General features: G+C 36.6%; 2 protein-coding genes across 2 annotated transcripts in view; both read right to left on the bottom strand.

Annotated features, from left to right (window-relative positions):
* Positions 1-30,885: 30,885 nt before the first annotated feature.
* On the bottom strand, positions 30,886-53,379 carry Alx1 (ALX homeobox 1). The gene is made up of 4 exons (XM_028883522.2): positions 52,868-53,379; positions 49,668-49,972; positions 46,791-46,919; positions 30,886-32,249 (listed from the first exon to the last, which is right to left on the bottom strand). The coding sequence occupies exons 1-4, from the start codon at positions 53,091-53,093 to the stop codon at positions 31,929-31,931; spliced, it is 981 nt and encodes a 326-aa protein (XP_028739355.1). The 5' UTR covers positions 53,094-53,379; the 3' UTR covers positions 30,886-31,928.
* Positions 53,380-71,332: 17,953 nt separating this feature from the next.
* Lrriq1 (leucine rich repeats and IQ motif containing 1) overlaps positions 71,333-72,089 on the bottom strand; it is a 183,645-nt gene continuing 182,888 nt past the window's right edge. The window contains exon 28 of the mRNA XM_037196787.1: positions 71,333-72,089. This exon is cut by the window's right edge and continues 1,131 nt beyond it. The gene's annotated coding sequence lies outside the window, so the exon portion shown is untranslated.

The following is a 72,089-nucleotide window of genomic DNA, read 5'->3' as shown; positions in this document are numbered from 1 at the left end:
ACACACAGCATCTGGGGATGCATACACAAGGCCTGCAAAAGATCAAGCCAGCAAAAACACCAGCGTGAGGGAGGGAGCAGCTCATGAAATCCTAGGCCTAATTGACGAGCTATTGGCAAATGATGGCCACTGGGGAATAAGGAATCCATTTATCTCAAAAATGAGTCCAATAAGATGATACAGATGTTCCAGTAGTTGGTCCTACCTCTTTGCATACACAAACAGCTCTGCGCAGACTCAGTTAAAACAAGGATAAATGGATTTAAGAGGAGAAAGTGGTATGAGAAATAGAGAAGGAATGGAAGCGGGGATGAGGTACTGAATTTGGTCCAAACATTATATGCATGTCTGAAAGTCTTAAACAGTAAACAACTTCAACAATTCTAAAAGTATTCTGTTTTTAAAGAAAAAAAAATGGTGCATAGGATGTATGATCAGAACAGAGATTTATGTAGCCAACACTGCTTTAAGATGATCAGAAATGTACATCATAATTTCAGTGCCTATAACCATGTGTAATTTTCCATCATTGATGTTATCTCTACCTGAAACCAACATATTTAGTCGTGGCATAGCTATCCATTTTCATCTGTATTACAGTCACACTCATCAAATTGCCAATGGAATACGTGGGATATGCACTGAAAACCTTTGGCTATTATTCCTGTCTTGGACTATGAGCTATAAAAATAGGAACCGTATCTCATTATTCTTCAGAAACTAGCATTCACCATACTACTAATTCTTAATTGACTTATTGGCATCCAAAATTATTTTAGAATATAGAAAAACAACATAGTACATCTGATATGTCATGCAAAGGGCACAGACGGTTTTCTGAGACCGAATCCTGTAATTACCATAATAGTATTTCTACAGTGACTCATAATGTGGTAATCATTTACCAAATATTTCCAGTTCTGTCTCCCATCAAGCACACAGGAGGATTATGCTGCATGTGGTTTGGAGAAAGGCATGGGAGCAGTTCTCGTGGCTAGTGGTATTGATATCAATTCAAATATTATTTATTTTATTGTGTTTGAGTGTGTGTGTGTGTGTGTGTGAACACAGGTACCTCAAGTGGCCAGAAATTCTCTGGGGATGAATATCAGGAAACTGTGAGTTGCCCAACATGGGTCCTGGGAATCAAACTTGGGTCCTCTGCAAGATCAGGAAATGTTCTTAGGCATCTTTTCAGCCTCCTAATTACTCATTTTGAATGCAAAATTCTTCAGAAGGCTCTATACCTCTCTGGCATAAGAGCCATCAGTATTTGAAGTGAATGATGTGCTAACAACCTACTTTCTTGACTGTCTATACAAACATACTAGACTTATTATTGTCCTACTAGACTTGGGAACATTTTTTTTTCATTGCATCAGAGCCTAATGCATGCTGACATACAAGCAAATAGAAGCAGGTATAGCAAGAACACAAAAACACTACACTTATATTATTATCTCATTTCAATGTTGTAATATCTTTAGTTTGGCAGCTTTGGGCTTTACTAACCTTGTTAGTTGTGAAACATTCTTTAAATTTTAGATACGGATTTTTGAGTTATTAAAGTGAGCAAACATATAAAACTTAAAGCAATAAAGTGTTTCCAGAAACAGAAAACTTGAAAGAAAAGCTGATTTAAGGTAAAGAGAAATCATCTTGAATACAGGGAAAGAAAATTTGTTTTGTCTTTTATCCTGGATGTATCTTAAAAATAATAAGAAAACACGAATATGAATATACTGACATTAATATATCATTTAGTTTTTATTCTCATCACAACTATATGATGTAGAAAACACTATACTTATGTATGATGAAGAAGTTTCATTTCCATGAGGAAAATTTCTTACAGCCCTCTTCTGTGTATGTATAATCAAGAAGAGATACAAACTTAGCTCTTCTCTTGACATGATGTAGTAGCTAGGCTAACTGGCTACGTAATATGTGTAGGCATTATTCTTAACACTCCTTCTGCATTAACATAAAACAGTGGACACACTTTATCTGGCATTACAATAAGGCTAGTTGGATAACACAAGGCAAGGAAATGAAGGAAACAGATGAAACTTTTATGAGATTCCGGAGTGAATATGAGTCATGTCTGGAAGATACGCCTTAATTACTATAATAGGAAGGATGTCCTAAAATGACAATCCTAGACCCGAGGAAATAAAATTACATGGTAACATTATTTGTATTTCACTTACCTTGGGTTTTTCTTTTTCTCATTTCTATCACTTTCTGGTCCTCCATGAAAATTCTCATCAGGATCTTTCATAATGAGCAACTGGTTCCAAAATTTAAGAGGAACCTCACCATTATACAATCAATGCCTTTTAAAATACCAGTTCTGCATTGCTGGTCCTTATTTTGTCTGTCAACTATTAAATATAACATATGCATTTATAGAAATATGTAATAAGTGCCCATCTTTTTAAATTTTGCTGTTTAATTTAATCTTAACCATGCATAGATAGTAATAAATAATGTAGAGCCAGCCATCATGTATCAAACACATAATATTGTAAGCCTACCCATTTTGTTCTCATGTCACATACTCTGGACAACAACCATTCAACTGCACATTCTTAATTTTATTTCACAGATGAGAAAACCAAGATTCAGCAGAGAGTTAGCAACTGAGAAGTCAAACTGGCTTTTCCAAATGAGGTCAGCCTTGCTTTGATTTCTGTGTTCTGTATTATATGGTACAGCAGGCACTGGAATGGCCCTGTCACTAGTCAGTAAACTTAATACCATTTAGTAATTGAGATTTCTTTCAACAATTTTTTTATATCTCAAGAAAAATAGTGCAATAAATGACAGTAAACCATTGCATTTTAAAAATCCATTGGTAAAAACACAATATGCGGTTCAACACTGAGTGAATATATGAGAGAATTCAAGAATCTTCTGCTCTAGCAACAGCTCCAACCTGCCAAGTCAGTTTACATAAGATGGTGGTAAATTTTCACATTAACCCGGAAATTGTGGTTTGGTTTCTTTAGACATTAGTTTATGCAATTTAACTTGACAGTGAAGCATCTCAAAGAGGTATAGTCATTTCTTCAGCTACTTTCATTTCTGAATATAGCCCACAGTGGTATTCTTTGTAGAAAGAAACATGATCTCTTCAGTTCTTGAGGGAGAATATATCTTAATATGTGTTTTCTGCTGTGGATCAGCATCAATAGCCCCCATGCATATGGCATTTTAAAGAGCTTTAAGGATCTTAACTTTAAAAGATGCACAGTGTTTGTTGAATTGTGCATAATTCAAATGCAAAAATATGTTAGAAGGAAATATGATAACACTTATACCAAGAAATCTGGTAAATCTAATTTTAATAAATTGTGGTGGTTATTTACTACCAGATACAGCCCGGTTTTCCTTAGTAATAACTCCTCCTTAGCAACCAACTTCAGAAAAACTTATATGATAGAATACCAGAGGCGGCATAAATTCCCTAAAAGAGCAATAAAATATCTTTGCAAAGAAACCAAACCCAGATTCCATACCATAATTCAGGCAGCACTGCCCATCATAAACAAAAATTCATTATGCCCGCTGTGTGGAAAAATGTTAAGCAAGAAGAAATAAACAGAGAATGTTTTAACAAATCATATTAGCCAAATGAAAAAAATAGGATAAAGCCACAGTTCTGAATGAGACTGCCAATAAAGCTTAAAACTGAGCCAAATTTGGAAGAAATCTAAACATAGCCAGACCAAGTCTAAATCTTCCTAAGATATTTTATTCTGGGTTTTTCCTTTCAACTATTTCCTTTAAGTTTTTGGGGGAAAAAAACCTTGACTAGATCGAGAGATGTGATATTAAATGCATGCTGACTGTATCCAAGCCTAAATTGAGGATACAATTGACTAAATTTTAAAGACATAAAACAGATCATCATTGCCCTGCAAGAAATACAAAGTGCATCAGAAGAGAGAATAAAAATTTCTGCAGGTTTAGAATGTTCTCCTTCTAAAAATAACCCTCTAAGAATAATTATTTATGGTCCACTTCTCCATGAATGTACAGAGCTTTGAGTGATTGCAGTATGTATGTTCCTTGAATGCTTAGTAGCATGCACACAGTAAAATAGCCTTCTGTGGAGCCAGATTCAATCTATGTGCTCTCTTATTAGACACAACACACACAAGGACACGCAGCTGCTAAGAAAATCCAAGGAGAAAGAAAAACTCTTACCATGCATTACAAATCTGTCATTTATACAATGAAGTAGTCTTAGCCCCTTTCTACCATCTTACGTATTTACAGAAAAATAGCCTCTTTCCAATGAAATTGGCATATATTAAGGAACACGGTATATTTTTCAAGGTGAGAAGATCATCTTCATGTGCCGGCAGGTCTACATCCACGTCTGTGATCTTAAAAGACACTGGGGGTAGCAAGCAGTGAGAAAGAAGAAAAAAGAGGAGAAAGTGATCTTAAAATGTGGAATTTCTTTCTTGTCCTGTGTCTGTTAACACATACAGGGGATGTACCTAGATGGTAGAATTAAGCTAAAGGAGAGTTTGAGAATTATCTCGAAATCTTAGCCATCATTTTCAACATTGTTTCCTTTGGGGGGGGGGGGGGCGGGAGAACGATCTACTGGTTCCAATCAAGTAAATTGTGGAGATGTTTTAGTACCGAATACCTTTTAAGAGTATAGTGTTTACATACAGTGGGAAAGAGTTAACTAAATGCATTGATGTACCAGCAACAGCAACTGAGATTAATCACGTGTGCTCACAATTGAGACATAGGAAAGGAATCACATAGACTAATCACCAGGAGGGATAATTTATTAGATGGTAAGATATTGCAGTGCCTCAGCTTTCATGTTTTTTTTTTAAAGCTTCCAGATACTGAGTTCTCTACTTAGAGATAATCCGTGTTTTCCCATTTCAGACAATCTTCAAGAAAGAAAGCGATGGTAAAAAACATGAAACAAAAGTATACAGTATTTTCAGTACCACATAATTGTACATGTAGTTCATTTCCAAAGACCATGTTTTTCCTGTCATCCTTCACTTTCCAACTTTCATTCCGTTTTTACAACCCTTCTTACTTTATCTGTGTCGTCCTTGATAGAAGAAGGTAGGGTAGAACCGGAAAAGGAAGGAAGGAAAGATTCAGGAGGGGAGGGGAGGAGAGGGGGAGAGGAGAAGAGAAGAGGGATCTCTAGAAGTGAGGAAGGTAGTGGACATCAGAGAAAGAAATGATCCTTCAGTAAATGAGAGATTTTGACATGAGAATGATATACATGTATAATCCATGAAGGTAAAAATTATATATATATATATATATGTGTGTGTGTGTGTGTGTGTGTGCGTGCGCGTGCTCATTGGGACCTTAATTCTATTCAATGGGGTAAATGACATTAGCTAGTTGACATTTTAAGATTTTTAAATAATTTTTAAAATTCCAAATCCTTATTTTAATGAAGGAAAACTTTATTTTCCTGTGTTTTTGCTCACCAGAAATACTAAAAATAAGAAGGAAGAAAGGAAAGAAGGAAGGAAGGAAGAAAAGAATAAATAAATACAGATTTCAACTCCCTTTGGGTCTTCTGACTCTACAATAAAATGAATGTACTTGTATATTTAAATAATGCAAAAGAAACAGTAGGATTATAAGCAACAATAAAACTATGAAAATTTAACTCAGAAAAGCTGGTATATACTTAGTTTATAGGTAATACAGGACATGGTTTATGAATATTTTTCTTATAATTACATATAGCTATATCCTGACATAAAAACTTGAAGATGATCCAATCATAAAAAATAAACTCATCAGAGACTCTGTTTATTAAAGACATTATTTGCTTAAACCTTTTGAAAATGTGTTTGTTTGTTTGTTTGTAAAAAGCTAAAAGAAATTCACTCACCAATATGAAGCTAAGTCAAACATTGCTTTCTTGAGTCTTAAAATAAAACTCTCAGAAGACAAACTTGGCATTATTTATTTTTTATGATGTGTAGTATTTCACATCCATTAAATGCTATCAGAATAAAACCTGAAGCAATGAATCTGTTTTAGGCTGATGGCTACCTAGTGCAGTTTGAATAGACATCCTTTTTTCTATATTCTTTTCAACAAAGGTTGTCCTTATACTCTTCCCAAGGCTGGCAGCTTCTATTTAATTTACAGAAACTGAAATATCCATATTTATATTATCAATAAATCATTTATGCTAGAATAGGTACAGAAACAAATATTTTTCTGTTTTCTCACATGCCTGTAAGAATCACAACTTCTTCATATAGCCAGATAAGCATAGCGATTTAAGTGACATTCTCCATGAGCAAATTCAAGTTGGGGTGACTAACAAGAGAAAGAGGTATGTTAAGAATAAAAAAATTAGGGGCAGGAGGAGGGGAGAAGGGGATCTTTGATTGGTGTGTAAAATGAATGAAAATTTTTTCTTAATTAAAAAAAGAATCAAAATTAGAAAGATTATGCCCTCTCTTTGAATAAACTATTTTACTAAGTTATTTATTATTTTGAAATTTCATCTATTTTGTTGGTGTGAATGAGTCTCACTGTTATGCATTCCAAATTTTATTCAAGGTTATTATATTCACATAAAGCATAAGATCCGCTCAGACACAACTAATTACCAATAATAAATGTAAAAAAAAAACAATTTCCAGGTTTTAAGCTGCTAATTCAGTTTAAGCTGCATAAAATATGGAAATATTGGCTCTAAGAAGAAAACTCAGATGGCAAAATTAAATGAGTGATTACCCCAATAGTATATCTCACCCCATGTTATAGATAGCAAGAGCATTGTGGCTTTTTTTATATTCATTAACAATGGGAAAAGCTCCTAATACTAACATTTTGGTTAATATATCTGTACTTTTGTCACTAAAACTCAGAACCTGAAATCTTACATACTTTCAGCATGAATATTGGCATTCTGATTTTAATAATTTCTATTTTGAGCGGCATAAATAGACTCATTTACCAAGAAAAGACATATGAACACAAAGCATTGTTTTAAAAATGTCATTTAACCATCATAAAAAAAGATATGAAGTGAGGTGTGAAGATACACATGTATTTACATCCATTTATATGTATTTACATCCATCTACATGTATTTACATCTATTCTAACATATTCAGATTCACTTCAGGAGACACAGGCATGGATAAGGTACATCACAAATGCCTCTGGTCACAAATACACTTCTCTCCTCTCTTTTCTTCTTGTTCTTTTATTTCTTCTCTCTGCAAGTGTATCCAGGTAGACATATGCATAGATAAATTTTTACAGAAGGTTTTCATTTTTCAAGCAGTATAGTAATTATATGGGTTCCATAAATTTTACATGTTATAAACTAAAATAATATAAACAGATTTAAAAAGCAGCTTTATCAATTTCTATACCTTTATTCAGAAGTCTACTTCGTACAAGTCATCTACATGGACATCCACAGAACATATGCTACCAATTAAAAGTTACATAAGCTTAGGGCTGAGTAAAAGCTTCAAAGCATGTTGGCTTCTGAACAACATACATTAGTTTAAATTCAATGAAAAAATACACTTTCTATAAATAAGCCTAAGAATTCTTCTGTATTTTTTCCTGCAAATCTATAAAGTCATGAATAGGAATAAGCAAAGATGACCTATTTCCAACTTTTAGTATAATCTAATCAAAGACTCACAGCACAAAGGATGTTTTTGTTTGAAATCAGGTATCATATTTCTTGCTGCCATTTCTTAGTCATAGTCTATTTTGCATAGTGATAATTTAACATGCATTTCTTTTTTGTTTTTTACAATTTCGAGGCAAGCATTTACCATGTACAGACTATTTTCATTAACATTTACTAAATAAAAGGAGCTCAATGACATCCTAAAGAAACACAAAAACTACTTTATGAAGAATGTACATTCTAACAGGGAAAACATTTGTGTATTCATTTGACTGTACTGCATTGAAGTAATTGGGGTATGATCAAAGTGTAGTCGAAACATTCTAGAGAGGCTGGCAAGTTCCAACTCATGTGGGGGAGCAGGGTGAAACCTGGAGATTTCACAGATATCTCTCTTAAAGAGTAGCAGCAGATTTCAAAGAAAATGTAACTTGAAATTTATCTCAAATGTCAGGAAACCCATTGCTGGTTTTAGCAAATAAGACAAACGAATTATGTCATTGAGTTATTTACCACTTTGACACTTTGACTGACTTAGTCAGGTCAGAAAAAAATAAAGGGCTTTTTTTTTAATTTATGTGAATAGGAAACACAAAGTAGTCACATCCATTTGTACACACAAGGAACTATTGTACAGGTGTGTGGGCATCTCATAAGGTGAGGGCAAAGTACTCAGAGGAGATAGGCATGAGTGTGGTCATGATTTAGTGACCACATTCTTGTCTCTACTTCACAAGAATTCTGGAGAAAACAGAGGGGGTGAAATGCATCCTGCTAGAGCAAGTAGAAAGAAGGGAATTTAGGAGAGGTGGCAGGGGATGGATAGTGGAAGCTGGAGGGTTCAAGAGTGTAAATAAAATGAAGTTTGACAAAATGTTAGTGGGACAGATAGTGGGCAGGACGTGAGGAAGGAGGAGAGGAAAGAGTTCGGAGAAGGGAGCATGAAAGTGAGTATAAGTCACTGGAGGAAAAGAAAAACTACCTCAGGAGGAAGAAGGAGGAGGAGGAGGAGGAGGAGGAGGAGGAGGAGGAGGAGGAGAAGATTGCCGTTCTGGTTGTGTGAAGGGAGAAGCTGGCAGCTTAAGTCACAGTACCATGACATAGACCCTGGAATCACTAAAATGCTTTCTTTGATTTCCTGCATCCCGGAAAAGACTGAGTTATGTATGTCAATCTGTTAGGCGTGGTTCTCCACATTAAATGTCTCTAAGACCTGGTTGCATTCATCCACTAAGAAGCACATGCATACCTTGAACAAAAATGCACCAAACAGAAATGCCAGCAGCATGAATGTGAAGGAAGCTATTTCAAACTAAGCTCTTGTTTTTCTTTCTTTATATAATGTTTAAAAGAGCAAAGCAGCTAACTTATGCAGGTGAGTAGATAGTAGTATTTACTGAGTCTATTTCAGCCCTGTTGACCTTATAATTTCTATTGGTCCATTAAGCAGCCCCAGCTACGCATTGCTGAGTGTCAGAAACTTCCTTGATTTTGTTATTTAACATTTTGTATAAAATCTTATTTTCTGATATGTTGGCTAAATTATAATACAAAATTATTTCCAATGATTAATTTTTACTTTATGAGCTGATCTATTTTATGGCCAAGTACAAATTGAAATTTTCCTATCTTTGAGCCACACTCAAGGACAGTGTCTGTCACTTGACATAGTATTCAAAAGAAGCATAGTAATTCATAGTACAGCTCTAGTTTCAGACATGATAGGAGTCAAATCAGCCCAGGCAATCTCCAGCTGGGTGGTTCTGGTGGCAAATATTAGTTGCTTTCTTTCATTTTAATTCTCTTTAAAGTGTGAGAAGGCCTTCTCTCTTAAGTGGAATTCCTGTGAAAAGATTACTATAATTGAAACCTTCTCAGTGAAATAAATACTTGTAATGCTAAGTTTCTTTCATTTGGCTAAATAGCTAAAATTTAGTATGTGTAAATGAAAGTTAACTTGCCAATGGTAAGCACTTAGCCATGAGGCCTTTGGGGGGCAGTCAGTCCATTTGTGGAACAGTCTCTCCAGTGATAAGGGATTGGGCAGAGGCACACTCTATCAAACCACATGTGTCAGCTGTAAAATCCTTCTTTTTACACTGTAGATATCTCAAAGAAACTCTTTGTCTCACTCTTAGTATCCTTTACTACTGAAAGATACTAGCCTGAGCTTGCTGTCTGTCCAAATATTGAACAACATGAAATGATGTGAGCTACAGTGAGCTATATTACTTGTCAATATCCTCAATAATAGGCTAATAACCAATGCTCTAGAGTCATTCTAGAGAGGATCAGCATATAGGAATATTTCTTATCCTTAAATTGAAAACCAGAGTTTGTGGTACCCTGTGCTTGTCAATATGAATGAATGAAAGAAGGAAAGACATTTTTACTTTTTGTCTCTATTCCATATTCTTTGAACAAAATAAACCTCTTCCCTATGTTCTTTGGTGATTATACTGTAATATGAGACATTCTTATAGTCCCAGATATAATAAATTATGATAATCATTATTACTAGAGACACAAAATATACTAGGCAGGTACTGGGCATAATAACAGAAGTCAGTGTGAACACAGAGTTCATGAAACAATTGAATTTCAAGTTGAACTTGATAGATAGGAAGACCGTTAGAGAGAGTGAGAAAATATTGGTTTTCTTAGCAAAGATAATAGATTAAAAATTCAAAACCAAAGTAGGATTTGGAGGATATGGTACATCAAAGAAAATAACAATTGACCCCAGGCTAATGCATCAGGTTTAAAGATGGTAGCATGTACCAGGTCATTGAAGACCTTGTTAAGCATGCTGCAAAAGAGATAACTTATCCAAAGCACATGAAAATATGGAAGAATTTTGAGCAAAGATGTGGCTTAAGCGTATAAGTCATAGACCTTAAGCATAGATGAGCTAGGGATTGTGCCATATAACATTACAAACAAAATTGCGAGTAGAATAGATTTATTTTGCATTTAGAAAGAGTACTATGTTCTGGTGCCATACTGAATGTATTTTTCATGAAATGATGACTAGCGTACAGATCAGGTCATTATAATGGGTTAAATTTCTATTCCAAGGTGGAAATTTTTCCCTTATCATGGTTTCCATAAAATAGGCAGGACCATTTTTCACTTTCAAAATAATGTTGCTCTCTTTCCCTTGCATGAGTTTAGTATACTGCTCTGTTACAGTTTCTTCTGAGATGAAAGATTTCTTCTTGGAGGGAAGCTCTTTAAAGCAAAGAAAATTTTCTAGTGAGGTGAAACATTCCATTGTACAGTGTGCCTCCTCAAGGTTCAAGAAATAAATAACCTAACAACTTCAGGAAGTTCTTCAAACTAACCAGATGCACTAGGTTCCACCTTCTCCAAGCATATATAAAAACCATAAGGACTGCTGAGAGACGCTCTTACACAGACAGGCTGCCTGGAATAGAGCTGCTACAGCCTATTGATATGCCTGCAAATTGTGTTGAGTGATCTGTTTCTGGCTGTCACCCATGCTTGCATGGGCTTTTGGTGATGCAACTGTCTTTGACTTATTTCTGCTCCTATAAGCAACCCTCACCCATACTTGTAAAATTAATACCAATATAACTCATTGGTTCATCAAGTCAGACTTTCGTGGTATTCTTACTTTGGTTCCCTATCTGTGGTGAGTAGTCATTTGTTAATCTCTCCCCAGGAATAGTGTCACATAATACACGCACATATATAATCACAGACACACACATGCACACAAGTACACACACATGCAACTTTGAGATCTACTTTTAAATAAGTACTATTAGTGTTTAACAGTTATTCTGTAACAACTCACATAGATTTATTAAGCTTTAGTTTTTTCATAGCTACATCAAGGTTTTAAAAGTTGAGGAGTATTCTTGGTAATAAAAAAGAAAAAAGAACAATATGAATTGTTAAAGCATGATCTTTCCCTGGGAACACAGGTTACTTACCACATCAGACTGGCTTTCAAACTTATACAATATTTGAACTATAAATTCACTTAGGATAGGAGCTATGTCTAATTAATCCTTCTTGCATCATGCATTGTTTTTAAGACACTTCTTGACACAGAGTCAACATTCTGATTTTATAAATGACTGTGCTGTCCATCCATTTCTTTCACCTAAATTAATTCAGTTGACACTGAGAGGATGGTTTCAGTGGATAAAGTGCTTGCTGTCCAAATGTGAGGACTGCAATTTGAATCTCCAGAAACTCATATAAAAACCTGATATAGTGACCTCCTATAATCTCACTGCGTTAGAGGCAAAAATGGGAGATTGCCAGGGCAAGAGGGCTAGATAGAAAGCTCCATGTTCAGCAAGGTACTCTGACTGGATAAATAACGTGGAGAATGATAGAGGAAAACATTCATTGTCAGCCTCACTCACCATCTTCACATGTATACACACACACACACACGTGTTTGTGAACAAGTATACTCATATGCATCTAAATGTATAAATGCATATGTGTATCATAAATCCATACATGCAAAATGATTACTGTGATAATTCCAAATTTTATTGAATATTTCCTATCTGCCATTCAGCAGGAAATGTCCATTTGAAGTTCATAGAAAATTAATTGCATGTTTTCTGTAGCATTGAATTTGCCATATCTAGCACCACACTTAATCAACATGATTAGATTGATTGTTTCATTAGAATTCACATGTCCGTTCCCAGGAGGTGTTTTGGGGTGGCACTGAGACTGGAAACTGATACCACTAATATCACACATGGAAGCCGTTCCTTTTCTCCTCTAAGTTCTCCCCTGCTGACTCCCACTTTTGCTGAGTTCTTCTGCAGAAGGCTTTCCAGGGTCTCTGCCTCCAAAGCTCTGTCATGAGGTGTCTGATCAGGTGCTAATCCCCAAAGGTCTTCAGCATTCCTAAATCTCTACTTTCCCTTCCTTCTTGATAATGAAAACTGAAAACGTGAAGCCGGTCTTGTAGAGGAGCATTTCTGGAAGGCTGCCAGCCTTTTCCCTGGATGTTAGCGAGACTTGATTTTCATTCCATTCGTGGAACCTTATTTTTAAATAATGTAGTGACCTTCTCAGAGGTGAAACATTGTTAGGAAAAATAGCAGAAAGAACCGCAGTTATTTACCACATGCTAAAGGGAAAATTGAGAGAAATCAATGTATAGCACTCAGTCTCTTTTCCTTAGAAGCCTTCAGCATGGGTGCTTGTGATTAATTGCACATTGACATTTTTAGCTTGGTCCTCAGTGAAAGAGACAACTAGGAACAAATAATTGCCATTCGGCTTTCTTTCTTTCTTTCTTCCTGTATTTCATTCATTCATTCTTTCTTTGTTTCTTGCTTGCTTGCTTGTTTTCTGTCTGTCTGTTTTTCTATTTATTTATTTATTGGTTGGTTTGTTTGCTATATGAGTCCCCCATAGTATTATTAATTCTTCTATCTCTCATTTTTTGTGATCTTGACAAATATTTTCACTCAATAGGTCAAGCCACAGTGAAGTAAATGCCCCAAAACCCAGTGACCTTTCTGGGTTTGGGCCACAGGACAAGCTCTGCATATGTGGTATGTTTCCACACACAATCTTCTCTGCATCACCAAGTGTGCACTAATCTTGTCCAACTTTTCCTCAGGCAAGTGATAAGACCTTGTAGTTGTCCACTGGGTGGAGGGGCTGCTCATCACATCTCACTAGCAACTTCTGTATCCATACTTATCATACTGTCTTCTGTGAACCAGGAGAGCATTCTTAGTGTTTATATTCCAAGTTCTAAGCAGTGATTAAAGACTTCGAGGCAGCACATTTCTTGGAAACTTGTACCCAAACAGCCATGGAAATCAACATGGCCAGCACTTCAAAACATATGTGAAAAGTGAAAGGTTAGTGGAAGGTCAAGGGGGAGGGGGTGACAACTTACCTCATGTCCTTTCAAAAAGTTCACAGACAAAAGAAAAAAAAAGAAAAAGAAAAAGAAAGAAAGAAAGAAAAAGAAAGTACCTTGTTCTCAAGGTTACCTAATTTTCTCCCTCTATCAACAGAATCAAAAGTAATAATCCCAAGAAGGTCTCTTCCTCCTTGAGGCAGGAAGCTTCCACACTATGCCACTCATGTATCCCTTGCAACTGATTAAGATCGCCTTAGATGTGGGGAGCTGTTTCTGATCCCCTTATCTCAGTGTAAAGTAAAACATGCTTGACTGGTTAATAAAAATGGAAGATGGAGTTACAAAGAGGAAAAGTTCACTTGAAAACAAAGACTGAAGTCTTTTGGTCACACCCAAAACAGTCAGATGCAGATAGTCTAGAAATGAGAAGTTAGAGAGCCCTTGACAAAATTTTTCTAATTTACTATTTGTTATGAATAGAGCTAAGGAAGCAAGTATTCTGTATCAACCATCTGAATTTAAATACCAAAAACAAAACAAATAATAAACAACAAACAAAAACATTTTCAGGTTTTTAGTTCTATGGTCTAGTATGTGATTGCCAAAGACTGAATCTGCAAAAGCAATTTTTTTCCTGTTTGCAGGGATCACTAAATGAACCCAGTATATGGCAGAAGTTATTAATATGTATGATTTTTTTACTTCCCCTTTCATAAATCACCATTCATTCTCTCTAGTTTTTTCCACTTATAATTCATTTTGGATACTGCACAACTAACTGGTCATATATGTAAAACTTTGCTATAACAATTAAAGAAATGCATAAAATATTATACTTCTTATGGGGGCTGGCTAGAATGGTCCTTTCTTTTACAGAGTGGGGGATTCAAGATAATAAGAACTGAAGTTCATACCTGAGTCAGAACTGGGTTCCAGCTATGCTTTTGCCAGCAGTTGGTTCCTAGAGGAAGAGTTTCAGACATGGGCTGTAGGGCTTGCTAGTTGGGCTTGATACCTACCACCCAAGCCAGGTAAAGTGATTGCAGTTTCTCAGCCTGTTTCTTCATCTGTACACTAGAACAGTAATGGGGTGTATTTTCCAAAGTACTTTTTAAAGTGTTTATTAGGGTAAAAATTTTCCTATGTTACCTTTTGTTATTCATCAACAGTCATTAAGAATTTCACTTCCAGTTTTACTATGAATGATGAAATTAGCATTTGATCCTGGGGAAGTTTGGTTGAAAGGAAATGTTTGAAGTCCAACAACCACCATGAAAAATTCCTGGTCTCTGTACTCCAAATCATCTTAAGAGCAGTGACTGATGTAACTAAATGTCAAGTTTTATTGGTGTCAACTGACATTACATAGTCACTCAACAGGATGTTACAGAAAGGAGTATGAGATGTTTAAAGTGATTATCCTAGTATGAAAAAAATGATAGAAAAAACATAAACAACTTATTATAGAAAACAAAGAAGATGAAATACTAAATATATAACTGCTATCCAAACTCATTTTTGAAAACTCATTTCTGATGGTAAAACTATTTTGTTTTCAGTAGATAGAATATTTTTTAGGGTGGCTTCTTTTTGAGTAAGGAGACTCACAAACCTCTGCTAGCACTTGGTATAATACTCTGAATAGACTTCTTTGTAGCTTTCTGTGCTTGCAAAGTTCCCAAGAGACCCTTTTCTTTGTCAAGCCTCAAGTCAAGACAGTACCAAACACTTAGGAAGAGTATGTGATATGCTTCATTTTGGTATTGGAAAAACTTCTTCATGATACCCTAACCTCAAATGGCCTAATGTATTTAGCAGTGAAAACCTCAGTTGCTACTAAAACCTATTTTATTATATAGATAGCTTATAAATTAATAAACACCATTTAAGGTGGCCAGGGGTTTTCTTTAAAACCTCTGAGTCTTGATCAGGATTATTGGTTAAAGCTGCAGAGATGACTCAGAGGTCCACATGCTTGCCATGCTCGCAATAGGACCAGAGTTTAGTTTGCAGAAACTATATGAAATACCAGGCCTGGTAAGCTTTACAGCTTGCTTGTAATTCCAGCTTCACCTACACATTTCAAGAAGACAAGCTGGCCATTCAGCTCTGGGTTTAATTGCTAGATTTTGCTCAAAGATAAGATAGAAGCATTATCTACGAAGATTCCTCAACATCAACGTAGGGCATCCATAAGGAAGAACACACATGTGAGCATAAATGGCAATACACAGTATAGGTACATGTCATACACACCTAAAATATAAATACATAAAATAATTATTTTGCAGGAATATTTGTTCACTGGCATTCATTTTTGGTTCTGCCATTATATCCTCTTCATAAAGTTAAACTGTATGTTCATATTGTCCCAAAAACTCACACTTAATGCTTCTGCTGACTCTGTCAGTTTCATAGAATTAATGGCTGTATTTTCTTCCAGTAAAACTTATCCATCCATTCCCACCAAACAATTAATAAGTTAAGTAGACTTTCTGAGTCGTGGTGGTTTCCTTTAACTTGTCAAGGATGCCTACCACAGTGTCAGTCTTAAGGTCATCCTAACTAGATTTTCATAATTCAGGCTCCCGTCAAATAGAGGTCATTTCAACGCCAACTCAGTTACTTCCTATAGTCTGAGTAAAAGGTATTGATGTTACTAGCTTTAATTTTTCAGTCTGTAAAATGGATGTAAAAAGGAGATGAATTTTTAAAAGGCTTTTAAGATGATCAAATGAAATAATACAAGCAAAAACTTAGCATTCTAGACAGCTCAGAGATGTTAAATGAGGGTCAATCATGGAAAGCAATTACTACTTAATTATGGGGTTGAATTAGTGGCAGCTATTGTTAAATGGGAATACTGCAAGGAACTATTAAATGGGACTGTCACCTTTTGCAGTCCACAGTGTTTATGTTAATACTTCTGGCAATACCCTGTCATTCAAAGGATGTAGTAAGTATGCTTTGGAAAGCAGATAGGTGGTTCAGGGGCCTCAAACTGCAGCTCACAGGTGGCCGTGTTCTCTGATCACACATCAGTCTGGCCCTGACTGTTGCCTACAGGGGCTTCAACCATAGCACATGTGCTATTCATTAGTGAGAATTGTATTTTACCTTTGAAGTTCTTGTTTTAAAATCCCACAATACTAAATGTTCGGCAATCCGAATTATATATAACTGCTCAAGAATTTTTACATAACTCCTCATGGGCTTGCCATTTTCTGTGTCAAATACAAACTTTATTTTACATATACCAAATCCCAAGGACATTTATTTTGGAAACTTTTTGGTACTGTAGTTCAAAACAGATGGACATGACTGGAGAAAGCTAGGTCTATTAGATAAATTATGTAATCACATTTCTGAGCCAGACATTCCAAAGGGTCCATATTTAACAACAAAAATCTGGTTGACACACACATTTACCCTGAGGAGAGCATCAAAATCTATATCAGTATTCCCCAAATTAGCTGTTTCCTAATGAAAAGATATTTTTGGTTAATTACATTATAAAAAATCACCCTTTTTCTATATTGCCTTAGAAGTTTATATACACATTAACCTATTAAGAATTTTAGAGATTCCTAGAAAACAGAAACCTTTAAAATTGTTTTTCCTAGCTGATAAACAAGCTTACAATTTGTTTTCTTTAACTAATGTCCAATGTCTACCAGAGGAATTAGTATTCTTCAAAATATATTGAACAGCAAAATAATTTTTATAATTAGTTACTTTATGTTTATGTGTTTGTGTTTTTTCTCATATATGTATGTGTACTGTAAGCATGATTAGCACCAGCAGAAGATGCAAGAGGGCACTGGATCCCCTGAACCTCGAGCCACAGATTGTTGCTGGCATCAGAATCCATGTCCTCCAAGACAGTAACAAGAACTCCCAACCACAGAGCCATCTCTAGACCTGTCTGACTATTTTAGAATTAACTAGATTGTAGTTTGGAAGAAGAAAGTAGTTATATTGCAGGAGAAATCAGATAATGGCTGACCATCATTTTGAATTTCTGTGAAGGAAAATACTGATCTAGCTGTCCAATCTAGAAAACAATTATTATCTCTGTTATTTAGAGTGATAAAATTTCCTGTTTCAGCTGTCACAGCCCCTGGACACGTAAAAGAACTAAATGTTTTATTACAGTCTAGACAATTTACATATGTAGGAAGCTGCAATTAAATTGTATATACTTTTGTCTTTGTTTTTAGGGAAGTCAAGGATCAGTTCAAATATTGAAGCCTAATATTCAATGAGATGGCAGTTGGTAGAGAGGCGTCTGGGTTGTGATCAGGATGAGATGAATGGGATTGGTGTCCTTAAAAGACAATGAAGAAACTGGAGTTTCTCTCCTCCAAAATGGTGACAATGGACCATCTGTGAACTGAGATTGCTTCCAGCCAACACTGAGTCTGCCTCATCTATCCCTTCATCTTAAACTTTCCAGATTCTTATGTACTCTAAGAAATTTTCTGCTATTTATAAGCCATCCAGTTTGTGCTATATTGATAGAGCCATCAAAATAGACTAAGACAGAATAGTGGTTAAGAACTACTTGATGAATTATACGGTTTTTAAAATTATAAACAAAGAATATTAGAGCTCATACAAAAAGGGTTAGCACTAAAACACCAAAGTGAAAGGTAAAGCATATCTAAATAATATAATGTGTAGTAACTCATACTAACAAAAGCTTGGACTCAAAGATGTTTCACTGAGTTATTTAACAATAGATAATAAATGCTTACTGATATCAAGTATTGGATGCCTAGATTACAGAACTATACTGCTAGAAAAGTTGCCTCTTTGCCCTTAAGGATAATGGCAGGGGCTGATGTACAACAGGATGTAAGGACATGAATGATATTGAAAATGCGAATACTATGGAGAATCAGAGGGGTGCTTAGCTAAGTAGAGGGGCACTGTGTCCCCTATGGGGACAAGGCTCCTTCAGAGAATTCTCCCCTGGGACAATTTCACACCAACAGTGAATCACCATACAGTATTTGAAGTTGCATTTTCCGTTGGTTAAGTATCACACACCTAGTGGGACATAATTTTTAATGGTAAATTTTAATGTAAATAAAAAGGAAAAACCATATAGAGGCATAGGAGACTAAAGGAAGTAAAAGAAACCCACAGGTACGATACAGACTTAAACACGGATATTTCCTACAGAGCAGGGAAAGCAGGCCACCATGGCAGGAGTAAGGACTTTGACAGAAAAAAATGTCACAAACGTATTTTGGAGTCTACTTTCTTCTAAGGAATGGGGCCATGAAATGGTTTTATGTTCAGAGATTTCAGATTTGTGTTTTAAAAAGAAGCCAACTAAAGCCTGACTGAATACAAGGAGTCCCTTGAATGCCAGTAATCTTCCTGTGCAATGAGGGTAGCTTGGGTTAAAATGTTGTTAATGAGAATAGTAAGATATTAACGACTCCATTGTCTACTGCTACAATAATGCTTTAAATAACTACATATGCTTGAAAGTTCAGATTTAGCGAATAAACATCACAAAATTTAAGAATAAATCTACTTTGGTCTATTTCTACAAGAATTCCTCCACAGGCTCAGAAATAAATAGGATTTTCTCAATATTAAAATAAATAACACATAAAAAATGTATAGCATGTGAGACAGGTGGTGGTTCAAGGGCTCTGAGGATGACTGAATGGGTGCAGAAACTGGTACAATGTGTCTATTATAGAATATAGAATAATATAATCATGAAAGGCCAGAGTTGTCCAGAAAAACAGAAACATAAAATATAGTCATCACAGGGGGAGGGGGGCTGGAGAGATGACTCAGCAGCTAAGAACACTTGCTGATCTTCCAGAGTTCCTTAGTTTGCTTTCCAGCACCCAGGACAGGCAGGCAGCTCATAACTGTCTGTAACTCAAGCAGTAGGGTGTCCACAGAGCCTGAGCTCACATGTGCGTACCACCTGTAGTCACACACAGCTACACAGAGTGAAAAATAATAAGAATAAAAAATTTAAAATAAAATCAAGGTAACAAACATTTTTACAAGGTCTCCTGTCACCCAGGTTAGACTGACAATGTAACTGAGAATGGTTTTGAACACCTGAACCTCCTGCTTCCACCTCCTGGGTGCCAGGGTTATAGACATGTGCCACTATGTCCAGTTGCCAACTGTTGTGACAAGGAAGAAAGGGTGATTCCGGGGTGAAAAGATTACTTTCCTAGTAAGCAGTTCTGAACAACTAGACATCCACACACAGTAGGAAAGAGTCCAGGATATAAAACTTACGAAATCCATGAACATCAACTAAAATTGTGTCACAGACTTAAATATAAACCAAAAACCTATAAAAAAAATTCTAGGAACCCCACACCAAAGAAAATCTAAGCACTGGTGTTCAATAGCTTGACATTGTCAACTTGATCTTTCAAACAAAAACTGGACTGTAATCACTAAGATTAAAAGTCTGGGTTTTGAAAGGCACCGTCAAGAGAATAAAACAAGACAAGTTACAGAAAATGGAAAATTGCAAGACATATACCTGAAAAATACCTTTTATTGAGTACACACAACACTACTCAAACTTGAAAATAAAGACCCCCAAATTACTCCCAAAGTTCAGGCTACTAACTAGTAGCCTATTAATTATGCAAGGTTACAAAACATCAGAAGTAAGAGTTTCATGTTCCCACTTTAAGTAATTGGATACCTTCAGAAGGGTGACTGGGTTGGGACATGGAGACAGGTACCGCAGCAAAGGTACCTGCAAACAGAATTGGGGGTGGGACAGGGAGGAGAGACAACACAGAAAGCTCTGAGGAGCACCAATGCTTGAGCAAAGAGGAGAGCGCACTGTGAAAGGCAGGAGAATAAGGATGACAGGAAAACAGGTAGCCCTTAATCTGCCTTTCACTTGCGGGAGGGGTCTATATCAGTGTGCCTCAACTGAGTTTCAGAATTTTACTGCATTCATTTCCAAGTCCATAGGGAGGATGGATGTGCCACCGGCTGAATGAATGAGAACACCAAGAACATATAGTCTCACGGAAGCTAGAAGTTCGAAGTATTCCTTCATAGACACAGTGGCTCTAGACCCTCAGAAGAGAAATTTGCTCCACAGCTGTCAGCTACTTTTTCCGTGTTTGCCAGCAGTTCTTGGTGTGCCTTAGCTTGGAGACTCAGTTCCTCAGTCTCTGTGCCTTTATCACGTGACAGTCTTCCCTTATCCACATTCCAATTTCTCTGTTCTTGTAAGGAAATCAATAATTGGATTAGGGTCAATCTTAATCTAATATAACCTTATCCTAACTTGATTATCTGCAAAGACCATATTTCTAAATAAGAACACATTCACAGGTACTGGAAATTGACTTGAGGATGTCTTTTCAGAGAACACAATTTGACTCAGTTAAAAAAAAAATTGATTAAATACAAAACCAGAATATGACCATTATATTTAAATTGGTGACCTTGAAAACAAATATTAAAAAGTTGTGATTATGATTATCAGTCCTCAGAGCCCAATTGTAGAAGTTTAGTGCACATGAAGAAAAATTAAAGAGAGGAACATAGATACCAATTTTAGGATGGTCAAGGGCAAATCGAGAAGTAGTGATTGGACAGGGAGATTTTCCATTTTTAATATATATATATGTGTGTGTGTATATATATATATATATATATATCATTGATACTTTCAACAAATAATATTGCATAAATGGCTGTAAAGATACATTTAAGCATAAATAAGTGCCATGAAAACTGTGAAGAGATGGGAAAGGATGCAACACAGGAATCAGATTCAAATTGGAAAGAGAACAGAAATTTTTCCCAAGTACACATGAAAAGAAAGCCACGAATGAATATAAATGTATAGGCTACAGTGTCATTCATTGTTATAGTGGCAGAAGATGGAAGAGATATTATAAAAATATATATCTCATTGTTTTGTGTGTAGCTGCAATAAAATGGATAAGCAAGAGATTTAAGGAATGACCAAACTGTGATGTTTGTGGTTTGAGAGCCGAAAAGAAAAATGACTGAGTTCAAACATGCAGTGGGTCCCTCCGGGGCTGATGACCCACATTTTTAGTGTCGTTCGAATACATGCTCCGTATGGATCTAAACCACATACTTTTCTCATTTCTCTGTAGCGATATTCATTAGCCCAGGTGGAAAAGGGTGTGATAAAAGAAAACCAGCAGGAATACAGAGATAGCGGCCTGAGAATAAAGAACGGACTGTGATGTCAAAGCTGAACAGGAGAGGAAGTGAAGTTAGAAAGCCGTGTCAGAGAAAGCACGCAGAGGTCAAGGAACTGGAAATCGTGACGGGATTACATACTGGGCCATGCTGAAGAAACCAAGTCAAAACTCTTGGGTAGCACAGGGGTCCAGCAAAGGAGGGGAGCTTCCAATATGATAGGATTGTAGATACCTGAAGTACAGGTGAGGTAAGAGTTATGAGGTCCAGTGCCCCAGGTACTGAACATGTCATAATCTGTATATGAATGCTGTTTGCAAGCTTTCCCTAAACTGGGAAGATGATCAAACATACCTGGACAATTTGAAGTGTGTGTGTTTGAAACAAAAAATAGCTTTACACGAAGGGAAACCTGGGGCCTGTAGATCTATGTGCATGGTGCATGGCGTTTTCACCCTTCCTGCTTTTGCTTGTTACTGCGGGCTTGCTCTTTTTTCTCCTCCTACCCTCAACTCTTCCCCTTGAGGTTACTGTTTCATCATAATCACCTCCTAGAATATCTTTGATTCTCTAGTGGCAATGCTTCAGATGCTCTTAAAATGTTGATTCAATGAATGAAATTCACTTTAGTGAACTGGATTGAGAGGGGATGCATTACCCCAAATCTTCCCTTGCTTGTTGTACAATGTCAGGGAACCAATCTCTCTGCTTCAGCTTTTCTCACCTGAATAGAAGAATAAAAGTGATCTATGTATCCACCACAGATAAGCACCTAGTTTTGGAAATCAAATGAGTGCTCATGAAGGTATGTTCTGTCACATAGAACTGTTGGGACTCTGAGGTACAATTTAATTGGAAAATCTAGCTTTAATGGAGGGAATGTCACACATACCGGCACAGCTTATATTTCTCTTGCCCTCCATGTCACGTGGATATAAGTAATTCCCATACCTAGGCAGTGCCATCTACTGGCTAAAAATAATAAAACAAATAATAAGTAGGTTTAATAGTCCTCAACAATACATTCTTCAGCTTATGTATTTTCAATGCATTAGATTTCCATTTTTTACCAGTCTCTTTCATCAGTTTTCTATTTAATTTTGAAGACTATAGACTTTGCAAAAGTGAAAACAAAACAAATTAAAAACATCTACAGACATTTGAACAAAAGGTGTGCCTTTCCGTGAATGTCTTGAAGTGATTAGATTATTTTAGGCTTTAAAAAAAAAAATCACCCTTATTCTGACCCTAAATGTTCATTCACACTGTTGAATTGTTTACAAACTCAGTCAGAAAGACAAATGAAATAGTGAGACTCAAATCGTACCGGTTGTTGGTAGATGAACAGCATTTACATGTGGCTTATCAGTTGTGTTTATTCAAGACCATGCCACTCTAAAAGCAGGAGCTAAATATATATGCTAGAAAAAAAAAACAAAAAAAAAAAACAAAAACAAAAACACTCACTTGGTGTTACTGTGTTCAGCCAGTGAGGGACTTCATGAATGTTGCCAAAGACTTAGACATGAAGAGCTAGCTTAAGCTTAGTACAGTCTCCAAGAAAGGAGAATAGACTTTAAATATGTCATATTAGGACAAGTAAATATGTCCTAATCAGGGAGTGAAAGACGATGGAAGCTAAATCCCGAAGTAGAAGATAAATACATTTAAAGAGGTTCATAATGACCATGAGGATGAATCAAAATTTATCTTGGTTTAGAAGAAACCTGATAACAGGTTTTAATGCTGATCTCTAGTTTTGTTCATGAATTTAGTTTCATGGATCGCTTGTAATAATTTGTGAACTAATTTAGGTTGTCAGTATGATAGCTAGGCATCCACACATACCATTTTTTAATGTTTTCTAACTATCTTCTATAAAAAGATTGAAACTGAAGAGGCATGTTTAGTGCAATGTTTGGATTTCTTTCAGGTGATTAGCTCCAATGCTTTATAACACAGGAACTTGCATGTAAAAATCAAACAAAACACAGAGCAGCTTCTGTTGGAGCATCAGGATAAAGGCAATCTGCCTGAGATGGGTTTGTTTGTTAATCACTTTGGTCCACTTTACAAGGTCAAATCCATTCTCCTACTGAAGAATCTCATCTGTTCTGGCAGAGAAAGAAATGTTTTCTTTCACTCCTATGTGTGGCAAGAGATCATTCATCTCTGTAAGTTCTGAAGAGAAACCTCACTACATCAGAGAGAGGAGCATTCAGAGGGCATCTGATGGCCAGGAAGATAGATGGATTTCACTTTCCTGAGACAGACATTCAAACGGTAACAAGTGATAGAAAACAGCTCTATATTTCAGCATTCTGTGTGTTTGCTCCTGATGATTAAGCCCCCTGTGAGCCATCTGCGTTTAATGGGTTAGAACTACTTTGTAGAGTTGCAGCCTTTTCCCTCCACGTCTTTCTTATTTATTTGAGAGGAGCCCGAACTCCACTCTTTAAAAGTTAAGCATGTAAGAAACCCTGCCAAGAGAATCAGAAAGAAAAGGCAAATTTATAGTCTGGTGTTGTTTTAAGAATTTAGCAGTATAAATAAGAAGTGTAGATAAATGTGTACAAGTAGAAGCGTAAGTGACCCTGTGTTTATCTCAGTTACATTATTTGCCTAAATTCCAGAGCTGAATTAACCCAATTAGTTTATGTAATGGCTAATGCTGCTTCTCAGCTGAGCTATTAGGGATGTGCCTAAGTGATGCTGGGCTGTGGGGTGCTGTTCTCTACCTGTAAGTCAGGGCTTGAGGACCGCAATTTGTATCTGACAATTTCTGTCGATAAAAATCAGAATTCAGTGTGGAAATCATTGCAGCTCAAAGAAGTGTACATTATTGGCGCTATAAATGAAATTAAAATTAACTTCTGGTTGTAGCTGGCGATGATGCTACTGATAATTCTCTTTAACCACATATGGTTTCCCGGAGTCATGTCGCTTTTTACTAACATCTCATTATTTTTCTCTGACTTAGAAAAGTCAGCAGCTATGGGCACTCAATAAATAGTTGCTGCATTGAAATGGACTCTGAGGACTGAAAGGTGAGATGGGAATGGTCTGGGATCAGAACCTTGACTGTCTTTCCAAACTGTAACTGATCTCAGCCTCAGTCAAGAGAGACACGCTATGAAGAATTTCAGATTATCACACAACCGCAGTTGCTAAGCTAAGGCACACGATCACCAGCTACCAGCTTTTCTTGCCATTTATTTTAAATTACTTTCCCTTTTCATGTTTAGATCTCTTACTAGGTCTTCAAAATCTGCATTAGGTATTTCTCTATGACAATCAATCTTTTCTTCCCTCTTCTCTTTCTTCCTCTTTCTCTCTCTCTTTCCCTCTCTTTCTTTCTTTCTTTTCTTCTTTTCTTCCTTTCTTCCTCTCTTCTTTGTTTTCTTCCTTCCCTTGAACCAAAAAATATATCCACTAGAGGAAGCCCTTGGAATTTTAAAGCCATTAATCAGTTTCACAGCTGGAAAGAGAAAGGTGGAGATAAGACAGAGATTCATCCATTAAACTTCTATTTACAAATTTCAGGCAACAGTGTCTGATAAAGTGAGACAAATGCTCACTGAACAGAGGCAAACAATGAGTTAAATTAAAGACCCAGAGCCGATAATTCATAACTGCTTCCTTTTTTTCTCTCTTCCCTGGAGTTGGGAGTATTTTCCCCACATTAACCTCAGAATTTTCTAGCAGTCTTTTTCTTGGTCAGAGATCAAGGGGGTACACCAGGGTGAATGCTTCTTATTGAACTTTTCCATCAGCTTTCTTTAGATCTCTATTTTGTATCTGTATTTTTATTTGTTACTGTCTTCTTTTATATTTAGGTCATAGTAAAATATGTTATGTTTTCTACTATAAAAGTTTCCATATTTCAACGATCCAAATAGAATAACTATTTCTTGAATACAGTCTCCAGCGCTTGAATTTATTATAATTACTTTTGGTAGTGCCAAACATTTTAATTCATGAACTCAGCACATATTCGCTGCATTATTTGATAATGGAAAATTCGAAAAACTTTGAAGAAAACAATTATTTTTTTTTTGAATTTTTAAATTCTCATCTAGTTGATAAATGTAATAATTGAAAAAATTAAAAATAATTGATAGTTGTATTGGCATGATGTAGATAAAGAAACAAGAATCATAAGTACTTTAGTCAACATAGCATTTGAAAATTTGCTTGGTCTCTCTTTGAAAGAGGAATATTATATAGCTATTCTTGCACATCTTACATTACTTAGACCTGTCTCTTCTCTATGGCCATCAATGGACTATAAAGTTATTAGTTTATTAGCTGCCCTGTTACCTGTTTCAGGGCATTTGGCTTTAGGCACTTTCTGGTTATGGTGTAATTATTCCTTTTACTAGTTCTTTCCCTCTGTCCAGTAGATTGGTGTCTGTGAGTTCTTAGTAAAAGAGTGAGAGTATAAATGTTTCAATAAAATTGCAATAGGTTAAATAAAACTGAATTTAAAAAAAGATTTACAAATAGAAGGGATGATAGGGAAAACAGCTAATCTTAACCAAACAGCAGGAAAATTGGAACTGATAATATTGCTTTGAGCATTTCACAAACTTCAATGAAGTATTTTTCAAACATGTATTTAGATAATTTTTCCTTTGTTGCTTTAAAGAAAGCCTATAAGATAAAACACCAGAGAGTGCTTAGATTTAGAAAATCTTTATATTGACTGAGCATTTGCTTCTCTTTATTAAATGCTATGTCACAAAATCATGAAGGTGAGACAACAAAATAAATATGAAAAACACTGGGTTCAGATGAAAGTTCATGATACTTTTCAATTTTTGGTGAGAGACTTCCCCAGTGAATTGAACAACTCACCTAAGTCTTTATCATGCTGGAAGTGGGTGAGATACATTAGGCCTCACTCCCAGGAAGATATTCAATAATCCATTGTTCTCCCCCAATGTCTGTTCTCACCTACTGCATTTTGACCTCTCTTTCATTCACTCATATGTATACGTTGGAACTGCCTGATTTAAAATGTGCTATTGTCTTTAATGCATACATTCTACTAGGCAGAGATGGTCTGACATGATTAGTTTACACTTTCATAACATGAGACACATGAGACATGGTGGAATTTTTATTTAAACTAAGGACATTGCTGTGATATGGCTCTTAATGATATGGACCCTAGATGAGTCTGGCAAAGCCTTTGATTTCTTTCTTATATGTTTTAATTTTTTTTTTTAAAAAAAAAAAAAAGATGCTTAGTTCTCATTTTAAAACGGAACAGTATTTGGGGTCAGGAAAGATGACTCAGTGATCTTGAGGAAGGATCTAGGCCCCCACCCCAACCCCTGCATCAAGGCTGAGCAAGGTATCCCACCAAAAAGAATGGGCTCCAAAAAACCAATTCATGCACATAGGATAATTCCTGGTCCCAATGCCAGGGGCCCCACAAACAGATCAAGCCAACAACTGTCACCCATATTCAGAGAGCCTAGTTAGGTTCCATGCAGGTTCCCCAACTGTCAGTCCACAGTCCATGAGCTCCCACTAGCTCAGGTCAGCTATCTCTGTGGTTAGTCAAAACAATCCTGTACAATAAAGGAACTTCCAGGGGCATCACCATCCCTGATTTCAAGCTCTATTATAGAGCTACAGTAATAAAAACAACATGGTATTGGCATAGCAACAGATATGTGGATCAATGGAATTGAATTGAAGACTCTGACATTAATCCACACACCTATGAACATCTGATTTTTGGCAAAGAAGCCAAAATTGTACAATGGAAAAAAGAAAATTAAAGATTTTAAATTGTTGGGTAAACACTATAACTGCTCTTTTTTACTTATTTTATTGAAGATATTGTTTCAAGGCTGAAATGATTAAGAAAGCTTTCTTCAATCCTCTATTTTTTTCTCAGTATAACAGAGGATTGATAAGGTCTTATTTTCTAATTTTGCTAACCATTTTTTATAACATATTTCCAGGATGAATAATGGCAATGTGTTTAATTTCAAAGGTGAATTATTAATAACTTTTTAAACTTCATTGGGCCAATGAGATTGTCACATGAACGTGGTGACCTCAGTTCAATCCCTAGTTGGAAGGAAAAAAAAACTCCAAAAATTTGTATCCTGACTTTCACACATGTTCACAAATATCACACACACACACACACACAATTGTAAAATTTTAAAACTATAAATAAATTCTATTTTTGTACTCACTATATTCTGAAAATATCACATTTTATCAGTTTGCTTTTTTAATTTTTGTCACATAAAAGGGGCTCTGCTGCACAGTATTTCAGTTCTGTCTTTATCATCATCAGTGAGGCTACCACCTGCCTTTTATAGAATATATATAAAGAACTTAGAGACTAAGAACAAAAAGATTATTTAATATTCAATTTTTATTAAACTGATTCTGTTGCAAATTGGTTAGATTATTCCATGTAAAAGTTGAATAGCTATAACAAAATAAAACACATGGTTTTAATGTCTATTTTCTCAAACTAAAAATGGATTAAAGAAAAATTACATTTTAAGTAGTGAATGTATATTTCCTATTTTAATCAGAAAAATGAGAATACAGCCTAACTGGTAATTAATAAATTAAGATCATTCTCATCTTTCTACTAAATTATTAAGGAACTTAAGGGATAGTTATTCTTAATAAAGCTGTATACAACAAAATTATTTGTCATATGAAATGCTACTTAAAGGTTGAAAGACAAATGTCAGGGTCATTGATAAATTTAGAAAATTGAAAATCTAAGCAGTTTATGTACACAATATAATTTAGCTTTTCACTCATTTTCTCTGAGGCATTATGTAAGTGCCAACACACGAGATCTGCACATCCACAGACAGATTCATAAAGCAGCACTGCATAAATACAGGGTCCCAGTGTTATCTGTGCTATGGGAGTCAAAACAAGGACCCAGTATTTGCAGACTTGAGACTGTGAAGACAGGAAAGGAAACCATCTTTGCAAACACTGCACCGGGTGCAATGCCCTCCCACTCTAAGTCAAAAGGATCAGAAGCAGATAAAACAATGAAAAGAATGCATTGATGTAATTTATATACCCAATTTCGAGTTTCCTTGACATTACATAGGCAAGGCTACTCTATTATTCTCTTGAGATATGTTATTGAAACTAAAGACAAACATTCGTAGGAGCTTTATTTTTCCACTCTCTTAAGTCATTATATAAAAGAACATACTAGTTCACATTCATGATAAATGAGATGTCTTTAAAATGAACAGAACGTTTTTCTGAAATTTCATTTTATTTCATATTTAAGAATATGACCCTTGTATAAGCTCCCTAGAAATACATTTCTTGTCATAGTGTTCAAGCCCCACTGCACTGTGAAGAAAAAAGAATGTAAGAAATATCTTTTAAGCCACTCATGAGGGGGGAAAAATATGTAGAAGTAAAGATTTACGTGGCAGGAACCAATACCCAAGAAATAAAAACACTTGATGAACTGAAACAATCACCCATACTATCAATAATGATCCCAAATCTTCCTCTTTCACCTTTTAAGTACATAAGCTCAACATTTACCTATATAATATCAAGTCTAATAAATGAAGCTTAAATTTCAGTTCAGAAAAAAGAAACAAAAAAAGGAAGGAAAGGGGGAGGGAGGAAAGTAGGAAGGGAGGGAGGGAGGGAGGGAGGAAGGGAGGGAGGGAGGGAGGGAGGGGAAAAATGCAGGGAAAGTATTTTGTTTCTTACATTTTTTGTATTTAGCTTTTTCCTCACCTAATACTACCAAAATTCACTTTTGTATATTGTGGCAACTAAAATATATAAGAAAATTTCTGCCAAAAGGGAAGTATGTCAGTTTATTAGCACCAGATGATGCATGTGTCTTAATCCTCTCATACAATGTGCATCTTGGTTGATGTCATATGCATTAGGAATTTGTCTAGAAAGACTCTGAATTCATGAAGGACAGAAACCATCATTCTACTATATACTTCATTATGCCTAATAGTACTTCAGATCCTATATCTGTGAGCATTTGCTATTAAATTTATATATCGTACCAGATATAAAACATCAATTATAAAGGTATTTTGAATTTAAAAAAAAAAACAGAGCTCCCAAAATTTCAATCCAGTTACTCAATATAATATTATGAAAAAACTTTTAAAAGTAAAATTTATAATTGGTGTGAAACTCATACTTCATGCCTTTTGCTTTTCATGTGTGTGTGTGTGTGTGTGTGTGTGTGTGTGTGTGTGTGTGTGTCTGTGTGTCTGTGTGTGTATGGTATATGTGTGTATATATGATATATAGTCAAATACATGATCTATACATATATGAAAAGCAAAATATCATATATATATATTAGCCAAGAAGCTCTAAAATCTAAATTATGAAAGAAGAAAATGAAATGATCACTATCTAATTTATGAAACCTTTAACAACAATTCTTTTTTAGTTTCTAGCTTTAAATTTTAGTTCACAAATTCAAATGAGCCACATGAATATTAAAGTAAGTCATTTTCTTCTGAAGTATGAAAGATGTTTCACAGCTGTTTCTAGCAATCCTTTAACAAAGCTCCTGCTTTTGAGCATAATTCTCAGGGCCAAAGTTGAACAAGTTTTTCTTGGGAGCAAAACTAAAAAGAGAAGGCACAAAAGCAATCAAGAATGGAGTCATGAGGAAGTCAAGGAATGTTTGTTTAGGACATCACTCATCTCCATCATCTGCCTGACTTAAGCTTTTATTACAAAAGCTGCCTAACTGCTGTAAATATTTTCCCACCAACAAAAGACACTTCGTGGATAAAAAGCACTTCTCATCAAATTTAATGTTTAAAAAATTCATGTGTTCCTATTCTTTATCCAAATTAGGGCTCTGCAGAAGATTGCTAAAGTCCACAGCAACCACATGAAGATCCTAACAGAGTACAAAGAGTAGATGTTGCTCTGATCTGAGCCATGGAAGTCATCTTCCCTTCAATTAATTGACTCTGCCTTTATGAACTTAAGAATCTTTCAAGGGGGCTGACATTTCACTCTTATGAAAGAGCTTGGAATGTGACAGGGGAGAGGGAGAAGTAAATCAAAGAAGTGAGCAATTTTCCAGATGCAATGTATTTTTCTTCTTCTTCCTTTTTTTTTTTTTTTTTTTTTTTTTTAACTAGAAATTTTGGATAGCCTCCTGACATCTCAATGCTCCATGCGAAACACAGTGGCAAAAATGCTTAAGGCACAGAGCGCCAAGAACCAGACAGGCATGCATTTGAGCATGCACACACCCACAAAACAAACATCAATTCCAAGCTGTTGCTCCTTTGATTGTAAAGTTTTCCTGAATTTGCTGGATATCTGAGTATGCGATTCAATCAACGCGATTTTAGCATGAAAGCAACAGCACATTGGCTAATGTTTCTTGGTTTTAACCACTAAGCCTCAGTCTTCATGCTGGCCTCTTCACCTAAAAGTTGCATTTATAAAACCTGTCCAGTTGACTGGACTTTAAATCACACCAGAATATTTCACTTGTCACCTTCTGCCACATGGTTGCAAGAAACTGTGCCCAGATATTTCATACAAATACTGATCCATTCAGAAAGTATCCCCCCCACCCCACTGAGTAGAAATTCACTGAAACATTGAAAGGTTAAAAAAAAAAATCTTGAGACCTGAAGATAAATTCTGAGCAACAGAGTATATGATCGTTGTGTCATGGAGCCAAAGAAGGGGAAATGGAGTTAGCTCTCAAAGCTCCCTGGTTCAATATTGCCTTTTCCCCCCGGGGTGTTTCCTCGTTTATCAGGTATCATTTTACAAGAGATTTCTTGTTATCCACAACTAGCATAAATCAATCTATCACAGAAGGATTTGTTTAATACATTTATTCCTTTAAGAAGTTGCATGACCATATTTCATTGACTTGTACAATAGGAAAAAAAAACTTACTACTAAAACAGAGTTTGTGGAGGCTGGTGCATGGTAAACCTATTTAGTCCTTTCAGGGGTCCATTCTTAGATTTTTAACGTTAAATAATAACAACTATTCATGTAAGCTGGTCTCGCTGTATATCTTGACCTTTAGCCCTTCCACACACAGCAGCTTATTGTGGTATCCTTTAAATATGAGAAATAAGAATGTTTTACTTTGCTATGAAAAGAAAAATAAAAGAGTACTGTATGTTACATGGCCCATGAAATATTGGCGGTGTGCTCCTTGGCTTTCATTCTCAGAACGGCGATACTGGAAGACCTCCTTTCAAACTCTGGCTTTGTTTCAAATGCATGTCCGTTGGTAGCCCCAGTGAGAAGAGAGTCAGTGAAAAAATTGTTGAGGGGCACGTGGCTGAACTGATTCTGGTGGTTTGAAAACCCCGCGTAACTGGAGTCTGTCCGAGGCGAGTGAGAATAAGGTGTCATGCAGGGGGACGCGTCACGTGGTAACATGCACGAAGTAACCACGGAACCACCGCTTGCATTTCCTGCCCACAAATTGTTCTGGATCTGGAACATATAAAACAGCAAATATTACATTCACACATTCTCACTTGCACACTCTTACTTTCTTTCCTTAGGTTTACAAAGTTGGGTTAGTTATTCAGTATTTGACCCTATTAGGAGATCTGTAATTTCATTCAAAACATGTATACAAAACACTGAGTGGGGAAAAAAAATCACTGAAAAATTCTTAGTTTGTTTACTATAATAGGTCATCAAAGCTCACATACTTAATCATAGAAAATACTCTCAGAAAATGAAAATTTCTTGGTTTTCTTGTTATAGTCACCATTTTAAGATGTATATGAGATATTTAGTCATGAATCATGGCTTCTATTCCCTAATCATGGTTTAGGGAAGGAGCTTAAAACATGGTCTTAAATCTAAAGATAATTTTCATCTTTCTCAACACAGTGATACAGCTGTGTTTTTTCCAGTTCTGAAGTTGGACTCTTAGCACAGCGGTTTTTGTTGGAAACCATGGCTGACTTTTATGCAATTTTGTCTGAAATGATATTTTTAATTGTATTCATTCAGAAAGTATTTTCACTTTCATTGCTTCTTGTGTCTTATATCTCTCCTTCAATAAATTCCTCTGTGAACCTGAAATAAGCATATTTGAAACATTGATTCTACTATTTATATATGACATGGGGAATTCAAAACAGACATGTGATATGCAAAACAAACTTATAATTCTAAAACATTAACCATTACCAAATAACGGAAGTACAGGTGAAAACCTGCAAATGTTAAGATGTCATGTGAGGATAATTAAAGCACTCCAAACATAACATATGCAAAAAAGAGGTATGATTTTTACCCAACAAATTCAACATTCATATTATTAAATATCTAAAAAAATAATTAAGTAAAATAAAACTGTCATGCACAAATTTTTCAAAGTTAGTAGCAGATAAAAGGAACACTAAGTAGAATGTTAAAAAGAAGAATTTTAAATAAATAAGTATCTTAATCATTCTAGGTAAGGTAATTAAACAACAAAAAATAACAGACTGGGAGACACACAGAAAATCACAAAAAGTGGAAACGGGAAAAGGAAGAGTTGAGACTGTCACGTGGTATGGCAAGGCAAAGAGATGCAGCCTTAGGAGATGACAAATGTATGTGCTGTGTGCCCTGTTTTTCTTTCTTTTTCTTTTTTCTTTTTTGCTTGTGCTCTTTTGTTTTGCTTTCCGAAAGAGAGACTTGCTGTGTAGTCTAGATATGCCTAGAACTTGCCATGTAGCCCAGGGGAGGCTGGGGCTCTCTGTCTCCTGTGTCAGCTACCTAAGTGCAGGATTACAGGAACGTGCATCACTCCAGGCATGTTGCTCCTAACAACCTGTTCACAACACATTTAAACTAAACATGGCACCAGTGTGTAATGTCTCTATATCTGGCTTTCTTCTATTTCTTTAAGTCATGATCAAAAAATGGAATCATCAATGATTTTGACACATATGGATGTCTTGTAATTTGCATATCCCAGACTTCTACCTATAGCTTCTGATGTATTCTTACAAAGCCCAAGTTGAATAGCACTCTGTGACAGCCTATGTTCTGTTAATAATAATAAAAAAACGTATTCATAAATCTAGCACACACCGATAGAGAAGTGACTCTGAGATTCAAAACAAGATGGTACATTTGTTTCCAAAACATGGTAGAAAATGTATACAAATGAGTTTAACACTTCCATGGTGTATCTCACAAAAATACTTAACTGAATAAAAAATACTTCTGTGTTGTTCAAAAGTGAGTTCCTTATATGACTGTATTTAAAAATCTGTTTTAAACTTGTGTCTTTATGTAACTATAAATGTAAATACAGAGTTGACCGGTGTACCCACATAGAGATGTATATAATTGTTTGAATATTTGATTAATCCTTAAGTCACCGTGAACTCTGTAGTTTTACTATTGGCTTACTCCTCTTTACACATTTCATATCAGCCAAAATGATGCCTGGGCTATGTATCTCAAACCAACAAGAGGGCTGTTAATGTCATTACTCCATCAAACTAGCTCTTCTAATGTAACCTGGATGCTTTTCTCAACACTCAAACACTGCAAACATTGCAAAACTCACAGTCACATGACAGAGAAAGCTTTCAGAAAGGAATTTAAACTTGTTTGCTTATTTGAAAATGAATGGTGATAGGGAACATTTACTTGCCTCTCCTTATTAAAGTGTTTCTTAATTTATAATATCCCTGAAATTTATTATTCTCATATATTATATTCCACATGCATAGAAATATGTTTCTGACCCCATGACATAGTGAACAGAAGTGGGTAAAGACAAAGAAACAATCCATAAACTTAAATCAAGAAAACATTTATTATGAAAAGAATTAACATTAATCAACTTATATACCTAAAAATATCTGGAATTTATTTTAATGGAAAATTAAAGGGTAAATGATTTTATTTTATCATTAACTTATCTGGATCTGATCAAGCATGTCAATGTATTATTTGTGATAGAAAAAGTTACTAACTTTTAAGGTATATTTTCAGAGCAGATCAAATTGATAGAGTACATTACTTATAGCGATACTTTAGTTTGGATATACAAACATTTTTAAGAATTTTGTTTCCTCCCCTGCATAATAAGCTCTCAGAAACTTTTCCTAATACATTATTTCTCTGTGCTGTTTCTCTAGCACTTCTTACTCCCATCCCAAATATGTATTTCATTTTAAAAATATAACTTTGGGGTCTAATAGGTTTCTATGGAAGAACTTCAGGTGCAAATTATACCACAAAAATGTGACTTTACTTTCTCTAAACTATTCCCTCTGAGTGTTTATGGATTTAATGAGGATGGCTAGTATCTAGTGCTTGACAGCTAAGGGATATTAGTTAATTACCATGTGTGGCATAAACTACAAAAACTTTTATTTTAACACAAGTACATGGATGCTTTACTATCTGTTCTTTGTAGAAGGTGAGTCAAAAGCAAAGTAAAGCAAAACAAAAAACAGAGAACTGAGACTGAATTACCAATAAGGCCAAATCTTACCCAAAGAAATCTTAAGACACTAAAATAATGTGACTATTTTTATAAGTTATAATTGCTTATTTATTTGTGCATACTTCCAAATATGTGATTCCAAGGCTCTACTGTATGGTAGCAAATCCAGTGATGACCTATCTTAATTATTTTACTTATCTTGGCCCATAAAAATAAATAATAAACCCTTCAAAAATGTATTGAATATGCAAAGTTCCTAAGAATGTGAAATTTACACAGATCAGTTTCTGCAGGTATGAAAAAATTTAGGAACTACTTGGATTAATATAGTTAATGTATATTTATGGTTGAAAATCTAAATCACGAGTATAATCCCCACAAAAATCATATTCAGATTCTTCTACTTTGCTGTCTATATCTACATACAGGGTTTTAGTTATCAAAACTTATTTTCCATCACAGATCCATTTAAAAGGTACTTGCTCATTACATATGTAGTATCAGATCATAGAATTTATATTAAAATGACAGTAGTGATAAAATACACATTGCTCTTTTTTAAAATCACCAAAATTAGGAGGCACTACTGGAGTCCAACTTACAAATGCAATTATCCTCTCAACAGCTTTAACTTTATTCATTTCCTGTGGCCACAAGGTCTACTACTTTGTAGGAATTTCATTCTTCACTTACGTTCCATAGAAGGACACTGACTAAGCATTATTTCTCTTACTTATGAAAAGCTTCAGCTGTTAGGCAACTATGACAAAGTTCCCATGTCTTTTTTTTTTCTCCAGGATTTAATATCTCGTCCTCTCAACCACTTCTTAACTGTCATGATTCAAGTCTGTCCATTGATCACATTCCTGTAGATATGTCTGAGTTGCCAATCACCTTCACTCTAACTGTCATGGTGCATCTACAGTGGGTTTATTATAGAACAGGTGTGATCGAACTACAGCAGAGGAGACTTGCAACTGTCATCTTTGCTGGAAATCACCTATTTTTAATAAGTTAATGCTTGAAGGCAATACATGATAAAACAGCTGAATTTGTTGGAATCCAGACAACATATGCCTATGCCAATTCAATTAAAGTCTCTACTGGAATCTACAAATTGCATAATCTAAAATTGTGCATTGCTTTTTTGTGAATGGCAACCTAAGAAAGATCCCATCCTTCTGCTCTACTAAAAAAATGCTATAGTAATTTTACTTTTAAATGGGGGCAAGTTTCTTTGGAATATTTCACAGAGACGACAATGGCCATACCTTGTACCAAATTGTTATCTGAATTGTTTGGGGATCTCTAAAGTACCTAAATATTCACATGCTACACAACCACAAAATTCCCTTGTGTGTATTTCCTATGCAATACAGGAAAAGAATGCATGTACATTTTATTTTCTATTTGGAACATATATTCTAAAAACATTCCATGTTTTAATGTGCTTCCTGACATTTTTTAGAGGCTCGCTCTGGGGATGTGTTCAAGCACTGTCGATGAACTTAGCCATGCCTCTCATTAGCAAGACTGGAAGCTCCACTTCTAGACAGTGCACTCTGCTCCATCTTTTACCAATCAAATGGGAAACCTAACACTTAGTTAGTTCATGTATTTGGAGTTATGGAGAAAGATGTCTTGTTTGATTCTTTGTAAGCTCAAACTAAATTACACTCATTTTTCTTCAAGACATTGAAAGCATCGGAAAAGAGAGATAGAGGTGTGTGTGTGTGTGTGTGTGTGTGTGTGTGTGTGTGTGTGTGTGTGTGCGTGCGTGCAGGAAGTTTGGGGGTGGTGGCATGCCTGCTTATAGATAGCTTCACTCTGGGTGCATACAGATAGTGATTTGACATCGCAAGACACATCATACTATGAAATCATACAGTTCCTTTATCTTGGAAACTCCATCTTCATGTGGATTCATTCCTTGCAACCACACTTTAAAGGACATTTTAGTATCTTAAACACGGTGCATATTTACAGTGTAGGTTTCTTTGTAACTTGTAATAGTTTTTTATAGATTTTAAAGAGAAATTCTGCCTTTGTCTTTATCTTAGCAAAAAAGCTTGATATAAAATAGTTTCTGGGTAGCATTGTAGCCTCTCTGTTCTACTGTAGACCATTTAGAAGTGCTCCACTTCTGTATTAACAACATGGACATGTGTAACACATTCCTTTTCATTTTGAAGTCGTTTTAAAGCAATTAATAGATAATATTTTTCTCCTAAAATAAATTGCATTTACCCTGCCTCATGTCATCAAAGAGACCATTTTCCTACCTCCTGTCACCGACATTTGTAGTATTCGTATACACACACACACACACACACACACACACACACACGCACACGCACACGCACACGCACACGCACATGCACGCGTGCGCGCACACACACCCCTTATACACATTCACATTACCCTTATATCACATATGTGCAGATTCCTTGTAGGATCTAAACTAAACACTGTTTGAAAATAAATAGAGTGGGAACACACAAGAAGTACTCTTAGTGATGTTAGAGCAATGTTTTCTTTTCACTAAAATCCATAAGTTGATTTGGATCTTTCCCCTTGGACAACTGTTTACATTTATTGATTGTTCTATACATTTTCTGTTGTTACCATGAACATTTATTATCGCATTATCACTATGGAGTTTGACAGATTTTTATGTGATGTCTTCAAAATAAAATTACTCATTTCTACAAATGCAGTTTAATTTTCTAGAAGCTATTACATGCTTTGCTAGCATTTTTCCTACTGTAAAGTTTAGCTGACAAAATACTAATAATCATATTCTCAGTAACTATTGACTGGCTTTATTATTCATTAGTTTTTCTGGTCAATATATCGATAAGTCAGTAGCAAGAAAAAGGACGATATTTCTAAAGAATGTCTTTGCTTCCGGTGGCTGAAAGGGTCCAACCTGAGTTAATTGGGCAATGAAAAGACCAATTCAGATAGAAATAAGGGCACAGCTTCAGTTCCTACTTACTAGCTCTAATTTTAATTTTGAAATATTGAAAATGATGTAATACAAGGATTTTTTAAAATCAATTTACATTTTTAATTCCTAAAATACATTTATTAGCTGTGCAATGTGATAACTAGAAGTCATATAATTATATATTCATTAGAAGATCCTCGATTAAAATAATTTCCCCTTTTTCGTTTTAAGTACAATTCCATCGTGGGAATGAAGGCAGAGATTTGGAAGAAGTAAGTGTGTTATTTCCATTTTAAAATCACTATTATATGGAACAGTATGATACTGACAGTATAGGAAAAAGCTGCCCAACAAACTGTCATGTCACTGACAACATAAGAAAGTGAATGCCTAGAAATTTTCAAAGTAGCATCACATAAATGAGTTTAAATTATTATTCTAATAAATTCTCTGAATCAAGGACATAACATTTCATTCTTTGCCTATAAGATTGAACACATTCTTAATTTTATAGGAATTGTGGTAACTGAAAAGGATTATTTATGGGAAATCTCTCCATGTCCAAATGATTTCAAGTGTGAAGGAGTAAATAATATTATTTAATAGTCACTATTTTTTCTTATGAAGAACTGTGTTCATATAGTACATTTTCCAGACATTTCTTTCACTGTTTCTTCAAGGATTCCAATGTGAATATGAGTCATCCTCATCCAACAGTACTTAATTTATTTTTATTAACAATTATTTTATTAAATTCACAGCTATGGGGGAAAGCTAAAATGATCATTTGTTCCTAAAGTTTACATTGTGCATATAAAATCTATAACATGAGACAAACATGCAAATGCCTTGATTTTTCCAGAATGTTTCTAATCTTTTTATCAACTCCACTCTGTAGCCATATGTTAACTTTGAAGGTATTCATTCCCTGCTGCGCAAGTTTATCGGTTTTATAATTTTTATTGTTTTGTTTTTTAAGACAGGGTCCAGCTATGCAGCCTTGCCTGGCCTGGAGCTTTCCTATGTAGAAGCAAGCTGGCCTCCAATTCACAGAGATCTATCTGCCTCTGCATCATGAGTGCTGATATTAAAAGCATGAGCCACCTGGCAATTTTACTTATTTTTTTAATTTGGCTTTTGTTTTATTTTATTATTTTTAAATATTATTTAGATTAAAATAAAATACATAATTCTCTTTATTCCCTTTCCATCCTCCAATACTTTCTATGTACCAGCCCTTGATTTCTTTCAAATTCATTGTTCTGTTTTTTTAATTGTTGTTATACTTACCCACATGCATTTTACTTGTATTAAAGACAAAGATGGAATTCTATTCTTGTGACTATTTATTAACTAACTTGAATCTTTATACAATTTTATTTAAAACTATGATTTTTGTTTTTCAAAATGTATAAAAACACAAGGAATAAAATATAACATTAGACCAGCCAGGGCAGAGTAATTAGACACCACGTCAAAAGGAGACACACTGATTAAATATGACCTAGGTAAAACTGTAAGTCACAAGCAAAACAAAGTTCTCACAGAAATGAAGGCAAAATGCAGGTTTTAGCCCACACATATGTGCTAGTTGACTGGCCAAGCTTTATTTCCTATAGGATTGTCCTCTGTTCATTTGAATAATATATGTGTGTGTGTATTCAAATATCTATAATTTGTGTGTATATGTATGCTAATATTTCCTATCATGATGTGCTCATGTATTCTTGTAAACTACTTAACTGTATTTTTTCTTAAGATATAAAAGAGTGCTGAAAAAATTATCTAAGTCCAATATTATAACTTATGTTAAGCAATGAAAAAAAGCCATAAAGTCTTCTTCAGTTATGATTTGACATTGGAAAAATAAATAAATGTGAATTTTCACAGTCTAAGTAGTGTGAATTACTTCTTTGAGTGTTATTCTTTATAACTTCAAATTTTTAATGTTTTAACATAATTAAATACATTTTAAGTTAAAAATTATATGTTTCACTTACATGATAAACTTTTAAATAACTCTGTATAACTAGCTGCACTTTGAGGCAGTGGATATTGATAAAATATTTAATGAAACTCATAACTTATTTTTAGCATATATATACATATATGAAATATTCCTCATGTACATTTATGAAAGCTTATATATTTATACATTAAATTAAAATAGTAGCTTTACCCATTATAAAGTTATTATTTGGATAATATAGACTATCCTGTATTTTTCTGATTTTAAATATTACAGTTAGTGAAAGTTCTGAACTGTCAACACGATTTGTTGGCCTAATGATGGTATAGTTTCTGTATCTTTGGTTCCTGTATCTTTTCATGACTGACTATCCCGTAGTTGTTTCACAGATTAAGAACATTCATTATCCAATATACCAAACAGCTTTGTGATTATTTATTTTAGGAGATAATGGTTCATTTACTTTAAAAAACTCTGGATATGAATAAAATAAGTGATAAAATGAGATTCTATGTGTATTTGGTATAATGGACTTAGTGATGGTTCTCTCACCACATATTATGTAAAACTTCATTCATATCCTAGTTTGTAAAAATAAGACAAAATAATGACTTCAAACCTTTAGCTGAAACTTTCTGTGGAAACATTTTCTTCATGAGAAAATCATTTCGGTGATTTGAAATCACATGTATCCAAACTTATAAAGTTACTCTGTTTGATTGTAGTTAAGTAAATGTGTTTTCCCCCCAAGTCCTTAAAAAGTGATTTTACTTTGATTGGATGAGATTAAATACTACAGTTTTAAGAGAGCAGGTAGGTACTTAGAAAATAAAAATTGACAACTAGTGGCTATAAGAAGCACTGCCGTTTTATTGAGAGTTCGTGCATGCAAGACACTGTCCGAGGGACTTTGCATAAACCGTTTTGTTCAACACTCACAAACGCCCTGTGAACTTCCATCCTCCTACTCTAAGTGAGGAGAAATGTTCCTAGAAGTTAATTCATTTGCCAAAAGTCTGAAAGTGATTAAGCGGCAAAGTCAGGGTTTGAATGCAAACCATTATGTTAACCCTAAGATCTCCTCACATCCCAGGATTCGGTGCCAAAGAAAGCAAGTAAACAAGGACTTTTCTGTTGTTGTTGTTGTTGTTGTTATTATTATTATTATTATTATTATTATTATTATTATGAAATCAATTTCACCCTCAGGATAAAGGAGGAACCATCATCAGTCATGGTACCAACACCGCCTGCACTAGCCTCAGGAATACTTCTAAATTTCCAGATTAAAGACTCAAAAGGAAGCCAAGGAATTACTCAAAATCATCTAGCTACATAATAGATACATAATAGATACATAATACATACATAATACATAATACATAATAGCTACATAATAGATACATAATAGCTACATAATAGATAAAGCAAATGTTCCTGTGACCCAAATGAAGGCTAACAGCATGGAGATATCAATCCTTGTAGGGTCAAAGGTTGACAGAAAATATTTAACCCTCAACAGAAAACAGCTCCTTCTTCAAAATTATTGTTATTGTTATTATTTTATTTTGCTAATTATAAATAAATGAGCATTGAATGTTGATAGATTCTCGCTTTTTAAATCCAGGGCTAAAACCATTAAGTCTCTGGTTAGTTGGGCCTAGTTTCTGTGCAGAAATGAGTGACTTAGTATAAACATTACCTAGCTTGTAATTTACCTATAGAGCAGAGGATTTTGACTTAACCATTCACATATCTTCCATTCCTTAATCAGCAACTAACATGTATATGTTGAAAAAATTTAAAAAATATTGGGGAGAATCATTATGATGAGATGGGCTCTGAAGGTCTCTCTAGTCTATTAAAGAAGGAAAGCAGGAAAGAGTTAATTGCTTAAATCCACCAGTGCCGCTTCTGATAGAGACTGCAGAAGCCCTCTGTTTCACTGATCATTATTTTTAGTTTTATAATGAAAAAATGTTGAAGTAAATCAAATGAATACTTGCATTTACATCTACTGACTAGTTAATAAATTGTTTGCTATTACAGTGATACAGAGGTGCTCGATTGTATTTTTAAAAGACTACATGGCAAACAGTAGGAAGATCTTGCATACCTACCCCATACTTCACTGTCTCTAAGAAGGTTCTAATAGAGGGAGAATTTAAGACGGTCAAGGAGGAAATATCACATGAGTGGGGAAGGGAATTCTCATAGAGAAACAGAATCTACACAAACAATGAGATGATGTCCTGAGCATCAGATAATTTAGCTTGATCACAGTATTGCCAAATGGCTACTGATATTGTAGGCAAAAGCAAAGTATATGTGGATAGATAGATAGATAGATAGATAGATAGATAGATAGATAGATAGATAGATAGATAGATGACAGATAGATAGACCGATAGACCGATAGACCGATAGACAGATAGACAGATACACATATACCTTTTGTTTTCTTTTTAACTCTGTGTGTACCCCTGTGTGCAGGCATGTGTATATGAGTACAGGTGCCCAAACCACTGGCAGCTGTGAGTTCTCAGATTTGCATGCTTGGGAATCAACCTCAGGCTCTCACCAAGCCAGCTCTCCAGCCTTGAACTCACATAGATCCTATGCTCTCTGCCTCCTGAAGGTTGGATTAGATGTGTGGGCAGAATGCCTGGCTTTAATGTATGTGGAGTGATTGGTTGGTTGGCTGGTTGGTTGGAACAGGGTTTCTTGTAATCCAGGCTAACCTCAAACTCACTGCTAAAGATGGCCTTGAACTCTTGCTTCCATATGCTGCTAAAAGCTGGGATTTTAGGTATGATCACCATGCTTAGTTTAAACTGTTTTCAGCACATTAAAAAATATGTTACTCTAATGTATGTGATTCTAGACATCATATAGCCCATCTTGTTCATGTGCAACAAAAGATAAGCAGATTTTTTTTAAAAAAAATCCTTATCAGAGTCTAAAAAGATTCAACAATTTTAAAATATTTTTACATCGTTCTTCTATAAATTTTAAGATGAGAGCCTATTTTGTTTTGCAGAAAAGAAGGCTCATTTTAGTGACAAAATTAACTATTTCATGATGTGATGAATTTAAAAGAGAAGATTGCTGAAGTAGGCCTTGATGCCTGACCGCAGATGATACAGACTCAAGTGAGTCTATGATGATCAGAAAAACCCAAAGTGACTGGGTTAAAATAACACCTGAGTGATTCATTTTTACTGATATTTCTAGCATGATATTGTTACTACAAAGTAATGAAAACCAGTTGGAAACAAAGTTTTTAAAGCATGTCACAAGAGTTAATTATGTCCTATGTAGACATCTTTCTGCTAGGTAATGATTTTCCATACTTCAAAAGAATGTATTTCAAACCCTCTCTGTTTTTCCTGTATTTCTGTGTATGCTTTTGCTTTCCTGCCAAATTGTTAATTCTTTATTTCTGCCCTGCCTCCAACAGTTTCCAGTTTTCAGCTTTTTTTTATAGTTTATAGTTTTTTTCCCTGTAATTAGTAACAGTACCAAATTCAATGTCTTATTGCACTAAGTTGTTGGATTCTATTTCAGTGTCTATTTCTCCTATTATGTGTTTCTATTTTCAAGCTGCATGATAGAAAACATTTCCTTTAGGCTGAAGCTTGGGAGACCTAATCTTGACATAATTTTTTTTTTCAAAGAAACTAAAATAAGTCTGCTCCCTACTTCATGTGGAAGGAGCATTCTCCCCCGGCTTTTGCCAACATTTACTGTGACATATGCTTGATTCAAGAATTCCTGACCAAAATAATAATAATAATAATAATAATAATAATAATAATAATAATAATAATAAAATTAAATGATTTACCAGTAACATAGAATAGTGTGAGAGGCTGTTACAATGCTCATTTTATAGGCATTTATCAATTTCACTGTCAAAATAAATTCAACACAATTCTTCTCTATTCCCATACTTTAGTATAACCAATTTATTTACATGACACGGAAGTTTCAAGGAGGTTAAGAATAAAATTCCCATGATTTGTGGAAGTGAAAAAAAAAACTATCCAGTGTGTACCTAGACATACCTTATCCTCTTCCTGTGTTGTGTTAACTGATGTCCAAAGCTGTAAGGTACAGGAAGCCAATGGCAAAATAATGCCAGTAAAAAGGGTGGCTAGTCAGTGCTTTAGGCCCTCACAAAGATTGTAATTGGTGCCAGACCCTATCCCAAATGTTTTATGAAACAGCAAATAAGAAAGATGAGCCAATCACAAAGTAACCATCAGCCAGGAACACAAATAGAAAATACAAATAGTGTTCAAAGGCAAAGGGAAGAATACAAGCAGCAGTATTCAAAATTAAGGATTTCAGTCAAAAATTGTGTAGAAATTTTACAATTGTTTAAATTCGACTTGGAAATAGTTCAACAGTTGGTATCTTTCTCTCCTAAAATCTGAAGTTAGTTGTTTCAAAATGATATAAATTACACACTGTCACAGTCATGTATTATTTCACTGGCTTAGGGGACATTCCTTGCCTCCCTGAAGTAAACTGCAGATTCTAACAATGGAACTCATGGCCTTTTAGAATTATGTTGCTGGTAATTCAAAGACTTAAATGTATTCACCTGGAAAGACAGTCTGTCGTATGAGATAAGATCAGCTATAAACCACTATAGACATGAGCAAAATTAATGGTCTCAGCAGGCTGTGTGTGTGTGTGTGTGTGTGAGAGAGAGAGAGAGAGAGAGAGAGAGAGAGAGAGAGAGAGAATAAATACAACAATAATTACTAAAGAAGAATTTGAGAGTAAATGGGTAAATTGGGGGGGAACTGGAGGGGGAGTTAGGGGTGAAGTGATATGAATATAGTATTCATGTTTGAAATTTTAATAAAATATTTAAATAGTATGTTTCCAGAAAGATCTTGCGCAACTGAGCCAAACCTGACTCTGATCAAATCTGAGTTTTATCACAAGTGAAAGTAAATGTATAATTCCTATTTCTGTGCCTCGTTTTCCCCAGGAGCAAAATGGAGAAAATTTATACCCATTAGAGATGGCTGTTATTTTGGTTAAATAAGTTTCTATGCTACCTGTTTAGGACTTGGCCTGGATAGTTCATAAGAGTCTCGAAGTGATTTAAAAAAAAAAAAAAAAACTATTTGGAACAGTGGTGTCTCTTCCCATGGAGTTTACAATCTAGAGAGAAGCATCTGCATAATGTTGTGTTAAAAATGTAACTGTCACCCAAAAAAAATAATATGAGTTTAATGAAATTTCGCTAGTCCTGTGGCCATAAGTAAGCACAAGATGGCCATGCTTCTAACAAGGTAGGTGTATGGTAATTGATTTCAGATTAAGTTTGAAAGGATACAGGACATACTAATGGAAGAATGTGGCAATGTTTCGAATCATTTCATAATTCTGGCCTCTTGAAACCTGCGGGAGAAAGACTGACCGATAGCAGTTGCTCATGCTTGCACTGTAAGAAACCATTGATGGGTTCCTGGGCCAGTTTCTTAACATAACTAGACTTGTTCTTCCTAAGTTTTACAGTGAGGGAGCTGAACTTGGTACTCTCTGACGTTCTTTTTTAAATGTATAAAATTGCACGATAAATTTAAAAAAAAAACTATATGCAAGAGAGAAGTTCCCAAAACCTCTTTTCAAGGAATTTTAAAGACAAAAGAATACCAGAAAAGAACTACACCAGAGGGCTGAATTCACATGGAGGGTGAGAATTTACAGTTGAGTAGAATGGCTATTCTCACATTTGGAGCTGAAATGATCTATTTCCTGAAATACCAAAGTAGTTATCCAGAATACATTTCATATGTGTTTCCATGGCAGTACCTCGCAACGCACGTATCAACAAGAAACAAGGTATGAAACAACACACAGCCTGCTCCAGACAATCCCCATGTCCCTTATCAAGCATCAGCAAAGCAGTGCAGAACATCATTATTCTATATTAAGGTATAATATGATAGATATTAAGATGAGAAAACACATGCACACATATCACAAAGTGTGAAAAAGAAGAAAACATTACTGATCCAAAAGAAAAAAAAATGAGGAAAGGAAATATGAATGCTTTTTGAGATGTGATTAGAGAGCTCCCATTATTAAAAAAAATCTTATGTATGATTACTTTTTAAAAATATGTCTACAGATTATAAAGTATTGAATGTGCTCTCAAAACAACAAGTGACATCAAATCTGATAAAAATAGGTTGGTCAAAGAATGAGGTTTTTAAATAGAGTTGAGAACTAAAAGGTCACATTTAACAGCAGCATTTTGTACATTGCACAAAATTGTGGCCACAGAGATTTTATGACAGGCAACACATTTTTTTAATCTAATAAAGAAAAATAGCCTGAATAATTAAAATACATGGTAAAATTAAGACATATTAAATGCTATTTTTTTCAACATATAACAAACCCAAAAGGTACAGACCATGGAATATTTTTTTCAGTGAATCACTGTGAAAGAAAATAATAATAAATAAATAAATATTATTTAGTAAATTAAAAATTTGTTAAACATGGAATAAGTTTTCTGGAGGTTAAACTTTCACTCTTGATCCAGGACACCCTAAGGTCCTCCTCTGAATCAAGCCATACCCACTGCCCTTGAAAAGCACTCCGTGTCATTGACCATACCTGTGGGTAGCTGTCAGTCCTTGGTAAAACTGAGATGTCATACGCAGCAGCAAAATGAGTTTTAGCTTGCTGTATTTGGCCATATCGTTCTCTTTTCCTCCACTTGGCCCTTCGATTTTGAAACCAAACCTAGTGTGTGTTTTTTTTTAAAAGAGTACAATTTTAGCTGAAGAACATTACACAAAGCAAATTTGACGTTAAATTTTTCATGCTAGAAAGGAAAATCAAGTCAGTAAAAAAGTAACAGCAAAGGAATTTCTTTACGTCAGAACTGGACCCACATGTTTGACTTTCTCTTGTACTTTGATATGAGGCATAATATGTCCATGAGGTAACATCACTTAACGGAAAGAACAGGATTTTAGACAAGTCCATTTATGTACAGGTGTCTGTGTTTTCAGTTGTGAAAAAAAAAAGCAATTTGTTCATATGATCATTCTTGTTGTGATGGGTTATTATCCTCTAAGTAGACTTAGTGAGCCTGAGAGACAATATCTCATACTTTTCTTCCCTCCAGCCAATTCATAACCCAGTTATCATCTTTGTCTATCGACAAATTATCTTGAAAATGTGTCCTAAACTGAAGGCTCTTCTGAGATGAAGTTATACTTAAATGACCTTATGGAAGTTGAAAATTGATATTTTAGCTAAAATGGCTGGTAGCAGTAATACCTTGATTATTTAGAAATAGGAAAATAAGATGACATTTTCTGTGGAGCATCATAAGGCTGATAGGTGAAGTGCAGTCACCTGAAATTAAAACTGTGATTTGAAAACACATAACTGTACTTATTATATCCAATCAAAAAACACTTATAGATAGTGAGGCAGATGGAACCAGATGCCATGAATGCCTATGAGTCAGTCTGCTGCTCCTAGGTTGTTAAACTGCCTTCCATGAGCTCTCTAATTGTATCTTAGAAATCTTCATCCAAATAACTGTATCCCTGAGAGGGACCCTGAATTCTCATTTCTGGGTCCTGGAATTTTTAAAATTCCAATATTGCGGTATTTTAAAAAAGAGAAAAAGAAAATTATATTTTAAATGAAAGCTTTGATATTTTTGAGTAAACACCATTGAGGCACCGTTCAGGAATCAGTCGATCTTCTTTACATAACCATATGGACATTCTAAATGGATTAGAAAGAAACTGGAAATCAAGTATAAATAAATATAAATTGCAAAAACATTTTCACTAAATATTACTCGAAATTTGTGTATGATTTTTAAATACTAAATTCTAATTTTGTATGTTTTATACCATCACAACTTTTGCTGCCTGTCAATATTCAGTTCAAGACCTACATACATGTTACACATTTAATATTACACTTTGAAGAGTTTTCTGAAATCACAGCAAGTCTTTAAACAGCATTTTCCTCTACTCAGCACAGAGAAGCACAAAGAATACATTGCATGTCATAAATGCTTTCTGTCTTCTCCCCCTACTCTGCGACGGTCTCTTTAAAATGGGCATCGATTTCCACACTGCTGTAAAAAATGCATGAAAGAGAACAACCTGAGTTAATTAATATGGGCCAGGTTGGCTCTCTCTGCATGTCCTCAAACAGATAGGAATCTGGACTGAAGGGAAACACGCAGTGAACAGCTGATCAGTCTGCATATAAACATATTTTTCTATGGTAACAAGTATAACTAATTTAAATAACAGTCACGGGACAAAAAACACATGCAGGGCTGGTGTTAATACGAGGCAATTCTAACGTTCTTCATTAGTACAAGCTCCCTCTGTATTCTTTTGCTGAACTATGGTAGAGTTACCATTTGCTTCGAGAATGTGGAGCATAACCTGCTGCCTGTCATCCCTGAATCACCACATGTGGTCAATAATGACAAATGGACCATACAAGCAAAACTAACTCCATTAACAAAAGAAAAAAAAGTCAAAATTTATTCATCTTTCTATTACAGGAATTTATGAGAGAGGGAATTCAATTATGCAGTAAAAGTATATAAAAAGGAAAAAAGGTCTTTTGAATTATTGCTGCCTTTCAAATTTGTACTTATTACTAGTAAAATGTCATTTAAAAATATCAACTCTAGCCATAATAAAAATACTGCTGAGAAAGCAGGTAATATTTTGTCTGGTATAATTCTTTTCTTTCTTTTTTTTTTTTTTACAAGAAATTAGATTCACTGAACCCTCTAGTTTAGTAATTTGACTAAACAGTTTATAAATGCAATCAAGTACATAAAAGTTATTTAAATTGCATTGTTTAATAATTACTGTGAAAAAATTTGTACTGTTATCTAGACCTTAAAATGTAAAATGAAATGATATGTATTGAAAATGGTTGCGGAATTCTAAATGAGCCATTCTATGTTTCTTAAATTTTATTAGGGAAAATATCTTATGGTATACATAGCTATTAAGAGTATTATTATCTCATTTTTCCCATTACAATAATTCCAACCTAAATAAAGCTATATATTTATGAGCTAGTATACAAATAATTTGCAAATAATTCATATAATTTAAAATTAAAACCATAATAGTTGAAAATATACCAAAGAGATAAATTAAATATATTTATTTATTAACTAAAGGTAACTATGAAACTTGTTTTTCACCCTTTAAGATTTTTTTAATCAGATATATGCAATTATACTCTGTTCTTTTTAATGACTTTCATTATTAAGTTTCTGAGATTACTCTTTTTCCTAAGCTTAGTGAGTGGTCAAAATTATTACAAGTAAAAAGAAATTTTAATGGGCCAATTCGTTCACAAGTTATGTTGGTACAAGTAAGATTTCATAGCTGAAAACATTTCTTCCTTTTTGACAAATCACAAGTATTCAAGTATTTGCTTATTCTAATATTATCCCTCCTTGAAAGGCCACCTTTCGGAACCTACCTGGACCCTGGCCTCAGTGAGCTCTGTTCTCAGTGCAAGCTGCTCTCTGACATACACATCCGGGTAATGGGTTTTTTGGAAAACCTTTTCTAGTTCCTCGAGCTGCAAACTGGTGAATGTTGTTCTGTGTCTCCTTTTCTTGCTGCTGGACACATTGCTGTCACATTTGTCCCCAAGTTCGTCCAGTTCACCCTTCTCTGGCATCCCTTTCACAGGAGACATCCTGAGATTGTTGCAGCTGTCCATTGCTCGATTAAGCTCGGTGTGAAGGGGCTGTCCTTCCACTTTGGTGATTCCATAGTTCACTGCACTCAGAAGGGAAAAAGAGCAGTACTCAGGATGGTGAAGCATACTTTGATGAAATAACTAATGTGAAGTAATTTAGAGCATCAGGAAATAGGTCTGCTAATAATTTATTTTACCAGTATTCCATCATCACATTATGTGCAGTGCGTAATTATTAATTCAATGTTGACCAGGCTTAAAAAAGTTTTAAAAAATGTGTGCATGGACTCATGATTTGCTCAAGTCCACAGATTTGTTTTATATGGCAAATGTACTGTTTATGCATATGACTTATAATCAAATTAAAATAGTCAAGTGAAAATTTGCTCCAGACTAAAAAAAAATCTAAATAACCATTTTTGAAATATGTACAAAATTCATATAGCATATACTTTTATTTTGTACATAAAACAAAATTAAACTCCTTCTGGTTTTCAAAAACGTGCCATTTCAAGTTTAAATAGTACCTATCTACCAATATTAAATCTATCTCCCACCCTCCACAAATTGATGCTGAGCAGAGATTTCAATGGGATATGATTACCATTACATTTCACATATTTGAGCTCGTGTCTGAATTTAAACTTCCTTCAGAAAGCGACCAACTAATTTTTTAAAAAATTCTTACCACGTTCTGGATTTGCTCTTTAATAGAAAGGTATAAGAATGAAGTGAACTTCTTTACACTAAAAATGTCTTGCATCCCTTGACTACTTCACTCGTATCTGCGTAGGTCAGAAAGTTTTTCTGTTTTCTCTAGGAGCGCTCAGAAATGAAAATCACACAAACAAATGAAGGAAAGCGGAGTTTTGCGTTCTGTCAGGAGTTTTTTTCAGTCTCAATGATGTTCTTGAGATCGGAGTTCAAGCTTGCACTACAGCAAGAAACTAACTGTATCATTAAAATTTACAGTGACCTTAAGGAAGCAGGAGCGATTCCGGGGTTTAGGTTGTTGTGGATGGTCTTGTAAGGAAAACAAAGGCAGTCCAACCAGAACACTAATTCCCAACGAATGAGCCTACTTTTTTCCATTTGTTTCTTTAAAAGGGGGTGGGGGTTGGGTGGGTGGGGAGTGGGATTCCCCAGAACAGCTTGAAGAACCCTTTCATGTGTGCTACAAATGTACTGAATTTTACTGTCTGTATAATTTCAATTGCACATTGGTCTTATGCAAAGGGAAGATGGGATGTAAAATTAACTATGAAGAGGGCTATGACTGATGAACAAAAAGGTTTTGTCTTAGCAGACAAGAGTTAAACCGGGAACTGCGGCAATTAGGGGTGGGGGAGGGGAAGCCGCAAAGACGCTGGGGGCAGGTCTGGAGAAAGACGGACTTTTTTCTCAAATGTAGCCCAGCCACCATCCGTGTTCATTCTATTCAACATGTCTCCCTTAAAATTCTCCCCACCAGTGAGATGATCGCTTAAAAGTTAATGAAGCACTCCAAATCAATCACCACTTCTCTCTCCCCTTTCCCCGACAATTAAAAACACGGTAGAGTTTATCTAGCAGTCCGCGCAGGCCACTACAGAACCATTTGGAAAAATCCTGTCAGTTCAAATAACTTCGTGCATGCATCTGAGAAGGCCGAAAACACAGATGCGGCCGCCGAAATGCAGCCAGGAAGCCAAAAGTTTCTTGCATGTAAAAATTAGCTGTTCCAGTCTTTCCAAATAAACGATTGAATCACTTAAACAATAATTTCCTCTACCATGTGCATTTTTTTGGTTGTAACCGAACAAGTTAAAAGTCACCCTCCGCACTGAATAAAATTAGTAGAATATGAGTTTCATTTAAAATCTATGTACGCAATATCGAGCAAATGAGCTCGCGAAAGAATAAACTTCCATTTGAAAAATCTGAAGTTCCATTAAAATAGGGGGCGGAGGCTTGTTGTAAATATTTCACACTTAATTCGTTTGTTATTTTAACGCAGCCCGCTCCTTACAGCTTAAGGGTGGCGTATACACCATGATAAGGAAAAGTCCTCTTGGAATCATAAACCTGCTTTAGCTGTCGGGATGTGAAATGATAGGTTTGTGCTTGGGCTACGAGATCGAAAAAGATAGATGGTTTGTTTTGATAACATTTTGACTTGGAGATACGCTGGCATTCACAGTTGAAGATTCTGTCCAGAAGCATTCCGAAAGCCTCTTTAGGTGGCATTTTTATGTGGAGTTAAGATAAAAGTAGACAACGCAGAATCCGAAAGTGAGTGATTTTATCGGGAATGCTTTGCACAAAGCCAATGCGATTTGATGTTTAACAAGAACGTGTGTTTGCCGCTTGCAAACGCAATGAGTAAGTAAATAAAATCCGCAGAAATCACAAATTCACACAAGCTAATATAGAACAACAGAAACACACCGTCTTTACACACCGCCGTCATGACTTGGACAACAAAAACAGTTTTGTTATTGCCCCCCACCCCCAAAGGAATTCGAAAGATTTTGGGTTCCCTGATCACTCTTATACATCCAGTGATGGATTTCTCGTCCGTGCGCCCTGGCATCCCGGCGGGGGCGGGTTCACAACCGAGGTGCGCTATCTTGACTCAATTAGAATCTATTTAGCACCCTATTAGCCTATACTGGGGTCCTGGTGCTGTCCAGTTGTGGATTCTCCGGGAGAGCAAAATAGCATCACTTGAGCTCTGGACCTCGGGCAGTTGCAGGCGTTCCCAAAGCAGGAGAAAGTAAGTGCTGGGGGCTCCCAGGCTGCCTCCCTCCGTCTACCCTACAGTCTGGATCCCCGTTCCCACGTTTCTTCACTCCGACCCGCAACGTACCTCACTTCGGGGAAGGGACAACTGGGGCTGGCTGGGGCTAAGGTTAGAGCCGGGTCCGGGGCCGTCGGGAAATAAGGATAAGGATGGGGGTTGGGGCTGGAGCCGGGCCTGGGTCCGGGTGACTTACCGCTGCTGTCTTGACAGGGCGAGGTCCTGTCTAGGCGCACGTGATGCTCGGCTCGCGGCAGCGGCCCGAAGGCCTGCACGCATTTGCCAGCCGGGGCTTTGCCGTAAAAGGACTCATTGTCCAGCGTCTCCATAACGTGCTCCAAGGCGCCTCCCGTGCCCATGTAAAAGTCGCTGTTCTTGCTTGGCGGGCTCTTCAGGGCGAACTTCTCACTCAGGAACTCCATAATCCTGGAAGGCTGTCCCGCCGCCGCGGCCGCCGCCGCCGAGCTCCCGGGGACGCTGGATGGAGGCTGGAGGGCGCGGAGGGAGGAGGGACCAGTGGGCGGGAGGAGGGAGGGTCAGAGAGGAGGGAAATGGGAAGCCAGTCCCGAGACGACGAGGACGACGACGACTCCCGGAGCTGCCCCGCTAGCTCCCTGCCTCTTAATACGTCCCGGCTGCCGAAGGGGCACCCGAAGTTTGCTTTTATATCTTGAAACTCAGCTGGGCTCCTCCGGCAACCTCCCAGTCCTAATGAATATGAAAATGGGCAGGGACTAACTCCACCCCAGGTTCTCTCCCCCCCTTAACCCCTCACCCCCGCGCGCGCGCGCGCCCCGTCTCCTCCCCCCCCCCACACCCCACTCCACCCCACCCCCATCTTCCCTACTCACCCACCCGGGCAGGGCGAGGCCCCGGGCCTAGTTCAGACAGACAGTTCCATTTCAGACCAATGCCAAGAGAGACGACAAGGCCCCGACAACCCAGAAAACGTAACCGTCTCCACCATGGACTGGCATGGCCCGGCGGAGGAGCCTGGTGAGAACGCAAAGTGGTTAACCCTCCACTCCAGCGCCCTGCTGGGTCATCCTCCCCCCCTCCCATCCCACCTTCTCTCCCCCCCCCTACCCCAACACCCGCTGTCCACCCCGCCCCCACGCCAGCCACTCACTCCCAGAAGATTTAGAGGCATCTTAAGAACTTGAAAGGAAGTATTGCTCTAAAGAGCTTTTATTTCATCCGTAAATCGTTTACGTGGAAGATCCACATTAATCTGAGCCCAGGACGCCGGATACAGCGGCAGCTGTTGACTGGGTGGCTGGTGGTGGTAGAGGGGCCGAGGTTGCTTCCAACCTAAAAGGCTGGCGTCGCGGCGGGCGGCCGGCCACAGTGCTCGCTCGCCCAGGCCCTCGGTCTTCTTCGCGTTGGCTGTGGGATGCAGTGGCCCGTGGATGTAGCGGTGGTGGCACTGGATGGGAATGGGGGTGGGGGGGTTGAGCAAGCGTCCTGGAAAAAATCTGATTTTACCAATGCCAGCCAGTATTCCCCCACCTCTGCCCTTGGTCCTCGCGTTCATCATGAGAGCAACTTGATGTCTTTAGAAAATTCAAGACAGTGGCAACCCCAAAGCCGGTTCTTAACTGGAGATCAGAGGAAGGCTCATCACATAAAGTAGCGTGTGTGGTGGTAGTGTGTGTTGGGGGTGGGGGGTGGAGGGGGTGAAGGCCTTCGGAGTGGTTTAAGAACAGCATTAGTACTTGCAGTTTTCCAGAGTCGGGGCAGCGCCTTTGTAAAGGGTGATGGAGAAGCCGGTGGTTCCCCGGGAGTGGGGTTGAACTCGCGGTTGCCTTTGCGGGCCTAGATAGAACCTTTAGTCCCGCTGAAGGGGATGCTAGGGCGGGTAAAAACAGCGCTTTTAGAGCTGAAAACCATTCTGTTTGGCCTTGTGCCCGACTTCAGGTTCTGAGGAGCCAGAGGCATCTGAGGAAAAAAAAAGAGTTCATTGCCTTGGGCACATCCAAGCAGCCATTTGCAAGAGATCACCCAAGCTTGCAAATCTGGTCAACCCCCCCTACAAATTGTGGACGAGGGAGGTCTCTGTTCACCCGTCCTGAAGTAGCCTTTCTCATCCCAGGCCTTCCCAGCGGCTGTCACTTTTCTCCGGGTTGCGTTGGCAATTACACCAGAGCCTTAGACACGTCGGGTATCCCTGTTGCAGCGGGTGGCCTCGCCCAGTTCAGACGACTGTCTGTCAGTAAGGTTCGGACATTTCCACGTTCTTCGGGTGTCCCTCTGACTCATGCCGCCTCACAGGTGAGACCCTCTGGGGTGCCCAACCTGGCCAAGCTTGGGAAGAAAGATTCCAAGCACAGAGCACACCAGAACGGTCGCCAAGGCATGGCTGGCAAGGCAAATGCAGATTCCACCGACAGGACCGGAGCAGGAGGGTCAGGAGCAACAGCTACGTTCGTGTTTGCCGTGCCTGCGGTCCACCACAGACAGTCATCCCAAGAAGTGGCTCGTGTTCCCACGAGTTGACCCTGCCTTTTAACTGGTTCTATTATGTTCTCGATTGTTCTCTGCGAGCAGTGCTCTGGCACAGCTAGGCACTCTCCACAGCGTGAGGCCAAGCTTGCTTCACCTTAGCTGGAGAGGGATGGAAGTGGGGGAGGGAAGCCCTCCCCCGAAACGCTTGCGGGAGGTCTTGTTTACAAATAAGAGATGCTGTACTCTTCCGACCGACCCTCAATCAGATTATTCCTCCTGGGGGAGGTAGATTGAGTTAGCCTCTCACTCTGGGTTGGCTTGGTGATTTTTCAAGATCTCACCTCTCCCTTTTTTAATCTATCTTACCTCTAGGTATTTTGAATGTACGCTTTACCCCCAATAAACTCGGAAAAGACGATAGACGACGTTTGATGGGTCTTTGAAATTGTCACAGCAGCCAGCGCTCCTGTGACTTGATGAAGAACTATGCCGAGAATTCCTAGTTGTAAACTTAGCTCTATCGGAGAGCTATGTCAGTCTGTTTATAAATATGCGTTTTAGGAGCTCCAAATTCCCTGAAAAACATTCGGTGTCTTTTAAATCAAAGACATATGATACAAGTCTCTCCAGGACTTGTGTACCAATAGAGGTCCGAATAGGAGAAAACTGCCGGGTAGGCCAGGTCAACCGGTGCCTAGGGAAGCCTTTTCCACGCCATTCCCCAAACCCAATGACTTCGCGATTGAAGTGGTTGAAGGGGTGGGGTAAAGGTGTCACCCACCCACACCAGATCCCAGAAACCCCTTGGAAATTCAAATCTATTACACGGAACCCCTTGTGTTTTGTGACATGCAACCACACATGCCCCCCATAACAGGGGGAACCGTTAATGGCAAACTCCCATAACGAATGCGTAATCTGCAGTTTTTGGCAAGGACCTGAGTCTTCGGTTGCCAAGAGCTGCATTAACTAGATCTTGAGAGGCTGAGATAGAGTTTACAGAAGTGACACAGCCCTAGCCATCAGGGCATTAACATTGAATTTTAAATACCAATTAAAGCAAAGATAACTGAGTGGTTTCTGGAAGTCACAAGAAGGCAAAATAAAAGAGGAGGTCATTTCACCTGTGCTACGTCTGTCTGATGTTTGGGGAGATAATGTTGGAAACAGATTGAAACCCTTTGGTAAATGCTCTCACTTATCAAATGAGATCCAGCATGGGTGCTTACTCGCTTTCAAAGTTGTCTTCTTCTAGTCTTTGCCCCCATGCCATCTCTCCCTGATTCAAACCACCCAATGTCAGTGATGCCTTGGAAGGAGGAATCAGGTAATGATGTCAGGATTTAGGTGGCTTTCTTTCTTTCTTTCTTTCTTTCTTTCTTTCTTTCTTTCTTTCTTTCTTTCTTTCTTTCTTTCCTTACTTACTTACTTAATTTTATTCCTCTTCAGCCCCAGGCTGTCATTTCCAGGTTCCTATTTCACTTTTGCATTTTCCTCACACTTCTTTGCACATTCACAACTTGTACTCTGCTCAGAACTCGGGATACACACACCTTGCTTCTTTTCACTTCACCCAACAAGTCAATCAGAAATAGGCTTCTGTGCTTCTTTCTCTCATCTGCTTCCTTCACATTTGAGTTTTGAGGGTAGGATATCAACAGAGATGAGGGACCATTGTTTTTCTTTTTAAGCCTGGGGATATCCTGGACACCCCAGGATTCCAGCACTTTTAGATCCCTGGAAGTTTCAGAGCCCTGGAGGAAGCCTCAGCACCCGTGGAGGATTGTAAAAAGGAAAGAAAGCAAAGAGATGAAGGGGGTTAAGGAGACTATTTGGGGAGAAAATCTTGCCTGTTCTCTCCTCCAGTTATTAAGATGTGTTGGAGTAAAGGAGATCCTTCCTCTGGCTCCATGTGATGGTAAAAACATGGAGAGGGTATTCTGTGAAGATGACTGCTACTCCCTTCTGAAGTCACAGCTAACATTATTCCTGTAAAGCTTATTGTTGCTTTTTTCAACCTGGCAGCCTCCTATATAAAAATACAGTTTGGTTATTTATGAAGTTTTCTGTACTTGGTTTCCTTTTGAGGAATAAAAATCAGAATAAATATATGAGCTAAAAATATTCAAAAATTCCATTGATATAGTTATTTTACACTCCCCTTAGGGAGAACCTAATTAGAATGTTCCTATGAGTGATTGACCTTATAGGGCAGATTCATTCATTTTATACCATTTCACGGAATAAAAGCTGCTTTGAGTGTTCTTCCCTATGCCAATGCATTTTGGGAAAGGGAAGATATTTTTATTTACATCAAAGCCATAGAAAAGGCAACATGTGGACCACTCTAGTTTCTTTCTCAACTCATTAAATGAAACATCATGTTTGTTTATTAATAGTGGGCATGTCAAGAGAAGACTCCAAAATTTTTAGTTTTAGCACTTTCTTATTTCAGAGAGAGTTCTGGGCTTATAGTAAAGCTTGGGTTTTCAGGACCTTCATGTATGCTGAATCAGGAGAAGTATGCCAAATGTAGAAAAGCAATGGCCTGTAGAGCGGGGGAGGAGCTGGTGAGAGAGAGAGACTCTCATGAAAAAGGACTAAAATAATTGAATGTCATGTATCATGGCAGGAAGCCAAGTGGCCTCCTGTTTGTGTATGCTCTGCTGCACGGCTCCTTCCTTGGCTTCATCTTCTGCCTTCCCACAGTTCTGCAGACATACTTGATACAGAAACATATATTGCATCAAACAGCTTGGTAGTTTTCACACACACACACACACACACACACACACACAGAGAGAGAGAGAGAGAGAGAGAGAGAGAGAGAGAGAGAGAGAGAGAGAGAGAGAGAGAGAGATTTTAAATATATGTCTCAAGTTATAACATTCCCGGAAAAAGTTGCCTAGAGACTTATAGAGAAGGGTGGAGCTTGTCATTATTTGTCAATTAAGCCTTGTACAACAATGACCTGAAAGAAAAATGAATCTTGAAGTCTTTCAACTGTGCTATTACAAAGCCCTCTGACACTATGTTTATCTTGACTTCAGTGGCAATATTATTTGGTATCCTAAAGCAACTCATGAGTTTTCACAAAGCTATATTTGTTTCTGAGCTTCAACTGGTTTCAGTAATGGTTTTTTCACATAGATCATTTTTCTTCAAAAGAGAAAGGATGGGGTTGAGTTCAGTTCTTTGGTTCTACAGGATCCAAGATAAGTGTAAAAATCTCAGGTGATGATTTGTCCTTAATACAAATGCTTTGGTATATTTAGCAACTGGTAATATTATAGGCATTGTTTATATTTACTAAAAAGTGTGCTTTATTATAAATATATATATAGTAGCTAAAATCATGATAGATTATTTTTATTTATAAAATATAATAGCTATGATAAGGATAATAGAGATAACTTCATTTCTCTTTAAAATTGTGTTCATTGTTCTAAAAAGTTCTGAACATAACAAAGGACTGCTGGAGTTTTTACATTACCTATACCTTTAAATGATGAACACAATTCACAGATCCTGATTGCACTAACAAATTATTAACCATTTAAAACACACTTCCTAATATCATATTTGATAAATAAGGTGTTTAAACTTCTATTCAGTATATTTTGAGCTTATTTTCCTTACTGATTTCTGGGGTATATCTTAAAGACAGATATTGCTTGTCCTCATAAAGTTATGTGTGGTTATCCCACAAGCTTTTTATCCTTTCATGTGGAAGACTTTTTTTTTTTTTTTTTTAAGAAATCACAGTATAGATTTTGAGCTCAAGTGACAGATGTTTCTCCTTTGCACTAGAATTAAACTACGTTAAGTGTAAAGTCCATGGTCATTAAAACAAGTCCACTAGGGCAAGCCAGATAGATAAAACCAAGGCAGGTTCAAAGAGAGAGAACATCCTCCTGTCTAAATAGCTCACCTCCATCTCAGTACCCTTTGACTCCACAGCACAAGAGGACAGGGTTTGGAAGCTTAGATGGTGAGTGTAGTCCTGTTTGCTAGAGGTGGCATTTACAGGGAATCTAGCAACTTTTTTTTTTTTTTAAACCATGATACTCCCTGCTTTGTAAACCCAACAAGGAGAATATGATTCTCACACCAGGATTCATTTCTAGAGGAAGAGAAAAAGGTGAGTGCACCAACTCCTTTAGAAAATCAATAAAGAACTGGAGAAAAGCGAAGCTCAATAGGCACTCTCTTCTCCTTTTCAAACTGCTCCTGCCCCTCACCGCAGCAGCGTTCCTGGCGTGAATTTGAACAAGTGAGATCTAACTTGCAACGTGTCCTCAGGAGAGTTTTCCGGTAAATAAAGGTCTCCAAGTCTGCGGGAGTCTGATCAGGGACATTCCAGAGAAAGAATGCAGACTAGAGGAAATCTCAGTCTTTTAAATAGAATGAAAATAACACTTCCTGGGACTACCAGCAAGGTCCCTTCCAGCAGCGAGAACTTGCTCGCTAGCCCAGTCCCTCACCGGTGGCCACTTCAGCCTGACTGCTTGCCAGGTCCATCTGGTTATAGTTCCTCAGACAGCCCTTGAGCTTGTTGCCTCACAAAGGTGGAGAGAAACCTGGCGCTCACCTGAGTGAGACTCATGGTCCGGGATAGAATACCGAGCCCAGGAAGCAATGAGTGATGGAGGTATTGAGCATCTAGGGTGGAAGCTAGGTTTCCAAAAGGTTCCCGAGGTGACTCAGCACTGTAGACAATGAGACCTACCACCAGAGAAGACTCTTTGTTGAAGCTTGCGTGTTGGGATGTCTCTTCTGAGGGAAAGCAGCGAAGTTTCGTTTCCAAATGGAAACTTGAAAGAGCTTCTTGAACAAGAAAAAAAGTTAGTGGTTAACCGATTCACTGCTAATATTTCATCAGCGGTGCTTTGCCCCGCTTTAAAGCCTAACTCTTGGAAAAACAACATATTTTAAGCTTTCCACCCAAATATTGATGTTGGCAAACAGATAATCTAACCGTCCCTTGGTAAAGACAGTGGCTGTTTTGTTTCCCAGATCGGGAATCAGAATTAATCCATATCACAAACTGCTGCAGATTTCGAGGTGGTACAGGCAGGAGGCAGGTACATTTGACAGCAGTAGCCGCCTAGCAGCAGCCTGTGGTGTGTTGGTGTGTTTATGGGCAGGATGGGTGGAACCATGGATTCCTCACTTTCAGCAGAGAGCGATCCAGTGTCTGGCATTGCGGAAAGCCAGGTTTTCTGTGTGACTGCAAGCTGTGAAGTGAAATGCCAGGCCTCCTCCCCATCCATCTCTTCTCAGATTTTGCTCTTAAGGAGAAATTTCTTAATGTCATCGAAAAAAAATCTGTCATTTTTCATTCAACAAAGCTGACACTTTACCTTTTACCAGGGTGTCACTGGGGGTGTCCAGTCCTGAAAAAAAAAAAATGGGTCGGGGGAGGGGGGCTGGACCTTTGGGAAATATGTCATCTTTCAAATTCGAACATCAGATGCTCACAAATGCAGCCTTCCTATCAAGTCAAAACAAAATTAACCATTCCTGTCTTCATAGATGCTCTCTAAAAGCACACAACTTCAATGCACAATTGATTGTTTATAGTAAGCAATTCTAATATTTACTGTTCCAGTAACTACTTAGGTGAGTATTTTTTAAGATACCAAAAAGAAAGAAAAAAGTCCTTTAGACATTTTTTTTTTCAGTTTCATTGCAGGGTTTCAGGTACTTGTGCAATATCAAACCCACTATAATTAGGAGAATTTTAATTTTAAAAGGAACTGTTTGGAGAAAAATCTCTTTAATGCAATTAGTTGTAGGGAACCTAACTCCAATAGTGTGCATTTCTGATTGATGTTCTTGGAATTCTTTCTTTCACACTGTATTTGATTCATATGTGCTACTTTTGGGGGAGAAGAGTATACAGCCTTTTTTTCCCCCTCTGTATTAGTATTGGCTCAATAACTGAACTGAATTGAACAAATCTAAGTAACTCATTATTCTATTTTGAGTAAGAATGCCCTTTAATCTTGCACTCTTTCTGTTAGTAAAACTTAGAACACTGTCTCGGCATTTTTAAAGAAATGTAAATCTTGGGAAAATGAATTAAGGAAAGAAACTTTAAAGTATTTTTCATTTTTTTTAAATGAAATAAAGTAGGTTGTATCTCCTTTAAGTTATGTGGGTTTCTTTGAGTTGAACCATTTGGATCAAAGTTGAAGCAAGCCATGTGTAAGATACAAGAACATCTCTACATCTCATCATGCAATGTCTTAACTCCAGGAGTAATAATGGATTCTGAAAATCACTTACTTTTCTACAGGTCTTCTGTTGTTGATGATGATTAAATTAAAACTTTCACTGAAAATTGAACCATACTTGATTACTTGTAATGCTAGTTAAAATTTTTTGGGGAAAAAAAGACTTTGGAAAAGGAAGAGTGACAAAATTAAATCAGTGGAGAGAAACACAAAGTTGCAAATTAAGGTTAAAAACAGGAGGAAACAAAGCTTGTAAGGTTTTGAACAAGGAAGAGTCTAGGATACTTTGAATCTACTGTTTGGCTTAGTTGCTAAGCTTGAACAAATTTCAGTACATGAACAGATGTGAAATTGGTCAAACCAGAAAGCACAGATCCACCCAGTAAATCATGCTCTGTTGCTTTCAAGACTGTTTTTGTAGATGAGAGTAAGGTTTAACCTTTTTCTTTCTTGTAGTGGCTGTGACTGAGCCAAAAGGAATTTAAAAGTCATAAGAATGATTGAGAGAGATGGTGATTTTTTTTTAATGTAAGAGAAGATATATGAATCAATGATTAAATGTATGCAGTGTAGACCCAGAAGCAGAAATGCTGAACAGCATTGGATCAGAAAAGAGAATTTTTGTATTAAAAAAAAATTCCAACAATTAATGCTCCTATGGCCCTAGTGGGCTGCTTCTCATAGTTGCATACTCCTGGAAAAGAGATACTCTGGAGGTGCTAGGGGTCTTGCAAACATATTTGAAGTCCAAGCTTCCAAATGATATCGAGCTTAACTCTTGAAGGAGCTCTCATCTCTGAAATGACCTTTGCAAGAAACCAGAGTACTATTGTTTTCTAAACTAGAAAACTTAAGAGAAAAAAAAAAGTTGTTATCCTGCCATTATGTTTTAATTTTTAATTTATTTTATTTATTTATTTATTTATTTTGAGATAGGGTTCCTTTGTGTGTAGCCTTGGCTGTCCTTGAACACAGTGTAGGTCAAGATGGCCTCAACTCAGAGATTCAAGCGCCTCTGCCTCTCAAGTGCTGGAACAAAGGTGTGTGACACCACCGCCTGGTTAAGTTATTTATGTTATTATTGATTTCAAAATAAGTAGCATTGGATTTCCTACTGGCAGATGTTTGAATCTGTGATGACATACACATTGATCATAATGTGTATTCACATCTGTTTACCCATAGTGCCAAAATAATAATGATGATGTGCAGGTTAGATTTAGACTCACAGCATTTATATCCAGGTTTGTACCACCTGTTTGCTGAGGGTGATGGAAAATGGATGTAACCATTCTGATTCTGTATCACTGAGTATAAATTTGGGCAATTTCCATCATCGGGTCAGAAGTAAATATAAAGACAGCTAATATGCTTAGCCATGTAGACAGTGCTTGGTCATAATTTTTTCTTTCTTTTTTTTTTTTTTTTTTTGGTTTTTCAAGACAGAGTTTCTCTGTGTAGCTTTGCGCCTTTTCCTGGAACTCACTTGGTAGTCCAGGCTGGCCTCAAACTCACAGAGATCCGCCTGGCTCTGCCTCCCGAGTGCTGGGATTACAGGCGTGCGCCACCACGGCCCGGCTTGGTCATAATTTTTTAACATAATCCTTAAAATTAAGAATTTTAATATCAAAATCACTTGATGACTATGGATCACTGGGAAATCAACTAATGGTGATATGAAATGAAAAAAGGGATATTAAAAATGCAACAGAATTCAAACATTACAGAAAATGAAATATAGAATTTTGACTAGTTAAGAGATGAAAAAGATCAATGACAATACATAGAAAACAAATTTCATAATGCTGTTAGGCCCTGAGGTGTGTACATCCATCCTGCTGTTAGGTTCTGAGGTATGTGTCCCACTAAGATAAGTGTACTTGCCCCCACTTATTATTCAATTAGGATATAAACATGTGTATTGTTTGTAACATACATTTCCCAAGACCTTTGTCACTCAAGGAACCAGGGTTCTACTCTTAGCCTTGTTAAGTATCTCTAGAACCTAAAACAAATGCAGTTTCCACTCAAGGACTCAGTTTCTACCATAAGCTATCACAGTAAAATTTGAAAAAATATTTTATTGAAATTTTTTTTTTTGAAAAATGTATGGCTTGAAGAAGTTTCTCTGTAGAAGTTGTCTCTCCCCCTCTCCCAAAACATATGTTTTGGTGGAGTTTAATTAATGGGCAGTTTTTGGAGGTGGAGTCCTTGGAGGAAATCAAAGTGAGATTAGGTGGAGTCTCATGATGAGATTACTGCCCTCAAATGGGGATGAATGATTGGGAAAATCTTTCCCCACCATATGTAGCACACAGCAAGAAAATGGCTTTCTTCAAAGCGTAACCAAGAGTCCAGCAGCTCTAGCACCATGATTCTCAGAACTCCAATTTCCAGAACTGTGAGAAGTCCAAGTTTGCTGTTTCAGCACTTCAGTCTGCAGTATTTGTTGTTTAAGATAAGTGGTCACCAATGTTTGCAAATATTGTTAGAAACTCCAGCTTCCACCCCCCGCCCCAGGCATCCTTGGTTTAGAGACAGCACAGACTGCTGGAAGGAGTTGGAGAAGTCATACATGGGGCAGAGCTCCTAGGACCAGAATCCTCCATCTCTGTGACTATCACCTTGAGAACTTTATGATGGTTCTCCCAACGTCTGTACTTCAGAGAACTTCATTCAGATATAAGCATCAGCAATACCGAGATCAACTCTCATCAGGTTCTCAAAAGCTTATAGTGTTCTTTATCTCAATCATTGAAGTTTTGTCCTCTAAGAACAAGTAATCATCCCACTCTTTAATATGTAACCCTATAGATTTAATATTAATTATATTAATAGTATTTCTTAATATCTGCTTATCTAAGAAATACCCCAATAATTACTACTAATAATATTGACTGGGGATATTATTGTGTTTCTGTTTTCAAAAACAACCTCAAAACACATAAAGGCCACATCACGAGAGCTGTATGGCTATCAATGTACTTCATCATCCTCCCTGCTAGTCATGGCTCTCCAACAACAACTCCTTGTCATTTTCCTCAAGGCGCCCTTACTTCTACACAATAATCAATTCCCTTGTTTGCTCTACTTTCCATTCTTGGCATGTGCCAAATTTATTGGTCTTTGGGTATTTATTTTGGTCATATTCCTATGCCTAAAAATGATTTAACTACATCAACTCATCCCTCAAATAGAATATGAAAATGTCTTTTTCTTGATCATCCTCCCTTGAAACTAATTCTTTTCTCCAGTTTTAAACCCTTGTTTACATGTTAAAATTAAAATTCCTTATTTATTATTTAGTGTAGATTGATACTCACTAAAAAGTTAATATATGAAAAGTTTTTTTTGCTATATAAAATGTAACTGAAAGCTTAAACATCAAGTAAAGATTAAGAATCAAATCAAAGGGAGGATGTTCTTTGCTTTGTGTGCCTAGAGATGAACCAATATTATTTTCATTTGAAAAGGAAGGAATAAAAAGAATATGTGGATTCTAGACAATTATGTGACATATCCTTTGGGATTCTTGTGATGGAAACATTTCATTAGTTTATTTTGTAGTACAAAATATTGCCTACAGGCCGGGCGGCAGTGGTGCATGCCTTTAATCTCAGCACTTGGGAGTCAGAGCCAGACTGATCTCTGTGAGTTCGAGGCCAGCCTGGTCTACAGAGGGAGATCCAGGAGAGCCAGGGCTACACAGAGAAACCCTGTGTCAAAAAACCAAAAGAAAAAAAATTGCCTAAAGAAGTAAGGGACTAATAGTCTTATTTCCTATAAATATAATTATATTAACAATATCAAGATAAGATATGCAGAAGTGATCTACCTTTACTCTGCTTAGTGGAATTTTGGTTTAATTTTGAAAGATTAGCCTGGAAAGGTTTACTGTGCCATGTTACTATTTACTGTTGATAACACACAACTGAGATGCTAAGCCTGGAACTTTTCATATACTCTGTTATTTGACCTTATAGAATCCTTCAGCTCCATATTATATTGTTAATATAATGGTAAGAGAAGAGCCTCTGAGAGTTTGTCACTTGCTCAAGATGACTTTTCAAAGTGATGAGTATAACATGGGCCAGTCAGATTATATAAAACATGTTCTTTTCACTTTCTTCCATATGCTTCCTACCAAAATATGTACTTAGCAGGGTAAAACTGCTGGGCTGATTCTTTACTTTGTTCTATGTATCATATTGAGTTATTCTAAACATTGGTTTCATTTTGAAGTTCATAGAAAAATCCATGGTTAGACCAAATCTGAGTGATGTAGAGAGATGAGAAACAGACCCACACTTACTATGTCTCCTTGTAATTTTCTGTTGCTACATAAAATTTAGTAGAGAAGTCTAGCATCCAATAACTTTCAATAGAAACCTCAAATCCACATCAAAGTTTAAAATAATAAATTTGGCCTTTATGTATTTGATTTGGAATATGTTTGGTGACTTATTAATAGTTATGCATTTATAAATGTGCAAATCTACAATTTCTTTTAATCCATACCTTTTATTATCTTGTAATATTAAGGAATAACATGGTTAAAGCTTTCTACCCTAAGACAAGTTCCTCTCTGCCAATCTTACCCACATGCTGATCCTGTTCTTATAGAGAGCAGATATAAGGGACTAAAACATGTTACTTTGTTATTCAATACAGGGACTTAAAACCAATTCCTTGTGAACACTGAGGAAAGACCTATATATTGTATATAAAAGGCTAAAAAATATTCAAAAGTAAGCTTTGTCTATTTTTGTATGTTTACTGCAACTGTCAGAAACTTGAAAGTTACACACGCATCTCATAATGGAATTGTATTTCCCAGTGATGGCTTAGAGTAGTTCTAGTAGGATCCTTAAATAATTCTGAAAGTCTCTGTAACAGATATTATAGCAGACCTGTGCTTTTCATTGATTCCACTGGTGTACTCAATGATGGGTGAAACTTTCCATTTACTTACTTGGTGACATCCAGCATGGATTTGCAGTGTGCCTAAACTCTAGCTCTCAAATATAAAATGCTAAGAAGACACCTACAGTGTGGCAAAGCTAATACAGATAGTCCCTCGGCAATTGTAAACGTAAGCCAGGAAGAATAAGAGGAATTTTTCTATTTTATTTATTTTTTTAACTTTTTTTATTAAGATTTTTTTATTCATTTTATATACCAACCACAGATCCCCCTCTCATCCCTCCTCCCACTCTCCACAACCCACCACCTATTTAACTAAAATTATTCCACTGGGTGAGGTGACTTAAACATCTGACAATCCCATGGAGGTGGAGGCTAGTTGATGGCCATGAGTTCAAAGACAAGTTGGGCTATTTAGTGAGTACCAGACCAGTCAGGACTATATAGCAAGAGCCTAGGTAAGAAAATAAGAAGCTTCATAAAAAGGATCGGCTGATAGCACTTTAGCTAGTACTCAGTCTGGAAGAAAGATGTGGTGAAAGACCAGGCTTGACCAAACAGCCCACTGTTCCAGGCTGCTTCATGAGAACTGACTCACTGAGCACTAGTGAGACCTCATGATTTCATCCCATAGGTCTGTTCCACCTCTATTAGAAAACTCTTGAAACTTATTTGTCCTTCGCCCTAAACTGCTGACAAGGATATGGGTTCTAAGGAAATCAAATGAAAAGCTTCCCTTTATGTTTCGGTTTAGGAAAAATCTTGACTTCTGTGAATAGTGAATCAAATGCATATGTGGGAGGGAGGACAGAAGGTTGGAAGGAGGTATCATCCAAAGCATGTCCTGATCACATACTCTTTAGAATTTATAGGCATGACTCATTCATGAAGACAATGCACAGCTCATAATGAAGTGGAATGTTCTGCAATAGGTTGAAGAAGATCTACTGTTGATTACTATGTTCCCGAAGGTGGAGGTGCTGACCCAGACTCTGAGAAGGGACCCTTGTTATAAGTCAGTGTAGGGACTCTCGTATCAAAACATTCTGGACTTGCAAAATGATCCACCTAATACTTCCAGCAGACCTTTTTGTGAATAGTGATTCAGTTTGCCATTCTTACCAAAACAAAACAAAAAACTGATGAGTCTTCTGTACTGGAAGTGGGAGATACAGAGGAATGTAGCTGGACAGTTTTCTCTCCAGGTCCTGCCAATCCCCGGCAGTCTGACAGCCCACTTATAAAATAAACACACAGACGCTTACATTATTTAAACTGTTTGGCCTAATGGCTCAGGTTTCTAGCTACCTAGTTTTACATCTTAAATTAATCCATTTTTATAAATCTATACCTTGCACGTGGCTCGTGGGTTACCAGAATCTTCACATGCTGCTTGTCATGGTGGCAGCTGGCAGTCTCCCTCCTCAGCCTTCCACTTCCCAGAATTCTCCTCTCTCCTTGTCCCGCCTATACTTCCTGCCTGGCCACTGGCCAATCAGCATTTTATTTATACAGAGTGATATCCACAGCACTTCCCCTTTTCTTTTTCAGAAAGAGATCACATTTATAATCAACCTGATTTAAATAAAAATATTGGTTTTTCTCTGCCCCATACCAGAGGGCTCTACTGATATGGGACACAAGAATCTCTTAACCTTTTATTTTGGCAATATGCCTGGGTTTAGACCAGGAGTGAGCCAATTCCATCTCTAAAGCCAGCTTGGTAAATTTGGGAATCTGGGCGTAGCTTCTCTTACTACTTCCTGCTGGAAGGGGGTGCTGTATCTTATGGGGACACAAAGAAAATTTTAGGATTATGGAGTAGTCCATGAGGCTGTATTGTCTGAGCCAGTTGCCTTGAAACGGTTCTGGATGTTGGATCACCTGGGCCTTGGTGTTATCGGAGACCTTTCAGGGGGTCTTGGCTGGTCAAACCTGATGTATCTTAATCTAGAACAAATCCATAGCCTCTGGCTTTTTGTGGAAACAAAACAAAAGCAGAGCCTCCTTTTTAAAGCAACATATCCTTACATCCAAATTTTGAAGTCAAGGTACCTTTAAAATATACATTTTGGCATAACTCAACAGCTCTTGTAATCAAAAAAAATTTTTTTAGTTACAAATATCAAAGAAAACATAATCTAAATTCTCTGTGTGGTAGCCATCTTTACGTGGATTATTTTTTATATTACCTTGAGCCTATTGTTTTAAACTGTAGCATTCTAAGACTGAAATGGCGCTGTGGCTGCTGGCTCCGCCCACTTTAGCTTTCCAACATGGCGATGGTATGTTCACTGCCAGCTCTGGGAGCCATCGTGTGTTTATGATTTTATAAAAGGTTAAGAGATTCTTGTGCCCCATATCAGAGAGGAAGTGGGGGAACCTAATTCAGAAGGTGTTAAAGACAAACTATATTTATTTAGGTGACAGTTAGTCCTTCTGTGTATTTAACTTAGACTAAAACTTCATTTATAGCCTGAAGACATGCTTCAGTGGCTAAGAGCACTGGCTGCTCTTCTAGAGCACCAGAGTTCCACTCACAGATTCTACATGGCAGCTCAATGAAGTCCCAGGGAACCTCATGTCCTTGTCTATCCTCACTGCCACCAGACCTGCCCATAGTGTATAGACATACATGCAGACAAAATAGCCACACACACAAATTTTTAAAAATTATAACTTCATTTATCATACGGTAGAATGGCTTACATTATAAGAATCTATTGAGATCACAGTTCATTTAGAAATTCAACTGTTCTCTTTACATATATGAATACATACATATGAAGATATAAAGTTTGATATATCATGGCTAAGAATGTGGGTGCTAAGCCAGAAAGACAAAGGACTTCAACTTGACTTTGTAATATGATGTATGATAAAATCAAATCAAGTAAGCACAAAAATGAAGAGACTGAATCAGTCATGTCCAAGTGTACAACCTGAGAGTCGAGAGCCACAACAGAGTTCTTCTCCACTTCATCATATTCACTGTATTTAGCAGAATCAAAGTTCTCCTTATTAATATACGGGATCTGTGTGGAGTTTTTGTAGTCGCTATCTATCCCGATCCTACCAATGGCTTTCTGAATCATCTCACAGAGCAGTCTCAAGATCAGAACCACCATAGATAAATGGAATGTTAGCCATCTATATAACACTTATAAGCACAACACATAATTATAAAAAGTGTCACATTTTTATGCTGAATTTTTGAAATATGACAATTTACACATATATCTAAACCGAAATTGTTTTTAATTGACTCTATAATATATAGGTTTAGACTGTTTTCTTGAAAAATGCCTATATCTGAACCTCACAACCATTGATGAGAAAGGCAGGTCCATATAGACAGACAAAAATATCTTGGCAGTTAGTATCATCAAATATTGAAATTAAAAGTAGAGTTATATTTCCTGTTAGTAATTACTTAGATATTAAACTTGATGACAATTTTAGAATATGTTAGGATTTTTTTCAAAATTAATATATTCATTAAATTATTGTCTTTTTCTTTGTTATCGTCAGGAAAAGAATAGTCTATATGATAAACTTTTCTCATATTTAAAGATATCAAAAACTCCGTTTGGCATGATAATTCAGGGAATATAATGTATCAAGGAAGCCTTTATTCGCTAACCCCTCTTATGCCAATGACATGTTTTTCTTTTTATAATTAATAAAGATGTTTCTCTTTGCCACACCATTTATTTCAGTTATTTTGTATAGAATACACTGTCAGTTAAACATTTTCAAAATGTAATTTAAACTTCAATAGCCTAAATTTAGATCATGCCAGCGAAACAACATGAATTAATTACAAACTAAGAAAAAAATCAAGGAAATGACCAATCTAATAAGTAAACAGTATAGTTGGTTAATACAAGAACAAAAGTTTATGGTGCTAATATTAAGATTTAAAATAAATACCCATTAAAAGACTTCTATTTATTTTTACATATATCAGAAACACTTTAATGCTTGTCTGTTGCCCCTAGCATATTCTTAAGATAAATTCTCTTCTTTCTGTCAAAAGGGAAAAATCTCTACCTTGCAGGAATGTTGGTATATTATCCTTTTAGCATATAATTTGAAATTATAATGCCTGCAACCATATTTTGGTGTTTGTTACATTCTTATTTTCATTTCCTTCAATGAGATTAGTATACCTCCAACTCATTCCTGAAGACAGTGAGGAGGAGGGGTGCATAGTCCATAATGAAGTGGAATTATGTTTTGCGAGAGGCTTAAGAAGATCTATCATTGATTAGTGTGTCACGAAGGTGGTGTTGCTGGCCCAGATCCTGAGAAGGGACCCTCTCATATCAAAACATTCTGGATTCTCTAAATAACCCACCTAAAACTTCTAACAGGCTTTTTTTTTTTTTTTTTTTTTTTTTTTTTTTTGGCGTATAATGATTCAGTTTGTCATTCTTACCAAAAACCAAACCAAACAAAAAACTGATGAGCCTTCTGCATTGAAAGTGGGTTACAGAAAGGGAGGGGACACGGTCATTCAGAAGGTGTTAAAAGTAAGACATAGTATCCAGGGAAGACAGTCAGTTGGAGTAAGGCACGTGAATAGCACCGATGACTAAGTCTATTACTGTCAATATGGAAATTCATTATCAGCTACATGATAAGACAGGCTTACATATTTTCCTTCTTGAACCCTAAGGATGAATATTTGCTCAAAATAGCAAGGTAGCTGGGAAGGTAGAGGCACTTATGCTCAGTTCTGAAGAGTTCAGTTCTGTCTTGGATCCCACAAGGTGGCAGAAGAGAACTGACTCCTGGGAGTAGTCCTCTGAGTTCCACAGGTGTGCCCTGGCATAACTAGCCCTCCACCCACCCCCCAATCTCTCCATCTCTCTACATCACACACACACACACACACACACACACACACACACACGCACACACACACACACACGCACACAATCAATCAATCAATCAATCAATAGCAACTGATTAAATAAATACATACATAAAATTTTAGGGATGTCTCCTAAAAAAAAAAAACACCAGAAGGAAACAATTCTTGGATCAAATACTTGGATGTTTTATTAAACTGTAAAAATATCAGTTGCATAAACACAAATATACTAGTAGAACTATAAAACGACAGGTTTGAAATATAAGATTCTTTGGATAATCAGTTTCAGAGTAGGCACAAATAAATCACACTATAAAGAACTTCTGATTTAAACACCATAATTCAGGAAAAGTTTTATTCACATTTATCAACTCTCACCTACAAATTTAAGAACATCAATAGCAATCATCTTCACAATATTATGGGGAAAAATCACAAAAGCTTATAAAAGGAGAGAGCTATGAAGTTTCTCTTACATATAAAACAGTTGAATAATAAACGTCTCATTTCTCATACTAGCCTTTCCACTTCATTGGGTAGGTATATGAACCATAAAACCCTATCGATGTCAGCTTTAATGTGGTTTTTTTCCCTCTGAGTTGAAAATAAGCTGAGATAAAATATTTTCCATCATTACATTATGCTGATTTGTGGATGTTGTTAGCAAAGGGATGACCTAACAGTGTTCACAAAACAAGGACATGTGGAGCTCAGTTTCTAGGCTGAAACAAACGAATCCATGTTTTCTTTATAGATTGACAGCCCAAGGCTCATTAACATTTCTATCCCAATCAGGTTAAAAGAGATTTACAGGTTTGAAATGCAACAGGACTCCAAAAGTGCACGGGGGATAAAAACTAAACAAATGCATCTTGAAATCTGGTTAGTCATCGCGGGATGAAGATTTTCACCAGAGAGCCGGAAAAAACAAA

Source organism: Peromyscus leucopus, chromosome 18 (genome assembly GCF_004664715.2).
Source record: "Peromyscus leucopus breed LL Stock chromosome 18, UCI_PerLeu_2.1, whole genome shotgun sequence".
Lineage (NCBI taxonomy): Eukaryota > Metazoa > Chordata > Mammalia > Rodentia > Cricetidae > Peromyscus > Peromyscus leucopus.
The sequence above is the reverse complement of the archived record's forward strand: the minus strand, read 5'-3'. Positions and strand labels throughout refer to the sequence as shown.

Coding starts and splice junctions, on each gene's coding strand:
- Alx1 (XM_028883522.2), bottom strand. CDS start 53,093: ATGGAGTTCCTGAGTGAGAAGTTCGCCCTGAAGAGCCCGCCAAGCAAG. Junction 49,973..52,867: donor GCCCTGTCAAGACAGCAGCG/GTAAGTCACCCG, acceptor TTCTGAGTGCAG/TGAACTATGGAATCACCAAA. Junction 46,920..49,667: donor TCACTGAGGCCAGGGTCCAG/GTAGGTTCCGAA, acceptor AACACACACTAG/GTTTGGTTTCAAAATCGAAG.